The sequence below is a fragment of the Lagenorhynchus albirostris genome, chromosome 6, assembly GCF_949774975.1.
Source record: "Lagenorhynchus albirostris chromosome 6, mLagAlb1.1, whole genome shotgun sequence".
Taxonomy (NCBI): Eukaryota; Metazoa; Chordata; class Mammalia; order Artiodactyla; family Delphinidae; genus Lagenorhynchus; species Lagenorhynchus albirostris.
Genome location: NC_083100.1, coordinates 78,130,775 through 78,195,598, shown reverse-complemented (window position 1 = coordinate 78,195,598; position 64,824 = coordinate 78,130,775). Strand labels below are relative to the sequence as shown.

At 36.6% G+C, this 64,824-nt stretch overlaps 1 protein-coding gene across 4 annotated transcripts; it reads right to left on the bottom strand.

Annotated features, from left to right (window-relative positions):
- Positions 1-15,451: 15,451 nt before the first annotated feature.
- Positions 15,452-63,367, bottom strand: STAM2 (signal transducing adaptor molecule 2). Of its 4 annotated transcripts, none has more exons than XM_060152880.1 (14): positions 63,067-63,367; positions 35,432-35,516; positions 34,442-34,517; positions 34,233-34,331; positions 32,961-33,107; positions 31,346-31,415; positions 30,623-30,809; positions 27,290-27,384; positions 25,170-25,252; positions 24,948-25,035; positions 23,915-23,969; positions 19,961-20,114; positions 17,204-17,373; positions 15,452-15,725 (listed from the first exon to the last, which is right to left on the bottom strand). In XM_060152880.1, exons 1-14 carry the CDS (start codon positions 63,338-63,340, stop codon positions 15,494-15,496), a joined length of 1,815 nt encoding a protein of 604 aa, XP_060008863.1. In that variant the 5' UTR covers positions 63,341-63,367; the 3' UTR covers positions 15,452-15,493. The 4 variants fall into 4 exon arrangements, with proteins under 4 accessions (XP_060008863.1, XP_060008864.1, XP_060008865.1 ...); XM_060152881.1 differs by having other exon boundaries at positions 25,170-25,249; XM_060152882.1 differs by having other exon boundaries at positions 30,623-30,740; positions 31,391-31,415.
- Between the last annotated feature and the right edge of the window lie 1,457 nt (positions 63,368-64,824).

Genomic DNA, 64,824 nt, shown 5'->3' with positions numbered 1-64,824 from the left:
ATTAGAAGAAAGCATAAGGGTAAATCTTCATGATCTTGGGTTTTGTAATGGATTCTGAGATATGACACCAAGAGCACAAGCAACAAAAGAAAAAAAAAGTAAACTGGGCTTCAAAATTTAAAATGTTTGAACTTCAAAGGGCACTATCAAGAAAGTGAAAAGACAACAGTATGGGAGAAAATATTTGCAAATCATATTCAATATATGTAATAAGGGACTTGTATATAATATATATACACACACACACACATATATATTACAACTCGGTAATAAAAAGACAAATAACCCAATTTTGAAATAGGTGAAGAATCTAAATAGACATTTCTCCAAAGAAGATATACAAATGGCCAATAAGCACATGAAAAGATGCTTGACATTTTTAGTCTTCAGGGAAATGCAAATCAAAACCATGAGGACATCTCCCTGGCAGTCCAGTGGTTAAGACTCCGATGTTCTGGGACTTTGTGGTGGTGCAGTGGTTAAGAATCCGCCCACCAAGGCAGGGGAAACGGGTTCGAGCCCTGGTCCAGGAAGATCCCACATGCCATGTAGCAACTAAGCCTGTGTGCCACACTACTGAGCCTGAGCTCTAGAGCCCGTGAACCACAACTACTGAAGCCCGTGTGCCACAACTACTGAAGCCTGTGCACCCAGAGCCCGTGCTCTGCAACAAGAGAAGCCACTGCAGTGAGAAGCCCGCGCAGCACAACGAAGAGCAGCCCCTGCTTGCCGCAACTAGAGAAAGCCCGCATGCAGCAAAGAAGACCCAACACAGCCAAAAATTAATTAATTTTTTTTAAAAGACTCCAATGTTCCACTGAAGGGGACACGGGTTCGATTCCTGGTCAGGGAACTAAGATCCTGCATGCTCCATGGTGTGGCCAAAGAAAAAAACAACATACCATGAGATACCACTTTACATGCACTAGATAACTATAATGAAAACATAAGATAATAAGTGTTGGCAAGGACACAGAGAAATTTGAAATATAATACACTAATGGTGGGAATGTAAAATGGTGCACCTCCTTTGAAAAACAGTTTGGCAACTACTCAAGTGGTTAAACATAAGGTTACCAAATGACCCAGCAATTCTACTCCTGAGTATATACCCAAGATAAACAAAAGTATATGTCCACGCAAAAACTTGTACAAGAATGCTCATAGCAGCATTATTCATAATAGCCAAAAAGTGGAAACAACCCAAATGTCCACCAACTGATGAATGGATAAACAAAATGTGGTATCTCTATACAATGGAATATTATTTGGCAATAAAAAGGAATTAAGTATTGATACAAGCTACAATATGGATGAACCTTGAAAATATTAAGCTAAAAAAAATGAAAATATTAAGCTAAGTGAAAGAAATCAATCACAAAAGGTCATATAGTGTATGATTCCATTTACATGAAATGTCCAGAATAAGGAAATCTATAGAGACTAAAAATAGACTAGTGATTGCTTAGGGCTGGGGGGATATTGAGGTGATAGCTAAGTGTACAGGGCTTCTTTTTGAGGCAAAGAAAATGTTAATAAAACTGATTAGAGTGATGGTTGCACATACCTTTGAATACACTAAAAAGCACTGAATTGTACACTTTAAATGGATGAATGGCATGGTATATGGATTATCTCAAAGCCTCTGTTTTGAAAAATCTTCAGACTTTAAAAAGTTAACTCAAAATAGATCATAGATCTAAGTGTAAAATGCAAAACTTTAAAATGTCTAGGAGAAAAAATAGGAGAAAATCTACATGACTTTGGGTTTGGTGATGAGGTTTTAGAAACACCACTACCAAAAATGTGATCCAACAAAGTAAAAGTTGGTATGTTTGGCTTTATTAAAATTAAAAATTTCTGCTCTGTGAAAGACTCTGTTAAGAGAATGAAATAAGTCACAGACTGGGAGAATACATTTGCAAGACACAAATCTGATAAGAACTTGTAAACAAAATATACAAACAACTCTCAAAAGTCAACAATTAGAAAACCCAATTAATAAATGGACAAAAAATTTGGACACCTTACCAAAGATGGTAGAAAATAAGCATATGGATAGCAAATAAGCATATGAAAAGATACCCAACATCATTTGTCAATAGGAAAATGCAAATTAAAATGACAATACCACTACACACTTATCAGAACGGTTAAAAAAAAATTTTAATTGACAATACCAATTGTTAGTGAGGATTAGAAGCAACAGGAATTATTTTTTTTTAATTTATATTTATTTTAATTTTTGGCTGCATTGGGTCTTTGTTGTGGTGCTCAGGCTTCTCATTGTGGTGGCTTCTCTTGTGGAGCACGGGCTCTAGGTGTGTGGGCTTCAGTAGTTGCGGCACACGGGCTCAGTAGTTGCAGCACGCAGGCTCAGTAGTTGTGGCTCACGGACTCTAGAGCGCAGGCTCAGTAGTTGTGACGCATGGGCTTAGTTGCTCTGCGGCATGTGGGATCTTCCCAGACCAGGGCTCGAACCTGTGTCCCCTGCATTGGTAGGCGGATTCTTAATCACTGTGCCACCAGGGAAGCCCGCAACAGGAATTCTTATTCATTGATGATGGGAATGCTAAAAGGTACAGCCACTTTGGAAGACAGTTTGTCAGTTTCTTAATAAGCTAAACACACCAACAGTCCAGCTTACGTCCACACAAAAACCAACATGCAAATGTTTATGGCAGTTTTATTTATAATCTCCCCAAACTGGAAGCAACCAGGATGTCCTTCAATAGGTGAATGGATTTTTTTAAATGTGGTAAATCATACAATGGAATACCATTCAGTGATAAAAAAGAATGAACAAGCCATAAAAGGACATGGAAAAACCCTAAATGCATATTGCTAAGTGAAAGAAGCCTGTCTGAGGCTACTTTTGTAGCTACATAAATGATTACATTTATATGCGATTCTAGAAAAAGTCAAGCTATAAAGACAGTAAACAGGTCAGTGGTTAGAGACAGGGAGGGTTGAATAGGTGAAGCATGGGATTTTTTTGGGTGGTGAAACTATTCTGTATGATACTGTAATGGTGGGTATTTGACACTATGCATCTGTCAAAATCTATAGAACTTTACAGCACCAAGAGTGAACTTTAATGTGTGCAAATTTTAAAAAATAAAATTTAGGACGTTTGGCGATTCCAAGATGGGATGCAGAATGTGACAAAAGAATATTATTTTTTTTAATTTTAATTTTTATTATTATAAATATATGAAACAACTTCACTGAAGGGCGTGGGGGAAAGAGTACTGGCCTAAGTAACTCTGGAAATGAGTAGAGTCTGTAAGACTAAAGGCAAAAGGAACTGTGCACTGTACTGCAGTTGACAAAGTTGTTTCCTGATGGGGAAAGGTTAACAATTCAGAAGTCACTATACATACATACTGGAATTGGACAATTAGGTAAACAGATGGCCAGTACTGGGAGCCAGCTTTTCTACTGTTGGAGTGGAAGGTTACAGATGAGCAACAGGAGAAGGCTGGGGTGATCCATGTGGTAATGGATTACAGTCAGAGACACTGGTATGAGCTCAAGTGTACCTTGATATAGATTCAGATGGTTCCATATAGAAACGTTTATAGATATGTGTATATACACAGGTTAGTATACACACATATTTTCTTGCCTTCAGTTGAGGGCCTAGAAATAACTATCTCAGCAGCAACAAATGCATCTAGGATCCAGGTCTTGGTTTCTAATACTATTCTCTAATAAAGGGGCACCTTGAAGAAATGGCTGATTTTAGGAGTGGGGCAGGAAATATATAACATAAGCCTGGAGCATCTTAAAGTGCCAGAAAGTAAAGAAGTGCTAAAAACAAAAAAAAATGATTGGGAGTATATCAAAGGGGCACAGGAGCAAAATGAAAGAGCTCCCAAAGGCCAAAGCTGGAACACTTTGAGCAATAAAATAAAGTAGTATTGGAATATATCCTAACGTATAAAATAAATATCCATGAGCTCATAGTGATAAAAATAAATGATTAAATAAATAAACAGAAGAGAAGAGACAAACCTTCCATGCAGAAGAATTCCAAATACTCTTATTAGATACTCCACCCTTCAAGGAGGAAAGCACAGCTGCCCCTCCTTCAGTATGGGCTGCGCATAGTGACTTCCTTCCAAAGAGTGCAACGTGGGAAGGAGAAGTGGAGAAACTTGACAAACACTACCTCAGCCAGGTGTTCGAGATCGATCAACATCAACGGTGATCAGGATGACAGTACATACCCGTGGTATCAAGTGAGGAGAAAGGCACTTTACCTTTGGGGTCTTCTTCCCACAAACATATAACCCCAGTCTATTCATGAGGAAAATGTCATGCAAATCTCGATTGAGGGACAGTCTACAAAATATATGACTGGTTCTCCTCAAAACTGTCAAGGTCATCAAACACAAGGAAAGTCCAAGGAACTGTCACAGCCAAAGGGAGCCTGGGGGGACATGATGACTAAATGACATATGGTATCCTGGATGGGATCCTGGGACAGAAAAAGGACATGAGGCAAAAGCTAAGGAAATCTGAATCAAGTATGGACTTTGGTTAATAATAATGTATATTGATTTTAATGGTAACAGATGTACCATAGTAACATAAGATGTTTATAGGGGAAACTAGGTGTAGAACTCTCTGTACTATCTTCACAATTTTTCTGTAAATCTAAAACGATCCCAAGATAACATTTTATTTTTAAAGAGTCTAAAATTTCATAGCTGGAAGGGAACTTAGTAACCATCTAGAACAAGCCCTGCTTTTAGCAAATTAGGAATCTGAGCTCAGGAGAATGACTTGCTCAAGAGCAAATGACCTTACACTCTTCTTTCCTTCCTCAAACACTGAATGCTGCCAAATCACTTTTTCAGCTGCAAATACTCTTAATAAACTTTATTCTGTCACTTAATACATTTTGAAAAGTGCTTCCTACAGTTAATATCCTGTCTGAGGCACTGTTATAAAAAAAAAACATGATTTGCAGAACTCAGCTCAGAATCGTAAGATGGAAGTGGTTTCATGTTTAAAAATCAAATTACAACACACTTTGTCTAGGGTCCACGCAGCTGGAGAATATTGTTTGTATTTTTAAGCTAGGAGCATACAAAATCACAACAGTAGCACATGTGCTCAACTGCATAACAATCCCAATGTAAATTTTCTGAGTTTTTGTATTGGGAGGATCTACTTTGTCTTGTTCTAAAGAATTTCTCCAATTACCTCTTCTCCCCCCACCCCTCCCCTAATGCTCTGGTTCAAACTTTGCAAATCTGTTCAAAAGTCACGTAAAGCCATGGACCTTCAGGATATTAAAGATTATTATAGTTTCAGAAATTGGAAAAAAAATTCCACTTTCTTAACCCTAAAAAAGCTTATATGCTATAAAACCCAGTGAAAATGCTATTCTCTGGGTACAATTTTAAAGGGTACAAATGATACAGATGGTAATGGAAGTAAATTTTTAAAATTTAAGTTTGAAATATAATTACTGTGAAGATGACTCATAAGTGGGGAATTATACTGAGATGCTAACTATTAGCTAATTTAAATTGTTTACTATTCTTTTACCAGTCATATTTGTCATCTTTGCTTTGGTAACAAACAACCCTAAAATCTTAGTGGATTACAATGCCGTGGAGCCCGTGGTTCTGGTCCAGGCAGTGGCTCTGTTCCTCTTGTCTTCCTATTCCCAGGCCCAGGCTAAAGGAGCAGCCCCGATCTGAGACATAGTAGCTCTGAAGAGGGTAGAAAACAGAGTTACAGGAATTTCATGATGCCTCTTTAAGCTTCTGCTTAGATGTGGGCATTTGTTGCATCAGCTCATATCCCATTGGCTAATGAATGACATGCAACCAATACCAAAATCATTGAATGGAGACATACTACTCCAGAAGTCAAGAGCATGGGCAGATATGTATAAGCCTCTTCCAGGAAAGGGGAGAGTAAAAAACTACAAAGAACAATATAACCCTTCACTTGAAGGATAACTTACTGAACTAGGTAGGTATAAAATCTGATCACCTCTATCCTTCATCGTCTTCATTCTGCCATTTTTGGGTGGTTGTCATAAATAATGCTAATTCTTTCTATAATGTTGAAAGGAAACATTCTTCTAAAAGTTCAAATTAGGGAATTCCCTGGCAGTCCAGTGGTTAGGACTCTGCGCTTCCAATGCCGGGGGCATGGGTTCAACCCCTGGTTGGGGAACTAAGATCCCGCAGGCTGTGTGGCGTGGCCAAAAATAAATAAATAAAAGTTCATTGGTGCTGAATGTTAATTAAATTCCAACTAATATTCAAATACTGTACTAGTTTTCCTACTTTTCTGTCCCCAGTGAAGGACAAAGGCTTACAGAGATTCAAAGTTGGCAGAGAACATGAATGAATCTATACCAGTGGTTCACAGCAAGTATAAACATGTAAACATGGAAATGGAGATATCCAGTATTGTCAGGACGATTACGTAGAATTTGCTTTTTCCTTAATCCCCATATCCTCTCATTGTGTCTCTTATTAATGTCACCTGCCTAAATTACCTATGACCTTTCAATCTTCTAGGTGACTCCTTTATTTACTGAGTGTTCTTCATAACCACTCGCTCCTCCTCCAGCCCATAAAGCCGTAAGCCAGAAAGAAATGTTCACTGTGCTTCTGTGCTGCTTCAGTCTCTGAGCTCAGAGTGGAGAAATGAGCATGCTGTTCTGGAAAGCATCCATGAGTATTATTCAATGAGCAGTGGAGACACTGAGGTTTTTTTAAGAGCTATTGGCCTTCTTGACAATTAGGACCCTAACCCCCTTTGTCTCTTGACAGTTAGGACCCTAACCCCCTTTGTCTCTTGACAGTTAAAATAATGCCCTATTCCCTGGATTCTAAGACAACTTGGAGTTTAAGATGCATCATTGGTTGAATAGCTTTGAGGGAATAAAATGAAGTCCTACAATGCATGCCTATCCACTGTAAAATACATCCTGATTTCACACGTTAAAATGGAATGATTATGATAAACAACAAGCACAAGGATAAGAAAAGTTAGAAGAAAACACACATTTATTGAATGCCAGGCACTGTGAGGTGCTATGCAGCTCTCTGCTAAATCAATTTTTATTCTTCATTCCACAAATGTTTTATATGCCTATGCTAGGCCCTGGGAATACACCAATGAGTAAAACACAACTCCAAGTTCTGAAGGATTTTGTAGACCTAGTGGGGGTAGGAATGCTTTCAGATACAAATAGCAAAACCCTACCAACAGTAACCTATACAAATAGGGTTGACAAGAGATAAAGACTTTTTTTTTCTCACATATGAGGAAGTCCAGAGGAAGAGAGTCTAGAACTGGTAGTGCTCTCAAAGGTGCCATCAGAGCCAGGTATCTGTAATCTTCCTGAGCCATCATAACTTTCTTCCTCATAGTCACAATATGGTTGCTTTATCTCCTGACATTGCATCTGCCTTGTAAGCCATAAGGGGAAAGAGCCAAAAGCCTTTTCTTTCAAAGGTGTTTCTCTCATCCTAGAAAGCCCTCCCCAGGACCTCTGACCTATATCTCATTGACTGAAACCGTGTCATTGGGTCACCCATGGCTGCAAAGGAGTCCGGGAACGCAAGCCCTATTATCTTATTTACTGATTTCCATATGGAGGAATATTAATAAGATGGCTGGAAATGCATGGTGAGTAAAACTATAGTATCGCACACAGAGACATCCATGTGACACACAGACAGATCATTCCAATGCAACATGGCAACTAGGCTAAGAGAGTTACAAGATGCTACCCACAGAAGGGCAGCAAGGTCTGGAAGCCAGAATCAGTGAAATTTGGGCTGACACTTAAAAACACAATTTATTAGGTGATCAAAAGCATTTTAGGCAGAGAAAACGATAGGGCCAAACGCAGGCACAAAAAAGCAAAATTAGCACCTGAGGAATTTGGGGCTTGGGGGTTGGAATCTAGCATATATGTGAGAAAGTGGAGGCACTTAGAAGGACTGACATGGGTGAGATCATGAAGACCCTACCTAATATGTGATCCTGAAGAGTTTAGCCCTTACCGAGAATGTAACGGAACCCCAAGCTCAGGCTGAATGATTTTTCTCAGCAACTTTGGTTCTTGGAGAAACCAGCCTATGTATGTTGACGGCGGGTCCCCAGGCTTCAACTCGGAACTACTCTCCTAGTTCAGATCACTCAACTAGTTGTCACTTGCTGTCTTCCTCAGAGCAATCCCTTGAATTTCACTCTTTCAGCAAACACAGAACCCTGTCAGAGTCTCAGAAAGAGCCAGTCTGTTTGCATCAAACTCTGGTCTCATCAGCCCACCTGTGTGACAGAGCTAAGTGTACTACAAGTTACACAGTAAATAGATCCAGCCACTTGTATGCTCTTCTTTAGATGAGCGTTCTCACATCTGAAGGCATTTTATATCCATGTGAGCCCTTTGGGACCCCATCAATCTCAATGATTTGTGAGAAAGGAAGCTGTTACCTGATAACCTTAATATACAAATAATTTCTAGGCAATAGTCACACTAGTGTAAAGGAAAAGGGAAAAGGCACATGCGTGAGCATCGGATAGACCGGTTCATAATCCTAACTTTGCCACTTAACTAGCTGTGTGACCTTGTGAAGATTATTTAACCTCTTTGCCTACCTCTCTAAAAAGTGTTGAGAATTCAATGACACTGTATATGAAAATGGTTTACAATCAAGTCAAAGTGCAACATCTGATGTTATATGACCAGTTAGTGCATGGTGAAGTGAGAAACAACTCAGCCTTGGAAATTCAGTTCTTAGCATCCCCAGCATATAGTAGCTATGTTATTATATGAATTAATTAATGAATGCTAATAAACCTGTAATTTTTTAAATCTATTTTAAAATAGAAGTGACAGGAGCAGCTTAAATCTTTAATCCCCATCTCCACTTCCAGGGACTTTTCTGTCTCTCCTGAGGTTAAAAAAAAAATGTCCTAGTTTTAATAATCAAGTCAGATGTAAATATATTAATTCTAGCCTTTATTGACTAAAAAACTATGGTGTGCTTGTATTAGAGAATCTGAACAAGAGCTTATTTGACCATGGGACAGTAACAGAGCAATTTGAGTCTGAATTTATTTACCAGGCACACAAATAGTAACACCAGCTTGTAAACACACCTGGACAGGTCTGTCTCTGTGGCAGATACTATAGAATGGCTCACTCTACATTTATTCCTAATCATCTTCTTTCCTGCCTTCTCTATATTATTTAGAGGCTGGAAAACAAAATACTCACTTTCCCAGACTCACTTGCCGTTAAGGGTAGCCTTTTGACACAGTCCTGACCAAAGACATGTAGGCAAAAATCCCTGCGGGAGGGTTTCCCAGGAAAGAAATATGATAAAGATTATATTTGTCTGGGGTTCTATGTCCCATTTATAAAGTTTAGACAATGTACTTTTCACAACACTTGTTTGAAGTTACTTGGAGAAAAAAAAAATTTATGTGACAGCTAAAAACCACCTCTACATTGACACCCAACATATCTGTTCATGGGCTACCTGTTCACCGTGGGGAGCTATATGCTGACAAGATAGCACTGAGTGGGGAGCTATATGCTGACAAGATAGCACTGATTCCCCTTTTGGTATGTGACAGAAGTAATCAGATGAGTACAAGGCTGTCACCTCTTAGAACTGCAAACTATACAGCTATGTGGTTGATGCATTGCAGTTGGAGGACTTAGGTTCTAGAACTGACTACCATTAGAGTACGTTATAGCAGTGTCAAAAAGCAGCTGGTGAAAGAACAGTCTCTTCAACAAATGGGGACAACTGGATACCCATATGCAAAAGAATGAAGTTGGGAGTCCTACCTCACATCATGTACAAAAACTAAATCAAAATGGATCAATGACCTAATTATAAGAGCTAAAACCATAAAACGCTTAGAAGAAAACAGGAGAAAATCTTCATGAGCTTGGATTTAGTAATGAACTTAGATATGACACCGAAAGCACAAGCAACAAAAAAATAATAGATAAAATGGACTCCATCAATATTAAAAACTTTTGTGCATCAAAGAACATCATCAAGAAAGTGAAAAGGGCTTCCCTGGTGGCGCAGTGGTTGAGTCCGCCTGCCGATGCAGGGGACACGGGTTCGTGCCCTGGTCCGGGAAGATCCCACATGCCGTGGAGCGGCTGGGCCCGTGAGCTATGGCCACTGAGCCTGCGCATCCGGAGCCTGTGCTCTGCAACGGGAGAAGCCACAACAGTGAGAGGCCCGCGTACCGCAAAAAAAAAGAAAGTGAAAAGACAACCCATAGAAGGGCAGAAACTAGATCTAAGTCATGTATATAGTAAGAGTCTAGTATCCATAATATATAAAGAACTCTTACAACTCAATAACAAAAGACAAACAATCCAATTAAAAAGTGGGCATAGGGCTCACACAGATATTTTTCCAAAGAAGATATACAAATGGCCAAGCACAAGAAAAGATGCTCAACATCATTAATCATTAGGGAAACACAAAAACCACAATGAGGTACCACTTCTCATTTACCAGGAGAGCTATAACTTTTAAAACTAGGAAATAAACGTCGGTGAGGATGTAGAGAAATTGGAACCCTCGTGCACTGTTGGTGGAAGTTTGGCAGATCCTCAAAAAATTAAATATAGAATTACCACATAACCCAATAGTTCCACTCTTATGTATAGATCCAGAAGAATTGAAAATCAGTACTCAAATAACAGGTGCATGCATGTCCATGGCAGTACTATTCACAACAGCAAAAAGGTGGAAACATCCCAAGTATCCATCAATAGATGAATGAATAAACTGTGGTATATGAACCTCATATTATGGTATATATAGAGATGCACCTCAAAAACTTTATATTAAGTGAAAACAGCGAGACACAAAAAGTCTAATTTTGGGAGGTGGTGGCTGCACACTATAAATGTACTAAATGCCATTGTTCATTTCAGAACGGCTAATTTTATGTTATATGATTTCACCTCAATTTTTTTTTAAAGGTAGCAGGCTCCCTAGACCACATGTAATTAGTAGAGGTCACTGACTTGCTGTATTGGATATCTTTATTATCTTTATTGGATAAAGATATTGGAAAGTCTTTCTTTTCCTCATGAGTATATTAAATGGTATAAAATAAGAACACAACTCCATTCTTCAGTAGCCTTTCTGGGGAATATCCAATCCAGTTTTCTGGTTTCTTCTTCTGTTCCTCTGCTTGCCTTTGAACATTTCTCCTTTCGTTCAATACCCACTACTCAAGATAGAGGAGAAGAGTGAATAGTAAATGCATAAGCTACAATCTTGTTAACACCTCTGGCATAAAGAAAGCAATAATTGAAATGTAGATGTTTTTTAAAAAAATCACTAAAAATGGGATTATGGGATTATCAGGGGTCTTAGTTTCATTTATCCATGCAATTTCATTATAGTTTGGAAAAGATAATAAAAGATTGCTATTGGGCTACAAACATTTGTCTCAGAACTCTTGTGACAATTTTAACCAATCTTGTAAAAGTTTGGAATGCTTGGTATCCAGATTTTGCTGTACACTTTTATCCAAGTTCATTAGTTTCCTAGTGCGGCCATAACAAAGTACCTCAAACATAGTGCCTTAAAACATTGATTTCTTCTGAGTTTTAGAGGCTAGACATTTGAAATCAAGGTGTCAGCAAGGCCATGTTCCCTCTGAAGTCTCTAGGGAAGAATCCTTCCTTGCCTCCTTCAGCTCTGGTGGCCCCAGGCAGTTCTTGACTTGTGGCAGAATAATTCCGATCTATGCCTCCATCTTCACATGACTTGCTCGGTGTCTCTGTCTTCTCTTCTTATAAGGACACCTGTCATTGGATTTAGAGCTCACCCTAAATCCAGGATGATCTCATCTCAAGATCCTTACCTACTTCCATCTGCAGACTTTTTCCAAATAAGGTCACATTCTGACATTCTGGGTGAACGTGAATTTTGGGAGGACACTATTCATCCCACTACTCTACGTAAGCAACCTAATTTTTTTTGACACAGTAATGTTTTTTAAAGATGCAAACTCAAATTTGGCTTGGTAAAATTAGAATAGTTCTTCTGCAGAAAGCTTTATTAAAAAATAAATCTTGGGGCTTCCCTGGTGGTGCAGTGGTTAAGAATCCGCCTGCCAATGCAGGGGACACGGGTTCCAGCCCTGGTCTGGGAAGATCCCACATGCCGCGGAGCAACTAAGCCCGTTCGCCACATCTACTGAAGCCCGCGCACCTAGAACCTGTGCTCCGCAACAAGAGAAGCCACCGCAATGAGAAGCCCACGCACTGCAACAAAGAGCAGCCCCCACTCGCCACAACTAGAGAAAGTCCAAGCACAGCGATGAAGACCCAATGCAACCAAAAATAAATAAATAAACGTAAAAAAAAAATCTTTAACCTTCAAACAAAAATAAATCAAATTAACAAAAAAATCAAGTCCCTAGAATTGAGTCCTCCCTTTACTTACTAAAACTGATGTAATAAGAAAAATGCCTTTTGACAGAAACAAAGCATGACAGACTGGTGCTATATTATTTACAATTTATTATTTACAAAAATAACTTCAGCTTTCTCATCATAATGACAATTCAATAAATCCTCTCTTAGAAGTCAGGGGCCTTGCCACTTACAATTTTTACTAAGAAAAACTTGCTTTTTAAATCTTTAAGCCATAATTTTTTTTAACATCTAATAATCAATTTTTTAAAAAATTTGGACAATGAAACTATAACTATCTTCAAAAATTTAGTGAAATTTGTTACGTAGTCAAGTATCAACTCCTAGTTGATATATTATAATTATTTAATGTTCAGGTAATTTTATAAACAAATTACCAAATTATAAGACAATACTGATAGACCATACATTTTCCAAACTATAAGAACATATCCTACTTTATACAGTTTAACATCCAGTGGAAATTTTTCCTACATTAGCGAAAATTAATTTTATTATAAATTTTCAGGAATTCTTTCTAATGTACCAAGATACAATATGAAAAAGCAGAAGTTATTTTTATTTTTTATATAAACCTATGAACCTGATGTAGAAATCTGATGTTAGACAATTCCTTTGGCAGAAAACATTTAATTATAAACAGGTCTTAAATACAATCCATAAGATCATGAAAAAGAAAGAAAAATAACAACCCTATGTTTCTTATTAACACCAAAAATATCATCTCAGTACACAGATTCAGTAACGTTTTTATACTATCAACAACCTGCAACACAAAATTCATTACAGTATGGCAAAAATAATTTTTAATTTAAAAGGGAGAAGAAACTTCTGGATGTATAAAATTTCACTGCTAAATGCCAATATACACTATATACATGTTGCATGTTATATCATTACAAAACTACATTAGGTGAACTTAAATGGCAGATCCCGATTTAGTGGGTGTGCAGTATTTATTCTACTTCAAAGACTTATACAGAATTAAGCTTTTACAACTCAGATCACAATTATACATGAATTATTTACACAAACATTAAAATAACTTTATTAAATATTGTTTGGGGGAAAAATAAGATTTTCCATATATATGCAAACATTAATTATTATTAAGAGCAGCTTTGTAAATGTTTTTTATGTTTTGTTTTCTTTAAAGAATAGAAGATTCATTTCCAAAAAAGTAAGGTGCCATTTTAGAATTTTTTATAAGTATATAATTGAATTCACATAGAAGGAAAATACTGGATAAAAAACAGAACAGAGACATGAAAGGTTAAGTTTCTTTCCAGTTACTTGTACCTGAAATAAGACAATGACAGAAATTGGGCTTTCAAATACTGCTTGTTTTTCCCTTTACATGTAGACCAAGTAGTATACATAAGACTATTTTGTTCTAATATACAGTTTCTTTGAAAAAGGAACATACTTATAATCAAATTTCTGTAACTACATAAATGACAAAAATTTCCAGAGTACTGTCTTCAAACGGATTCTTGGTAGAAAGATTAAGGGCTTTCTTTAAAAAACAATATAGAAATCTTGCTTCCATGCAAGTTAACTTTTTTTTTTTTTGGCGGCTTGCGGGATCTTAGTTCCCCGAACCAGGGATCGAACCCGGGCCCCAGCAGTGAAAGCGCCGAGTCCTAACCACTGACCACCAGAGAATTCCCACAAGTTAACTTTTTAAAAACAAAACTTATGTCCATTGTTTTTCCCCAGTCTAAATACCATATATCTGTAAGCATATGTATTTGCATGTTGTGTTATCTAAAAAGTTGGCAGATGATGCAGTAGTGTGCAAATTTTTAGGAAAGAAAACAATCCTTATTGGTTTACTACCGAACTCCTAAAGTACATGGAATCTGTTAGCACTATAAACTCACTTTAAAACATAGGCTTCAGGAAAACTGTCTTGATGGCTTCCCTATAAAGCCATTGCCTGTTATTATTCCACAGGCTCAGGATTACTTTTGAAAGGAATGGCCAAAATTTTCAACAGTCTGGCATACCAGTGGTACTCAAATCATCTCTTTAAAAGAACAACATCAATAAAAACACACATCATCCACACTTGGTATATATATCACATCAAATTATTAGGAATGTCTCATAGCTTAAATTCACATATACTCTGTAAAAAGGGAATGCAGCACACCACACTACAGGAAAACAAAACAAACAAAAAAACTGACCATACCTTCATTAGAGAATGGCCAAAATCACTTGAAAAGGTCATTAGTGGCAATTCTAAATGCCAAGGAAGCCTGTAGGAAAAGAAATCGTTTTTTTCCAGGGAATGGAAATGTTTTGTGGGGCATTCCTCAGCCCACTTGTTGGCATGACTGGGGGACTGGCTAAATGCTTTATCACACAACTGCATTTACATGGTCTTCACTGATAATAACAGAAAACATTTTTGTTCCTCCCAAAGTGCTCTTGCTTCTGTAGACAATTATATGCTAATTACTACTCAACACACCACTGAGAGCAAAACTGACAGTACTGCAAACACAACTACAATTTAAGAAGCCAAAGGAAATATGTAGGGAAGCTAGCGTACACAAAAACATGTTTGCCTTTTAAAATAATGATGGGTGGGAAACTCTGAAAAAAAAATATGCAGACAAAAAATACTTAAACGTTTCAGTGCTCTCCCAATTACCATATTTTAGGGGTAAATGGTGGTTTCTTTATACGCTCCTATGTCATGTTGTTTAGTGTCATAAGGCTACTTACTGGTTGTCCAGATTTGTGTAGAGAGATTTGAAAGTAAGAAAAAACTAACTGGAAGGAACCTGAAGCTGCCTCTCATCAAAAATTTGACCTCAAACAAGTTGGGACTGAAAAAACCTTTTATGGCCTGTTAGAGTAAAATACGTTTCTGAGCTTTATTCATGGGCCTTTTGAGCTGAGAAAAATTTTTTTTCTTCTTTTAATATTTTCAGATTACAATCACAAGGGTCAAGAAAATGCTTGGTTTGTTTTTTTTTTTTTTTTTTTTTTCTTGGTTTGTTTTTAAAGGAGAGGCTGCTGCTGAGGGTAATCTGTTTGCTGCTGTGAAACTGAATGAGCTGGAGCTGCCACTGCAAAGCCTGCCGACCGCGGCAAACTGGAAGTAGTGCTCTGGTGAGATGACAGATCCACAGACATCCCCATTTGCTGCGTGTAAGCAGCTGCACCAGTAGCTGATTGAAGGTGAGAGTTCTGATTCATGTAAGTAGGATTGGAAACAGTGTCTTGTCCAGCACTACAAACAAAATTTTAAAAAGAAAACCATAATTATTTATCTAAGTTACGGTCAGAGATCAATCATCATGAGAAAATAAAAATGTCTTTTCCGTCTCTTTAAGTTTATATACCTCTACTATTCCGATTATGATTTAACTACTCCAGCTATCCAATACTGTTAATGTAATTTTTATATTTGGGAAGAAGAAAGTACTCAAAAAGAATAAAATATAGGCTTATACGGCCTATCTAATTCTGTTTTCTCCAAAATTTCTCACGGAAAACATTTAGAAATCTTTTGAGGAGACGCAGATTGTTTCTGATGCTGGCGTCCTTGGCCAGCTGCAATGAGAACAAAACCCCGGCTCAAGTACACCCTCAGCCCATTTTCTCCCTTCCCTCTTCTCTCGATCAGCACAGAGGAGACCACTATTCCTCACCCACTCTTTATACTTTCCTTTGGTAGGGCACTTTCAAAGCTGCCCGGGATAGCTTAACCTGAATCCCTACATAAAAATAATAAAGGCAGGGAGAACATGTAATCCACATAGGGTCCTGAATCTACCCTCAAAATAGTCCTGACCTATAGTTTACTTATTGACACTATACAAAAACAAAACAAAACCCCCAAAACCCCACTAAGTTGAAAAGTCACACCAAATCGCAGGACTTTCATTTGTTCCTGTAATTACTATAGCATATCTTATAAAAGATATATAATTTTTAAATGCACCAAATACACTGCTTCAATATAGGAGGATTAATGTCTATACTCGTCCAAAAACGAGTAATGTCTATACTCGTTTTTCTCTCTGTAATTCCTAGTGTCACCCAGGATAACAAAATTTTTACATTTTAACTTAATCAAACACCAATACCAACAGATTTATTTAATTTCCAGATAATGTCTAAAATTTATACACATGGAATTTAAGATTGGGAAGAGACCTTACAAATCATTACACGTGACTGTACTGAATAAACATTTTGTGTGGTTAAGCAAAGTTAACAGAAGGCAAGATTTAAACATGTTTTTCAGAATAGAAGTTAGTATGAAAACTTAAGACTACAAATTCCACAGCTCAAACACACTTCTTTTTAAGAGTCAAAGTAACAAAAGTTTTCTGATTTTTAGGAGTACATGCTCCTAAAATATGTCTGGGACTACTTTACTAGGCTGATTAGAGCACCATGCTAAGTATACCCTTACAGGACCCAAGTACAGGCTTGGGTCCTGTAAGGGACAGTTAACTTTATTTTGTCCCGGGGACCCAGACCATAAGCCAGGTCTAGGCACCATCTCAGTATGGTTAACAAAGCTAAGACAGCACCATTCCAATTTCATGGGATCTTGAATGGGAAGTTCTACAACTTCATCTCAATAGCAAAAGAGGGCACTATTATTATAAAGAGAAGGATCTAATTATTCTCATTCTGAAAATCTGTGAAAATTTAATGCATATAATTACAAAATTAACACAGCTCCCAAACACTCACCTTAAATACGGAGTTGGAGCAGGCTGTGTTGTCACTGAGGAATTCACATTTGGAGGCAGCGATCTCAGTGGACCGATTTGATCTGGTCCTAGGCTGTAGCTTTGGGCAACAGTGACTTGGTGAATACTTTGACCCATATAGTTTGCACCATGTGGTTGAACTGGATATGTCTATTAACCAAAGAGAAAAAGTTGACTTACTGATCTCCCAAACAACTACCTAGCAATTCATTTAAAACTTTAAAAGACTTAAATGAAATAAAATGTTATACTTCTTTGGGGAGCAATCTGATTCTACCAATCTATCCACCCTAGTATAAAAAGCAAAGCGCTTCCAAATCACAGTGCCAAATCTATGGAAATTTATGATTTACTTGTTCTTTTATTTTGCAGGGGGTTGAAAGGAAGGGAGGTGGTGTACTTTTAAGGAGCACGTTGGAATCCACCCAGGTTGCCTATTACTAAGTAACATGTCTTGCTGAAGAGCCACAGAAAACTATATACTCCCTTGAAGGGCAGCACAGTATCACTTCAAGTTACCATCAGAGAGATGACCTTCTTCACCCCCATCTCAGGTGACTTATTCAACTTCTTAAGAATGAAACTTAAAAGAGCAAGTTGAAGAATAAATGGTATCAAGGCAGAGTGCAGGCCCTCTCTGCCAATGCCTCCTTCATCCTGCCTGCAGGACAGATAGGACAAAAGGAAAGAAGAACTATGGGTAAAGGAGATGTACTCTTAAGAAATAGCAAAGGTCTAAGTCTCTGTGAATATTTATATGTGCCCTACTTAATTTCCAGGGTAATATACAGGATCTACCATCTGCTTACCAAATACAGCATCAAAACGATGCACGTTTAATAAATATCAATCGCTCCAGTTTTAAACTGAGCTCATTTTAAAAATTAATTTTTATTGGAGTATAGTTGCTTTACAATGTTGTGTTAGTTTCTGCTGTACAGCAAAGTGAATCAGTTATACATATACATATATCCACCTGTTTTTAGATTCTATTCCCATATACGTCATTACAGAGTTTTAGGTAGAGTTCCCTGTGCTATACAGTAGGTTCTTATTAGTTATCTATTTTATATATAGTAGTGTGTATATGTCAATCCCTATGTTCCAGTTTATCCCTCCCCCCCCACCCCTTCCCCCTTGGTAACCATAAGTTTTAAACTAAGCTATTTTTAAAGCAAAGACCAATGACATGAAAATTTAGAATGCTAGAAATGCCAAATCAACTATGACATTAATAAGTACAATCATATTACCTCCTTAGCAGACACATAACAGCCCACTGACCACAGGCTGAGATGGTGGAAGCGGACCTCTTCTGCAGGTTAGGATTCCTGAGTGGCCTTCACAGATGCAATTAATGGTGTGTTACGCTAACTTTTTTTAGTACGAACTTTTTTTTTCAAATTAGAATAGGAACTTTGAATATTTCAAATGCTGTTATGCACGAATAGTACAGATAGCATCATGTGAAGACTCAAACTAGACAGAAAGCTAGCTTTTTTTTTTTTTGAAAGCTAGCTTTTTAAAGAAATGAGTTATGCTTAGCAAAACACAGACTGTAAATAGTATGCAACTAAACAGAAAAACCTGACATAGGAATAATAAATAACCCTTTACAGACACACAAAGAAGTAAATACAATACACAGTCCCATAACACAATGGCGCAAACATTTCTTTTTGTTCCATGTTCATAGCAGCAGCAGATAACTCTTTGAAAACAGAAGCAACATTGAATAAACTCCAGCTGTCTTTTGCACCCAGAAATTCTTTCTATCCTCATATGTAATGACTCTTTCATCATTTTCAAAAGTTCAGGGCATGGCATATTTGATAAATGCATCTTGTCCGATGTGAGTTACCATGGTAACTATTCTTTTTTTTACTTAACAATTATGTTGTGTCAAGTCATCTAGATTATGCATCCATATTCTATCTTTTCTCCTTGGTGTCTCCTTCACACACTCCTTTACATACCAGTTTTTGTAAATTAATATGAAATTTGTTCATCCAAACTCATTCTGAATTCAACCACTAACTGGCCGAAATTTCAAAAAGGTTTCAGAATAATGGATATTGATAAAAATAAATATTCAGTTCAGCTGGGAAACACAGAAAAGGTGTAAAGTTCTGGAAAAGATGGTGTTCATGAATGGCTCATGAAACCTGCATCTATATGCCTGCATCATATATGTTATGCATGCACAATTTAAGTTGTGCATCTAAGAAAATATAAAGCATGATCTGAGAACAAAATGAGTTCTTTAATGAAGCCTTTTAATAATCATGTAAGTCAAAGAAATCTTAACAGAAATTTAAAAGAAATGTTAAATTTTGCTTGCTGAGCAACAGGAACAGCATCAGTACCTCATCTGTAGAAATTGTGACATGCCAGGCACTGTCCTAAATCAAAGGATTTATACTTACAAAAAGGATTTACACTTACATAAAGGATTTATGCTTTATATTTACAAAAGCTTATGAAGAACAGAACTCCCCTCATATATTTAATGGTCTCTTCATTATGTTATAAATGAACTAAAATGTATTTGTGAAATATCAGTGTCTTTGTAATTGTCCTGGTGAACACTAATTGTTTAGCCAACATTTTTTGACAAAGGTGAATTTTATAATGTTATTCATAGACCATAGAAATTTTAATACTATGCTTTAAAGCTTTCTTTTTTTAAATTTAAAACTTTTCTTAAATTTTGAAAAATGTTCTCAAAAATGCTCACCTGCATTGGAACTCCAGCTGATGAAGGTGGGTAATGTGCTGGATGATGGATCTTTGAATAGACTGAATATACTGGTGCTTCATTCATCAACTTGTTATATAGTTCCAGAGCTTCCAAGACTTTTACATTCAATTCAGACAATTCTGAATGCTTCCTAACATAGAAGGGAAGCACTTTAATACTCTTCAAAGTTTTTAAGCATTTTAAGCATATTTTTAATTTTTAGCAACATAAATTATTTTTAAAAATTTACCACATTTTCTACTCATATTTTAAAAGGTTCTTTATATATATGAAAGTATATTCAAAAAGGGAAAATGGGAGGAGGAATTATTTAATTCATGTAATGTCTAGGCTGATATGACTTCATAATATTAGGGGAACTCCTTTCCACACCTCATAAAATGCAATCAATTCATAATTCTGGTGCTAGGAGAATGTTGTTTCTTATGTTACAGGTCTCTGTTGGAAATTCAATTACAAAGAAGAATAATTACTAAATTTAGGAAGAGTCCAAGCCTTAATTAAAAAAATCTTAGTAGAAGAAAGTCCTCAGGCAAGGCCCAGAGCCTGCTATGAAATACAATATGACTGAGATAAAAGTACATTCACAAACAAAATCACACACATTTTCATCTGCTCATACTCATGAAAGGATTAAAAAAAAAAAAAAAGAATAATTATCCTTGAAAATGAAAATGAAAACAATATAATGAACTAGTCTCTACTGCTTGTTTGCTGGTTTCTTCCGAAAAAGTGAGTGAAACCAGGTCCAAATAAGAACATTTTCAAATTTGCATCTTCAAATCTGCCCAAGGAACTCCAATGCAAATCCTTTTGACTTGGTACAGTTTTGCCTGTTACCCTGGGAAGTACCCTGAACGGCCACTTTATCTGGCCTAAAGCACCCACAAGTCTGTTTATTAAATGTAGCTTTTTAAATATGTACACAGAGAGACTCGAGAGACAAGAGGCAAACACAGGCAGCCAGACACAGGGCTCCCAAATACATGACCTGGACTGAGTCCTGTCAGGACTTGTCACCTTTCCTCTATCAGAGACTGATGTCTCAAACAAACAAAAAGTGCTGTTTCCTCTCTTGCATGTGTGACAGTATAAAGGAGGTCAAACTCTATTTTCAGAAATACCAGTTATAAATCATACAGGAAGCTTCAGAAATTAGTGTCCATGCTGACAAATTTGTGACTAAGAAGTAACCATAGGCAATTGGTCCACATAACCCAGTATACTGATGAATACCAGAAGAACATAGAAGGGCAGGATGACTGAGCACATTTGAGATCACCTTCCAGGATTTGAGACATAATACCAAAGAAACAAATTTTTTACTAAACTGTGCCCAACACTATCCTGGGACAGAGAAATTAGGCAGAAGGTGTGGTCCTCTCCTTCAGAAAGACTGCAACTTACTAAGAAGACAAGGCTAAGTACCTGAAAAATAGCAAATGATGTAAGACAGCATATATTTGAATGCAAAATTAAATGAAATAGGTAGGGAACAGAAGAGTTTAGAGGAGGGGATTAATTTGACTGAAAAGGCTTTAGGGAGAAGCTGGGACTTAAGCTGGCACCTGAGGAAGGATGGAGAGGCCAAGCAAAAAAAGGAAGGCTAAGTCAGGTCAGTGGGACAGTGTGAATTAAGGCAAGTGAAAGGAACGAGAAGGGTACACGAGGGAAGAATGAAGAGGGTAATTTGATTAAGGTGGTAGAAAACGGTTTTCGGAAGGTAGAAGGAAAGAACGTTAGAACAGCCTGGAACATAGTTAAGTTCAAGCTATGGATCTCTCTTCAATAACTCTATGTACACTTTTTTGGGGTTAATTTATATTGTTTACACAATATAATTTCCTAGTGTGATAAATGCTACAAAATTTTATTCTGTACAATGACAGACAGAAATGAAATGTAAAATTTTAAATTCTGACAGTAAAGTTGTTTTTCTTTTAAGGAAAAACAAACTGACAATGATCCATTCAAGTGAAGAAGCAATATTTTATTCATCTCTGAATGTTTGACAAAGGTAAATAGTCAATAAAAATTTGTTGCAGAACAGCAAGCATTTTCCAGAACAGGAGATGCATCTGCAGTTAGTAGGCATGGAATGGAAAATGCCAGCTGGCCCATTCAGGAACTGAAATTGAAGAGAGAACTGGTTAACAGGTGAGCTTTCACTCAAAAAATTAACTCATATCAGAAAATATCACTCTAATTTTTAATTGTTCTAGACCTTTTTCTCTGAAGATATTCTTTTTTATCAACAAAAATAAAATTATACTGTCATATCTTCGGTTTTTTTTTCATTATATAGCATGACATCTTTCCATGTCAATAGATATTTATCAGTGGTAATGCTTTTTATTGTAGAATGTATGGATGTAGAATACTTTTTAAACCAATTTCACATTGAAAGACATTTTAGAGCTTCCCCGGTGGCGCAGTGGTTAAGAATCCACCTCCAATGCAGGGGATACAGGTTCGAGCCCTGGTCCTGGAAGATCCCACATGCCGTGGAGCAACTAAGCCCCTGTGCCACAACTACTGAGCCTGCGCTCTAGAGTCCATGAGCCACAACTACTGAAGCCCGCGCGCCTAGAGCCCGTGCTCTGCAACAAGAGAAGCCACCGCAATGAGAAGCCTGAGCACTGCAACAAAGAGTAGCCCCCGCTCACCGCTACTAGAGAAAGTCCGCGCACAGCAACAAAGACCCAATGCAGCCAAAAATAAATAAATAAAAATTAAGGGGAAAAAAAAGAGTTATTTTAGTTACTTTCAAGTTTGTTATAAATAACACTGTGAAGAACACTCTAAGAGGTAAATCTTTGCATATATCCCTATGTATTTAGTATTGCTGGGTTAAAAGATATAGACTATGTTTAGGCTCCAGAAAGGTTTATAATAATTGCACCCCTAACCACACCTAAGATAATACTATCTTTCTTTTTAATCTTTCCCATTTGATTATTCACTGACCATTAACATGCCTTCAATGAAACCAAAGTAACAGATGTATAGGTAGATATTCAATGCTTTCTCCAAAATAAGACCAATAAAATGTGATGAAACTGCTACCATCATTTCATTTACTGCGACAGGGATTTATTTTTCATTTCTGTAGAAAATACAACAAATTTACAAAAAAAAAGTCTCAGGGAACAAAGATAATCTTCAGTGACTAGAAAAAAATCTTGCTGCTACTACTCTTCTCTGGTAAAGGTAGATAAGAAGTAAAGTAGTTCCTGTTCTTGTGCTGTTTTGTACACAAGTTCAGTAAACAGAAAGGGAGGATGGTGGAGCACTAAAGCCTTCTTCCTTGTCTGCCATTCACTACGGCTGCCCCCTCTGACTTCAGAGAGAAAGCTCTGAGGAATAAGAGAAGGAGCAAAATTAAGTTAAAAGCTCAAAACCCTGACAGTCTGTCTTTCAGTGCTACTATTTTTAAGGAAGTGTAAGACTAGATAGGATAATGAAATTAAAAGGACAACAGAGATACAGAAATACAGGGAACAAAAATGAGAACAAAAGGTATATACACTGGATTTAGAGTCACAAACACATAGGAGATTTCATTTGAAAGTTTTACAAATACTACTTCTCATTATATAACAAAACAATGCTTGCCTAAGATCCCTATTCCCATTTTTGTGCTTTATTCTTCACAACTCATTATCTCTCAACTCCAGCCCAAGTAGGAAAAGGAAGACTGGCACTGTAAGAGCTGGAGTCTATCATTCTGCATGTAATATATTGCCATGAAAAAAACTGCACCAAAATCAAAAGTACCATTCTGCTATTAGTTTGTAAGAGTTTTGGAAACTGAGAAACAATTTCAAAAGATTGGAACAGTTCCACAAAAACTCCCTAGCTTAAAGTTCTGCCAAAAACAAGTAAACTTAGGAAAACTATATTTGTTATTTCCTGCATGAAGAATCTCACCTATCAATCTCTTCAAGTTTTTCATCTATCATTGGACCCATCCGTTGGCAGATATCTGTAAATACAAAAATATTTTAAAATCTTGAAACTAAAAACCAGTTTAAGTCAATTTCAACAATTTTGAACAACAGAGCACCATATGCAACACCATGCAAAATACAAAGAGAATTAAGTTTATGCTAGAGAAGGTACTATAAAAGACCAAATTTAATACTATTCAGCATCAACATTAATATCATGTGACCAAGGCAAAGTCAAAATCAGAACAGAAATCCCACCATGTTCTCTGGAAGTACTAAGTTTGCAGACTGAAATTTGGAGTTACCTCAAAAATCTTAAAAATACCTAGAAAACTATTATTAGCTAAAGTAAAAGGAATTTGAGTCACAGTGTATAAAATATGTAATTAAGTACAGATTAGATATGAACATTTTTCATTTATTTAAGCCATTTCAAAATAAAACATTTTATATATCTCCAAATGTAAACATTGATACAATAGCATAATATTATATATTCATAACCAGGCTTTCTTCCATAAAAAAATTTAATAACATTTATCCATTTATCACAGAGATTTTTCTCCCAATGGATTAAAAAAGACATAAAGACATTTGTTTTGTTTCAGATTTCTTAGAGACTAAAAAGACACATCAGCATGCATCAAATAACTGCATTACAAAGTTAACACAGATCATGTATAATTTTGACATTTAAAGTTACGACACAAGAGAATTAAAAGAGGAATAAGAATTTCGAACATTTTGACTCAATTAATATGCTGTTATTTCTAATTCTGTCCTTTTTTGGACTGCAAATTTTACTAGTGATATTACAGAAAAGCAAAGACTTCTTCACTGGACAGGATAGGCAGTTTTACAGCAACATCTTCTAAGTAATATGTTTACTCATTTACTACACCAGTCTATTTCCCACCAGAGATTTCTAAACTCTGGAAGCAACTCAAGGCAGAAGAAATTTAAGACATTATAAATAGCTAAAACATTAAATGACATTAATCCCTAATATTTACCTTCTAAGTCCAAGAGGTCTTGGGAGTCTGGTTTTGAATCTGTTGGATCTATACTCTGCAGTACTTGCAGGGCTCTATCCATCTTATCCTAAAAAAGTAATAGGACACTTTACAAAGAGTTTTAATTTCAATGATAATAAAAATTACTCTTTCCAAGCATTCTCAAGGATAATACATTTTAAGTCTCAACAGTTTAACCATTAAACAAAAGAAGGATCCTACCTCATCTATATAAACAGGCTCAGGCTCTGATTTCTTAATTTCCTCCTCTTCATCATCAATTACATTCAATTTGTCCACAGCTGCTATGGAAACAAAGTAAACTTTAAGTTCCTTAGTATTTACTTTGGTATTTTAGTCATTAATTTATAAGTAGCCTGTGATTATCCATAAGAAAATGGAAACCCTTTAAATAATCATCACACTTCATAATCAATATAAATTATTACGTATGTTCACTCATTCATGCCACAACCATTTATTTAGCCCTTACTACGTGCCAGGCATTGTTCTAGGCATTGGAAATACACCAATGAATAAAGCAGATAAGAATCCCTGCCCTGATGGAACTTACATTCTAGAGGAACAAGTAAGCAATTCATGGGAACTGTCATTACAGACACTTTCCTGAGAACTGAGTGTTATCACTAGGGTGAATATATATATATGAGAGAGTAGACAGAGTATTATCTAATTAGCTAATTTCAGAGTTAAATCTATGAACAACTTCTACACTCTTTCCTTGCTATAAAAAATTATTTTCTATATGTACAAAAAAATAGACTTGATTTCAACCTAACTTTGATAACGGTTAAAGCAACACAAAACAGAAACTTTTCCTAGGAAAAAGAAGGCTGAAAAATAACTTACAAACATACATATACAAAAAACTATTTAAATGCTCACTGGAGTACTGCTATAATGTACTATATTTTAATAAAGTAAATTTTAGTAAAAAAAATTAAAATCAAAATTTATATAACCAAAGAACTTATAAGTCCCAACAGTTATTTCAAATATTTGGCTAACTTTCAAATATGCCCTAAGGAGCAGACCTCAGCATAACATGAGGACTTACTGAAAACCCCAAATATTTTTTCCTTTTAAAACTGCAGCTCAATCTCTCTAGCCTATGCCAAGGGGAAATCACCATAGTATAGGATTCCCTGAGCGTGGTCTATCAAGTTATTAAAACTAGTGCCTCCAATTTTCATACCTACTTAGAGAGTCAGACTAGAGGAATAAAAAGTATAAATAGTGGCAGAGTACTCAGCATTCATCTCTCTACACTTCATTTTAATTGAATGCATCACCCTACCCATACAAAGATGATGTTACACACAGTGCAGAGAGTTTTCAATTTAAGTTCTTTCTCTAGAACTATAAGGATTAGAAGCAGTATGTCCAGCAGTGAGTCAGTTAGTACAAGTACATTCTAACGGCAGACTAGCTGACTTTAGTATCCTGGCTGTCACCTACTAGCCACATAACCTCAGCATCAGTTTCCTTATCTGTAAAATGAGGTAACAAAAGTACCTATCTCACAGACTTATGAACATTAAACGAAATAGTGCAAGCAAAAGATTTGGCTTAACACCTGACAAATGAGTGCTTAAACACCACTGAGCAATTCTGTTTTTGATCCTCACCATCATTAGTGTTATCATCAGCTATTCTTTACACTCAGCTCCCCCCAACTCCCTGCCTGCCTAACAAATGGAAGCTTTCTCTGTATGGTTGGCAGCAGCTGAGGGGAACGGTCTATGGCTGCAAAACTGAGTGAAGTTCAGAAGATCTGAACTAGGGACCTACTGCCTTGATTACATGACTTTGTTATTGTTCTGAGTTCGCTAGGATCAAATCAAGGTGAGGAAAAGTCTAAAACTTAGGCGTACTCCTAACCCCTGTAATCACACTCAGCACTTGTCAACCAGTTCTCCCAACCACCACCCCACCCCCAGCCCGCTTTGATACTGTGCTTCAGTGATGAATAAAACAAATATTTGTTTGTACTGAACAAACACATACTGCCTCTTAAACTATAATTACATTGATTTAAATATTTACATGGTCAAGCACAGCTTATTTTATGCCTTAATTGTACCTCTGTACATTAGCTCTCAAAGGATTTAAAATATAATGATAAGGAAATAACTCTTGGAATTGACCTGGGATAAGTTAATGCCTTAATTTGGTAAGCAGTATGTTACACTGTATTCCTTATAAATAAATGATTTAAAACAAGAGTTAAATGCCAATCTACTTTATATTTCAAACTGAACTACAAAATTCAAGTTAAAAAAAACTTCAATAGATTCAACCTTCCCTCAGACTTAACTTACCTGCCTCAGGTTCTATGTTTAAATTAGTTGTTACAAAATTAGTTGGGAAGAGTCCTATTCCTCTGTGATTTTCTCCTTTCCACCAATTGGCATCACTGAAAATACAGTACAAAAATGTCACTTGTTACTCTACATTTCAGTACACTAATGTCAAGAGTAATTAAGATAAAAATTAAATTTAGCCTACTTTGAAAATACCAGCTCAAATCCCACTATATTTAAATGTAGTTCTTCTTAAACTTAATAGGAACTATAAAAAAGCACAAATAAAACAAAACATCCATACTCCCATACTTAAATTTAGAACCAATCAGCAACTGGTCATATTTGATTCTGGGCCTTAAAAAAAATCAAAACATTATAAATAACACTGAAGTTTCCTTTATCAACATCCCCAAGTCCCAAACTCACATCCATCTTTCATACCACCACTATCAAGTTGGTATGTCACCTTCCTTCAAGTGTATTTTTTATTCTTTTACTATATCTATATAGTAAACTCTATAGATATAAATATCTATATAGTAAACTCTATAGATATAAATATCTATATACCTATAGATATCTATATACCTATAGATATCTATAGTCAGCTCTATAGATATAAATACTAGTCATTATAGATCTTTTAAATTTTATGTCAATACTTTCAGCTCTTGCTTATTCCTTTTAAAGATGCATCACACAAACATGGCATATTTGATTTATCCATCCCCATACAGGCAGACATTTAGGTTATTTCCAGTCTTTCACCTTTATGAAGATTGGGGCAATAATCATTCTAGATTTTAGGGCGTACATGCAACAATTCTCTAGCTTATTCACAGACATGGACTTGCAGGGCCACAGAACACGTTACTAGTATTGCCAAATGTTCCCTAAAGTGGTTGTGGCAATTCACCATCCTCCTTTCCCTCAGCAGTGTGTGAGAATATCATTTCTGCTCACACGTGTTAACTGTCCAATCAACACATGATGTCACACAGGAGAAATCATCTCACTGCTGTGCTCATCTGCACTTCTGAGCATCCAAAATGCCTCTTCTGTAAACTGCTCGTTCATACCTTCTGTCCACTTTTCGTTTTCCACTGGGTCATTTGTCTCTTTTCATGGATATGTAGGAGTTCTGTACATATTCTGATTAGCACTTGTTTGTCTGCATTATGCAAATACCTTCTCTCAAACTGTCACTGTCTTTTAACATATGCTTACAGTTTTATTGCATGTTGTTTTCTGTTTCTATAATCAAATTTAGCAACCTTTTATGGTTTACACTTTTTAATTTTTTTTTATTTTTTAAAATATTTATTTATCTGGTTGTGCTGGGTCTTAGTTGCAGCAGGTGGGCTCCTTAGTTGCAGCACGTGGGCTCATTTAGTTGCGACACATGGGCTCCTCAGTTGCGGTAGGTGGGCTCCTTAGTTGTGGCATGTGAACTCTTATTTGCGGCATGCATGTGGTATCTAGTTCCCTGACCAGGGATCGAATCCCTGCATTGGGACCATGAAGTCTTATCCACTGCAACACCAGGGAAGTCCCTACACTTTTTTAAAAAAGAAATCTTTCTCTATCCTTGAACTCCTATTCTCCTATCTATTTGTTTAATAGTTTCAGGTTTTCCTTTATATCCCTCTCCCACGTTTAGTTCTTTAATTTATTTGGAATGAAATTTTATGTACTGTGTGAAGCTGAATCAAATTTTATTTATACTGCACAAAAAACCATCCCAGCAAAATTTACTTAATAGTACACCAATTTTTCTACTGATTTATGATAGCCTATCTTTCAAACAGCAAGCTGCTATCTTTCATGAGCCTATTTTTGGATTCCATCCTGTTGCAACAGTCTATGTATTTATTTACTACAGCTTGTTAATATGCCTTGATACTTGGCAGGGTAAGTACCTTCCCTATGTTACTGTATACCTTCACATTTCCATATTAATGTTAAAATTAAAATGTTTTCAAGTTCTCTAAAAAAAAGTCCTATTGGGCTTTTAATTGGAAATGCACTGTTTATACATTAACATTGGAAAAATTAAATCTTTACAATATTAAGGTTTCTTCACCATAAACATGGTATCTCTCTCCATTTATATTTACATAAATATATTACATATATTTATATTCCTTTGTATCTTTCAAAGAATTTTATAATTTTTTCCATAAAGTCCTTATGTACCTTTGTTAGGTTTATTTATTCCTCAATCATTTATAATTTTTGTGACTATAGAGAATGACATTTTTTTCTACTACATTTTCTAAATAGTTGTGATTAAAGCATACCACTGATTTTTGTATACTGAGCTTATATCCAACAACCTGATGAACTCTTATCAGTTTTAACAGTTTGATCATTGATTCTCTTGGACCTTGTAAATGGACAGCCACAGAATCTGGAAATGATAATTTTGTCTATTCCTTTCCAAACACCTGAAATAGACCCCCTGGATAAGCCTTCTTTCCTAGATGCTTGTACCAGGTGTGATTCTGCTTTCTTCTGGACCCCAACGTTACCTCTTATGGCATTCACAATCTGCATCCCACCTAATTACCTCTAACTTTAACTTCCTTACTTTATTCTAGGTTTCATGAAGAAAGAACTGTGCCCTCGGTCACTTTTTTATTATAAACACAGCTTATTTACATAACATTTTCTCAATAAATATTTACTGTAGCAAAGTAAAATGATTTTATGTATCTACACATTTAAAAATATACTAATGTATCCTTACTAAGTTATTTATAATGGATACCAAATATATTTGCAATCTCTCTTCACAGCAACAAGCTATGAGGTCTCACTCTTGCTAAATTTCATCAATTTCTTTTAAAAGCAAAGTAAAATAGACTTAGGCCCAATACAGACAGATCTATTCTTTATTACAACTTTAAGTGATAGAGAAATTGCGAGGGAGAGGCAGTAGCAGATTAAGAATTGCGGAGGAGCTGAGTAGTTTTTGGTTGCACTGATCAAAGGTAATATAACTATATCTCTTCCTAAAGTTTTTCTTTGCCAGTAATTTTAGAATATACAACTCCTAATATAAATGCCATTCAGATGACTGAATATTTCTGTTTCCCAATTGTGATAATAAACAATATTATTTAATACATTTTTAATCCAAGATCTAAAGAATACTTTATTACCAAATTTAACAAAAGAATAAGAAACTCACACTACCCAGTCTAATTTGAGAAAAAAATAACTAAGGTAGAAAAGGTTCTAGTACGATTTAAATACACCAAAGTCAAAAGCTGAATATCCAGCATTCTAAATTAAGGGTATTATACTTAATAACTTCAAAATATTCCAGAAATATTTAAAACATACCTGTCATCCAAAACAATAATAATTTCACCATGTTTAAAGGTGAGTTCATTGTCCTCCACAGCTTCAAAATCATATAAAGCTCTCACTTTCCTTGCAACTTTATTATTTGATGGAATTTCTGCAGATGGATATAAAGATTTTGTCTCTGTGTGCTGCTGCTTCTGCTCTTGCAATGATAATTCAATAGCTAGTTTGAAAAATTAAAATACAAAAAACAAGACAGCCAGAATTAATTCTTATTTTTTAAAACTTTAGTAAGAAATATTACATAATGTACTATTTAATAAGAATAAATCAAGTGAATATCTTATTTGTCCAGTTGAACGCTAAACAATTAGCTTTTGTGGGGGCAGGAAGGGGAGAGGGGACAGGGCAGAGAACCATGACATTTTTTAAAATAAGTTTTTGCTCATTCCTTATTATCACAGTCTGTCATATATAGCAGCTATTATTTTTACAGCAAACAGATTGTGACATTATAATATGGGTAGCTTTCCATATAGGACAAGTCATGAACATATTTCTGTGCTTGACTCATAACTTTGGCATTAAAGAAAAGGTGAAATGTAATCTCGTCAAAGGTAGGACATTAAATACATGTTACTGACAACGCTTATGAGTTCAATCAATCTTATATCTCGTCAATTGTTTCTCTTACTTTTCAGACTCCACTAGTTTTTAGATTAGCAACACTAAATTACACGTGCATGATCCTTTATTTACCTTTAGCTATATCCTCATCTTCTTTGTTTTTGTTCAATGACGTACCATTCTTGGCAGCAACTGAGACAGTCTGTAATGTATGAGTAAAATGAACACAACCTCCTTTTCAAGGAAAACACAAGCTCTATGATTATTCGCTCATGCTAATTAAAAAGTTAATTAAGTTCCACTTAAAAGTGAAGGTCTTTGTGATAATATTAAGTAGTTGTTTTCAAGCACTAAAACAGAACATCAGAATTTTCAAGAAAACATTAAAAAAATCACAAAGGGCACGAACCGGCTTACATTTTGCATAAATCTTAGTATCTGACACAGAACCTGGCATACAGAAAGTACTTAAATATGAATCTTTCCTGATTGCACTTCCTGATCTCAGTGGTCCAAGGTCTCTCATTCAGTGAGAGGTGCTATACTGCTAGAGGAACAGGGCTATGCGAGCAGTAGAAGCAAGAAGCCATGATAATGACTGAAGAAAAGAGGAGGGAGGACGCAGACAAAAGGTGCAGCTCTAGGCATACACGTTAAGCCCCCTTTTACTACTCATTGTGTTTGAATGGTGGTGGCTCTTCAGGCATAGCAGAGGACTAAGGAAGGTCATGGTTAAACTTAAAGGCATGGAAGACAGAGATGTCCAGGATTCTGAACCATCAACCAGTTCTTTAACACAGATTTTTGAGAATGACCTGCAGAAAGGACAGAGCAGGAAAATGCTAGACTTTTGTTACTTATAAGGTTTTTATCTCAAAATTCTATCTTGAACCCTTAGGCCTGGTCAGCTATAAAGGTTCTTTTTGTGTCTTCAGTCTACAGTCCAAAATTTAAAAAAAATATACAGTACTTCTCTTAGTCTCTTTGCCTAGCCCACATCCTGGAAAAGAAGAGGCACTGAGAGCAAAAGCCAAGACACAGTGTTTTTCTCCCACAGACTAAAAAAAACAACCTACTCTGTGACTCATCATCCCTGCTCCCACCCGTGTCCTACTAAAGCTACCCCCTACATCCCCAAATAAATTTCTCATCTTATAGTTCACCCCATCTTATATGTAAACTACACTATTCACTCCAGGCATATTCATTCTTCAACAAACAGGTCTTGAGCTTTCTCAAGTCCATGAACTGGTTCATGTCATTCCTTCCTTGATGACCTCTTTACTCCTCTCTACATACTGAAATACATTCCAGCCTAAAAATTCTACTCTTCACCTTCTTCACCATCCCAATCTGTAGTTAACCTGGCATCTAGCTTGTGTATCCCTCATCCATATTTGTCAATTATAACTAGTTATTTTTCACATGTATATAGTTACCCTCCAAATTGACTATAAATTTCTTGAACATAAGGGCTCTCTCACACATCTATGCCTTTTGCATGACTCTACATTCAGAGTAGCATTAAACAGATTATTTATGGATGATTCACTTCTCAAAGTTCTCATTTGTAGAAGTAATTCACTTGACAATTACAATGTCTACTCAATATAAGGCACTACGCTAGACAGACTCCTGTAGAGTGCAGGTAAGCAATGATGACTAAGATAAACCTTGCCAGCTTTTACCCAAGGTATATATCTTCAAAATAGTATAGGGTCAACCATGAGTCTGAATGATCTCTTACCTGAGAACCTGCTGAAGGAAAAGTAATTCCTTCTTCTTTCATAGATTTAATAGTTGCAGATATCAGACTAAACTGAGGGTCCTTCTGAAATTCTTCTGACCACTCCACCATTAAAGATTTCAGTTTTTCACATACTTTAGGATGAGCCTTTTAAAGAAAAGGCAAAGAAAAAAGTTGTTAAAATAAGTACTTGAATTATTTAACAAAGAGAATTACCACCAAAATTCTCTAATTTTATGAACATCAACAAAAGTCTAGCAATCCTTAGCCTAAATGAGCACTTGATAAATGCTTATTTACATTTTAATATATAGTTGTTTCTTGGAAAATTACCTTTTTTTTTTGTTTTTGGCGGTATGCGGGCTTCTCACTGTTGTGGCCTCTCCCGTTGCGGAGCACAGGCTCCGGACGCGCAGGCTCAGTGGCCATGGCTCACGGGCCTAGCCACTCCCTGGCATCTTCCCAGACCGGGGCACGAAACCATGTCCCCTGCATCGGCAGGCGGACTCTCAACCACTGCGCCACCAGGGAAGCCCAGAAAATTACCCTTTTTGAACATCAACATTTATGCCTTATACAATGACAATGAATCTATTATATTCAGAGGTTATTTCTTTTATGTTTTCTTAATATTCTCAATATTAGATTAAGCTTTCATATCAACTAAACTAAAATTCTGATATTTTTGCCACTAATAGCATGAGAATAGTGCTTCAGAGCTTCTAACAGAAATAAATTAATAACAACCCCATCAAGAAGACCCTCTCCACCCTGCTCTAAAATAAAGGCCCCCTTTGCTCACCATCTCTAATGGGAATCAGGACAGAATGGTGGTTAGTTTGGACTCTGAAGTCACAGAAACCAGAATATGAACATGAACTATGCCACTTAGTAGCTGCATAACCTTAGACAAGTTACTTAACTTCTCTTAAGTCTGTTTCTGCATCTATAAAATAGGAATGATAAGGGAATCTAACTTCTAAGGGTTGTTAAGAGCTTTAAAAAAGGTAGCATACATAAAATGCTTAAAGCAGTGACTGCTAACCCTCAATAAAGATCAGCTATTATCACTAATATATATGATTTGGGGAGGAAAACAGTTTTTGGTGTTACAAATGCAAACAACAAATTTTAGAACAGAAAGTTTTTTTCATTTCAAATCTATTTAAAATGATTTCCCTTACTATACAACTCTATTAATGCTTTATATAGTTAAAATAACACAGCATATATATTTTTTAATGACAAATTTCTTCTCTTTTTAAAATTTACCTTATTTTTTATCACAGCACGTACTTCTGTTGCAAAATCACGGGAACATACTTCTAAATGAAATATCTTTCCACAGTTTGCCACACAAGCCCCAAGAAGCTATTAATTAAAATAAAAATCAATATATAAATGTTGAGATATTATCTTACTTAACTGAAATAAATACACATTTAAAATTTGGGTCAAATAATAACAAGACTTTCACTTACAGTTAACGCCTGCAGAGCAACATGAGGAACCTTATGATTTACCCTTTTCATTATGGCTTTTAGGCAATCTTTTGCTCTAAAAAAATGAAGAAGGTTAAGTATTCAGAATTTCAATTCAAACATTTACTTTTAAATTTAAACTTATTTGGTAGCAGAATACCTTATATATACACCTGCAAATGTCACTTCATTAAAGGACTCAATCTATCAAATGATCTTACACAATGTTTTGCTCATAGACTTGTAGAACTTAAAAGAAAAAAAAGAAAAAGAAAACTTGTTGCAAAGGTTGTACATTCCAAAATCAAAAATGAAGAGCCAAATCATTTCAAAAAAGGTCAGTCAACACAAGAGAATAATATCATATAAATTACCTTTTCATTTCTTCAAGACAGACTGAGCTTTCACAGAGCAAATTCTTATCTTGTGGGGAAAAAAAACTAGCAAGATATACAGTCTCAAAAGATTTAAGTATAAACATGCATGAATGCACTTTGAAAAGCTGTAATGTTAAAACAAATGCTTTCATCAGTCTTCTAAACTTCTAACGTATAATCAGTTCAGCTTGACTGCTCCATTCCATCCCCAAAGCACCATTTCATTATGATTTATTGCATTTACCTATTCATTATTGAAAGGTCTTTTTAGTATATATGTTTTATGTTATTGTATTTACCTACTTCATTATTAAACATGTCTAAGTCACAGGGGAATTCCCTAAATAATTAAGTCTATTCATTGTTAACGTGTGTCCCTGCTGTAAAAAGGCTTTAATTATGTGTTTTAATATTTCAAGTTTTTGGTCAATTCTTTTCATTTGTTCTTTCAGGATGAGGTTAACCACATAAATCCAGCCACCCAGCATGTCTTTACTTTTATCCCCTAAAAGGAAATAGTAAAAATCCCATTTTCCTTCCAAAGTTACATCAGGATAAGAGACACAGATTATTAAGTTCCTAGACATTCAGCGGGCATGACTGGGCATCTTACCCATTAGGAGTGCTTCCAACTTTGTCACATATGTCCATAATAAGACTCCAATCTTCTGTAGTGTTGTACTCATTTGTGGCCTTTTCTATAAGAGATAAGCACACACAAAAATAAGGATGTCTTGCATAACAATAAATACCAAGAAAGACATAAAAGCAGCAAGAGAAAAGCAACCAGTTACACACAAGGGAACTCCTGTAAGACCATTAGCTGACTTTTTGACAGAAACTCTACAGGCCAGAAGAACATGGCACAATATGTTTAAAGTGATTAAAGGAAAAAACCTACAAACAAGAATACTCTAGCCAGCAAAGATATCACTCAGATTTGAAGGAGACATGAGTTTCACAAACGAACAAAAGCTAAGAGTTCAGCACCACTAAGCTGGCTTTACAAGAAATGTTAAAGAGACTTCTCTAAGCAGAAAAGACCACAACTAGAAATACAAAAATTATGAAAGGAAAAATCTCACTGGTAAAAGCAAATATACAGTAAAGGTAGTAGATTAACTACTTACAAAGCTGGTAGGAAGGTTAAAAGACAAAAATAGTAAATTCATCTACAACCACAAGAGTAATTAAGGGATACAAAAAATGAAAAATTGTAAAATATGACATAAAAAAATTTAAAAATGTAGGGAAATGTAAGGTGGTTAGAATGTTTTTGAACTTAAGGTCATCAAGTCGGGACTTCCCTGGTGGCACAGTGGTTAAGAATCCACCTGCCAATGAAAGGGACATGGGTTCGAGCCCTGATCCTAGAAGATCCCACATGCTGTGGAGCAACTAAGCCCGTGTGCCACAACTACTGAAGCCCACATGCCTAAATCCCGTGCTCTGCAACAAGAGAAGCCAAAGCGATGAGAAGCCCGTGCACCGCAACAAAGAGTAGACCCCGCTTGCCTCAACTAGAGAAAGCCTGTGCACAGCAATGCAGACCCAACGCAGCCAAAAATAAATAAATAGATTTACTAAAAAAACCCACCCCAAAACCTACAATAGATACGCATACAAAAAAGAGAAAAGAATCCAAATGTAACACTAAAGATGGTCATCAAATCACAAGAGATCAAAGGAAAAAGGAACAAAAAAGAACTACGATAACAACCAGAAACAATTCACAAACTGGCAGTAAGTACAAACCTATCAATAATTACTTTAAATGTAAATGGACTAAATGCTCCAATCAAAAGACACAGGGTGGCAGAATAAATTAAAAAACAAGACTTGTATATACATGCTGCATACAAGCAACTCACTTTAGATCGAAAGATACATACCAACTGAAAGTGAGTGGATGGAAAAAGGTATGTGTTCCATACAAATGGAAACAAAAAGAAAGCTGGGGTAGCAATATGTATATCAGATAAAACAGACTTTAAAACAGACTGTAACAAGAGACAAAGATGGACATTACATAATGATAGAGGGATCAATCCAACAGAAGATACAACAATTGTAAATTATGCACACAACGTTCAAGCAGCTAAATACATAAAGCAAATATTGACAAACAGAAATGGAAATATTGACAGTAATATAATAATAGTAAGGGACTTTATCACCCCATTTACATCAATGGACAGATCATCCACACAGAAAATCAATAAGGCAACACTGGCCTAAATGACACAATAGAGCAGATGGAACAAACATATATAGAACATTTCATCCAAAAACAGCAGGATACACATTCTTTTCAAGTGCACATGGAACATTCTCCAGGAGAGATTATATGCTAGGTCAAAGAACAACTCTCAATAAATTTAAGAATGAAATCATACCAAGCATCTTTCTCTGACTACAGTGGTATGAGACTAGAAATCAACTACAAGAAAAAAACTGCAAACACAAACACATGGAGGCTAAACAATATGTTACTAAATAACCATGTGCCACTGAAAAAAAATCAAAGAAAAAATAAAAAAAGTACCTGGAGACAAATGAAACTGGAAACATAATGATCCAAAATCTTTGGGACACAGCAAAAGCCGTTCTAAGAGGGAAGTTTATAGCAACAGAAGCCAGGCTCAGGAAACAAGAAAACTCTCAAATAAACAACCTACACCTAAAGGAACTAGAAAAAGAAGAACCAACAAAATGCAAAGGTTAACAGAAGAAAGAAAATAAAGACCAGAGCAGAAATAAATGAAAGAGAGACTAAAAAAACAATAGAAAAGATCAATGAAACTCAGAGCTAGTTCTTTAAAAAGATGAATAAAATTGATAAAACTTTAGACAGACTCAACAAGAAAAAAAGAGAGGGCCCAAATAAATAAAATCAGACATAAAAGAGAAGTTATGACTGACAATGCAGAAATACAAAGGATCATAAGAAATTACTATGAACAATTGTATGCCTGTAAAAGGGGCAACCTAGGAAAAATGGATAAATTCCTAGAATGTACAATCTCCCAGGACTGAATCAGGAAGAAAAAAAAACATGAACAGACCAATTACCAGTAAAAAAATTGAATCAGTAATTCAAACAAACAAACAAAAACACCCTCCAAGAAACCAAAGTACCAAAGTCCAGGACCAGAGGGCTTCACAGGTGAATCTATCAAATATTTAATGAAGAGTTAACATCTACTCTTCTCAAACTATTTCAAAAAACTGAAGAGGAACGAATGCTTCCAAACTCAGTCTACCAGGCCAGCATCATCCTGATATCAACACCAGACAAAGAAATCACACAAAAAAAGAAAATTATAGGCCAATATCACTGATAAGTATAGATGCAAAAATCCTCAAAAACATATTAGCAAACCAAATTCCACAATACAGTAAAAGGATCATACACCACAGTCAAGTGGGATTTATCCCAGTGATGCAAGGATGGTTCAACAACCACAAATCAATCAATGCGATACACCACATTAACAAAGTGAAGAATAAAAATCATATGAGCATCTTAATAGAAACAGCTTTTCACAAAATTCAAAATCCATTTGTGATAAAAACACTCAATAAAGTGGGTACAGAGGAAACATACCTCAAAGTAATAAAGACCATATATGAAAAACCCAGAGCCAACCTCATACTCAATGGTGAAAAGCTGGAAGTATTTCACCTAAGATCAGAAAAAAGACAAGGATGCCCACTCTTGCCACTTTTATTCAGCAGAGTATTGGAAGTCCTACCCACAGCAACCAGACAAGATAAAGAAATAAGGGGAATCCAAATTAGAAAGGAAGAAATAAAACTGTCACTGTTTGCAAATGATATATTATATGTTGCTTTTCTATATGTTAACAACAAACTATCAGAAGGGGAAATTAAGAAAATAATCCCACTTACAATTGCATTAAGAAGAATATAATTCCTAGGAATAATCTGACCAATGAGGTAAAAGACCCATAGTTAGAAAACTACAAGAACTGAAGAAAGAAGTTGAAAACAACGATGTCCTGTGTTCTTGGATTGGAAGAATATTGTTAAAATGACCATACTACCCAAGGCAATTTACAGATTCAATGCAATCCTTATCAAAATACCAATGGCATTTTTCACAGAACTAAAGCAAATAATTCTAAAATTTGTACATAATCACAAAGACCCCAAATAGCCAAAATAACCTTGAGAAAGAAGAGCAAAGCTGGAAATATCACACTAGCTGATTTCAAACCGCTAAAAAGCTACAGTAATCGAAACAGTACGGTCCTGACATAAAATAGACACATGGATCAATGGAACATAATAAAGAGCCAAGAAATGAACAACACACTTATATGATCAATGAATCCATGACAAAGGAGGCAAGAATATATAATGGGGAAATAAATTCTTCAATAAATGGTGTTGGGAAAACTGGAGAGCTACATGCAAAAGAATCAAACTGGACTACTTTCTCACACCATATACAAAAATAAAGTCAAAATGGATTAAAGACCTAAATGTTAAGACCTGAAACCATAAAACTCCTAGAAGAAAACATAGGCAGAATGCTCTCTGACATCAGTCTTAGTAGTTTTCTTTGGATATGGGAAGGGAAGGGAAACAAAAGCAAAAATAAACAAATGGGACTACATCAAATTTAAAGATTTGGCACAGTGACGGAAACTATCAACAAAACAAAAAGGCCACCTACTGAATGGGAGAAGATATTTGCAAATGATATATCTGATAAGGGATATCCAAAATACACCAAGAACTCATATAACTCAACATCAAAAAAAGCCATCAACCCAATTTAAAAAATGAGCAGAGGAAATGAATAGACGTTTTTCCAAAGAAGACTTACAGATGGCCAACAGACACATGAAAAGATGCTCAACATCACTAATCACCAGGGAAGTGCATATTGAAACCACAATGAGATACCACCTCGCACTTATCAGAATGACTATCATGAAAAAGACAACAAATAACATGTGTGTTGGCAAGGATGTGGAGAAACGTGAACTCTCGTGAACTGCTGGTGAAACTGTAAATTGGTGAGCCACTATGGAGAATGGTATGGAGGTTCCTCAAAAAATTAAAAATAGTACTGCCATGTGGTCCAGCAATTTCACTCTGGGTATTTACCCAAAGAAAATAAAAACAATAATTCTAAAAGATATATGCACTTCAATGTTCACTGCAGCATTATTTATAAAAGCCAAGATATGGAAGCAATCAAAGCGCCGAGCAAAAGATGAATGGATTAAGAAGATGTGGTGTGTGTATATACATGTATGTAATGGAATATTACTCAGTAATATTCTAAAAAAATGAAAAAAATAAAATTGCCATTGTGACAACATGGATGGATATAAACAATATTATGCTAAGTGAAATAACTCAGAGACAAATACTGCATGAACTCACTCATACGTAGAATCTAAAACACAAAACAAAATGAAACAAATCGAAACAGACTCAACAAATGTGGGTGGTTGTCAGAAGGGAGGGATTTGGCAGGGTTGGGGGGGGCAATAGATGAGGGGAATATTTTAAAACTTCAGTTTTAAAATAAATAAGCCACAGAGATAAAAATACAGGATTAATAATGCTGTAATAACCTGATATGGGCACAGATGGTTACTAGACTTATTATTATGGTGATCATTTCATAATGCACCCAAATGTCAAATCACTATGTAGTACTCCTGAAACTAACAATATTTTACATTAACTATACTTCTGTTAAACTACAGTAAAATAAAATAAAATAAAAATACCAAGAAAGGCACAGTAGTTAAGATTGAGAAGTCTTACCTTTTCTTTTGCCAAATATAAAAGTTGCACAGAAAGATTTCAGACAATGAGTACTTTTATTAATTTCAATTTTAAGTTGTATAATTAAATGTGCTGAGGTACACCAATAAAATGTCTTCTAAATAATTAAATACTAAATAAATTTCAAATGATCAATAATTCTACCAAATTCTTACTTCAAAGAAAGCCTTAAAAATGTGTTACAATATAAGGAAACATGGAGTGAACTGCTCACTGAAGCATTTTTTTAAGAGCAAAAAGGAAACTGGATTAAGAAAATACAGTAAATTCATATAACAGAATGTGAAAATGAGTTATAAAGAACTGAACTGTCCAAAAATCTGTAAATCTCAAAATGATGATTTGTTTGGCTTATGCTGAGTTTAAAAAGTTTATATATAACATTCACATGAACTTTTAAAACAGCTAAATTGAGATATAATGCACATCCCAATACAATTCACCATTTAAAGTGTACAATTCAATGTTTTTAGTATATTCACAGAGTTGTGCAACTATCACCACTATCTCACTTTAGAACACTTTCATCATCCTAAAAATAAATCCCTAACCATGGGAAATCACAGCCCATTCTCCCCCTAGACAACCACTAATCTACTTTGTTTCTATACGTTTTCTGGACTTCACATATAAATGAAATCATAAAATATACAGTCTTTTGTAACTGGCTTCTTTTACTTAGTATAATGTTTTCAAGGCTCATCCATGTTGAAGCAGGTATCAGTACTTCATTCCTTTTTACAATGTTGAATAATATTTCATTCTACAGATATACCTCATTTTATTTATCCGTTCACCAGCTGATGAACATTTGGGTGGGGTTTTCTTTGTGGTTTTTCTGGCTAAGTTTGAATAATGCAATGCTGCTATGAACATCTGTGTACAAGTTTTTGTGTGGATATATGTTTTCATATCTCTTTGGCATATACCTAGGAGAACTGCTGAGTTGTATGGTAACTGTTCAATTTTTTTAGGAAATGGCAAACAGTTTTCCAAAGCAGCTGTATCATTTTACATTCTTACTAGCAATATATGAATGTTTCATATAAAATTAAAACTTTCTGTTTTAAAAAAACATTTAAAAGTATGCTCTATTCTTTAGATATACATATACAGACAGTAAATATATTAACATATGCACAAGAATAATAAACACCAAACTGGAGGTGGATGGGGAATTAAAACAATGTACACAGGGACTTAATTGTATTTGTAAACTTTTGTTTATTAAGTTGCAAAGTGAGTATGCAGAAATTCTTTATTTTATTCTCAGTATCTTTTTTTGTGGTCTGAAATATTTCATGATCAAAATAAAAATTAAAAATGTAAATTTTTTAAAAGTATGGTCAAACTATAATAATTTAATTATGTAGCATGTTTACTCTTTTACAATTTCAATCTCAAGAGGGACAATACAATTTTTTTCTACTAGTATAGAGAAGTGGGGATATAAAAACTAGCACTTTAGAAACATTTTCTTTATGTCTTTTCCCCTTTTAATAAATATATCCTATGATTTCAAATACAGACAAACCTGGGTACTATATACATATAAGGGTACTATTATCACTATGGTGATAGGATGGTAGGAATCTAGAGTAGCTCCTTTTCTAAAGGCAAGGGATAGTAAAAGAAACCAAAAAAATAAACAGGCTTATTAGCAAACAGCTATACTTTGCAAGTTGGAAAGAAAAATACAGAATCCAGTTGACCTCAATTAAATACTGTAACAAACTTTTAAAAATCATGCAAATTGGGGGCTTCCCTGGTGGTGCAGTGGTTGAGAGCCCACCTGCCGATGCAGGTCCCGCGGGTTCATGCCCCGGTCTCCGCAGCGGGAGAGGCCACAGCAGTGAGAGGCCCGTGTACCGCAAAAAAAAAAAAAAAAAAAAAAAAAACATGCAAATTGCCTAACACAATTTAAGGATAAAAGGCAATTATTCTGACATATGTGATGAAATGACAAGTCAGAGACTTCAGAAAAGTAATATATTTTTGCCTACCATAAGTTCTAGACTCAAGCACCAAGCTCTGTAGGTAGAAACATATCTACTCAGGTCCAGCTTCTTCCCTTGTACAAAGATGACTAACTCTTCTACAGGGAAAGTCAGACCAGGCTATATTTTTCAGAGGTTTAAAATGCTTAACTATTTCTTAATTACATATCTAATAATTCCAGTGAATTCAAAAGTACAGACAAGAAAAAAAAGAAAGCAAAAATCTTCTAATTCTACAAACCTCTTGGAAAACTATGATGCATATTTTCCCAGACTTCTTCCTATATATGTATATGGAAAAATAATAAAAATATGTGTAAAACTAAACAAAATAGGCTTATAAGTATAAGGTGTCCAAAGAGAGCACCCAAAAACTGATAACCACTTCCCTGCCAAATGAACAAGTTGAGAAACAAAACAAAGAATAAAATATTACTGTCATTACTAATAGAAGCTTTAGGTGTGCTGGACAAATGGGCTTGCTAATAGCCCCAGAGGTGGACATGTTAGCACTAGAAAGAAAAAGAGCTCTCCCTCAGGGGTGAGCCCCTGCACAACTTATTCCATGAAGAAATCACTAAATGGCTGTGGAAAGACTAGCTAGCTGCTATGCTGACAAAGGGCATCAGTAGGGCCAGTTACTCCCTAATTTACCAATCAGATAAGATACCGTGATCATACTAAATGTATCATTTCCTAACCTGCATTTCCACTTATAATAAACATCTCTCCATGTTCATAAATATATGTCTATACTAACATTTTTAATAGCTGCATGATGCACCACTGTATACAGTGTGGCCACAAAGTGCCTATACAAGCTAGTGAGAAGTCATCAGCAAACTATAATTTTAAATACATCAAGTACTCAGCCTCTCTTCTTTGATACACTTACTGTTACCATTCATATTGATGTCCCACATAGAATAAATACAAAATAATTAAAAGAGGTCAGGACTTCATGCATAGGCCTTTCTGTAGATGTGTCATAGCATACACACTTAATCTTATCTACTGTCTGTCTCTGCCACTGTTACTCTTCCTCCACCCAATCCTCAGAAGGAATGTAGACTGCATTATGGCAGGAATTTTTTGTTTTGTTTTGTTCACTATTATTATTTCCAATTCATAAAACAGTATTTGGTGCACATAGCAGGTGCTGAGTAAATATTTGTCGAATGAATGAATGATGCTCATTGCTCCTTCATATCCTATAACCCTGGTACAACGGCTGTAAAGTGGGAAACAATAGCAGAACTTCTGATTATATGAACTCTAAAAGCCTTTAAGAGGCCCCATGTGTCCCCAGTGAAGTCTGTGCAAACTTCTGGACCAGTTAAGAGCTTCACCACTGAGCAGACATCAAGGGGCTGCACAGGATCAAGCTTCAATAGCAACACCCTGTGGCAACAACAGGCAACAGCACTCGGGCGCTTAAGAGGGAGGTTCCAGTTCTCTGCTTGTTTACTAAAGAGGAATGACAATACCTCTGGGAATTTCAACAGGCAGACAAGGTAAGTGCGGAAGGGAATGCCTGAGAGGGAGGCAAAGGACTTCTTGTACAGTGATATATAGGTGACTAACTTTTTACCTTGAGTCTGAAGAACAAATCACATATATTACATATGACTTGCCAGCTTCATGCTCAACTCTTCTCTCTGCTTATAATCGATGGGGTTTTGTTTTTGCTGTACAGATTGATCTTTTTTTTTTTAAAATGTCATTTGGCAATGTTATAACTACCTGAGATTAAATATTCACCCGTATATTTTTCTGTATATATATTATTTACAGGCAAATCCTTAGTCTTTCTGAAATTTCATTTGGCACATGGAGTGAGGCATGGACAGAAAAGTATTTTTATAAATTATTTTCAGTAGTTCCAACATCTAAGAATCTATCCTTTCCCCTCTGATCTGAGAAGCCAGCATAATCAATTACCGAATTTTGCCAGTACATATGTGTATGAGTACAAATACACACACTCACACCCACTCATGCCCACCCCCCACATGCAAATGAGTCCGATTTTGGACCATCCAATAACCTACCTATTTCTGCTAGAACTCAACTTTTAATGATTGCTTTTTCAATTTTGGCGATGTGATACATAATTAAATGTGAAGCCTTTTCAATACCCCTCAAAATCCTTCTAACAATTTCAAAAATATCTAAACAGAATTGTTTTTACTTGATGTAATCCTTATAGAAAATGGAAAAATCCTGACTTACTCTATCCAGCATAGTTTACTTTCAACAAATACAGGACTCACAATTACTCTTTTCAAAAAGTATAAAATCTAAAGACTTTATAATGGCCTGCCAAAAAGGATTTCATTTTTCAAGTGAACGAAGTAACAGTTAAATTATGTACTTAGGAGTATTTTAAACTCCTGGAAAAATTTTAACTATTATAATTAAGGAACCATTCTTTTACAGCATGTCACTTTGCCCAGCATTGGGGCCATATCTCACATTATCCTATGTCAAATTCATATAGGGGGAGAGAGTTAAAAGAGCCCTCCTGGGGCCTAAATGCTAAATTTCTAGGGTTTGGTGGGTGTAAGTTATAACATTTCATCACCAGGTTTTGATTACTGTATATAGAGAGCTTCAAATACACAGTGAAATACTTCAGAAAGGTTCTAACAATATCATAAAGAATCAGTCCATCAATACCTATAACGAACAAAAGAGTCACCCTCTACAAAGTCCATTATGTTCAACACACAGCATTAAAAAGAATTCAAGTCTACCCATAAAACATTTTTTTAAAATAAATTTATTTATTTATATATATATTTTTGGCTGCATTGGGTATTCCTTGCTGCACGGGCTTTCTCTAGTTGCGGCGAGCAGGAGCTACTCTTCATTGCAGTGGCTTCTCTTGCTGTGGAGCACGGGCTCTACGCGTGTGGGCTTCAGTAGTTGTGGCTCGTGGGCTCTTGAGTGCAGGCTCAGTAGTTGTGGCGCACGGGCTTAGTTGCTCTGTGGCATATGGGATCTTCCTCGACCAGGGTTTGAACCCGTGTCCCCTGCACCGGCAGGCAGATTCTTAACCACTGCATAACCAGGGAAGTCCAAGTCTACCCATAAAACTTTTAATAAAATAGGCTTCTTTAGTAATATAAAAAAAAAATTAACTATGAAAAACAAGAATGCCCAAAAGAGATCTTTAAAGCTTCTCCTACTATGTTTGAAAATAAAAACTCATGACTTGTCTGCTTTCAACCATGGCAGAATATCTGATACCAGATTTGCTATTCTACCGAAAACAAGGATAAAACTGGCCAAAATATACAAAGCAACTGTGTTCAGGAAATGAATAACAAGCAGTGCACATCTGAGGTCTCTGAGGGAAGGGAAATATGAAGTGAGCCTCTCGATGGCCCCAGTGTTCTGCCTGGGAACACTTTCCTGTCCCAACACAAGGAGGACTAGCTCAAATAAAGCAGCTAGGAGAGCAGATTTCTGAGCACAGGGATTTAATCATGGGTCCTCGTTGCTCAAGGGCTGTGCTATACACACCCACACCCACATCCACACAGGGTGAGGCTCTATGAGGTCTAGCACAGATAACCTACTATGAGGCTGAAAGGTTGTGCAATGCAAGGAGTCTTTTAAAGTTCCTGTTACGGACTGAATGTCTGTGTCCCCACAAAATTCACACCTTGAAGCTCTAACCCCCAGCATTGCTGTAGTTGGAGACTAGACACAAAATAAGTAATTAAGGTTAAATGAGGTCATAAAGTCGAAGTCCTGATCCAACAGAATGTGTCCTCATAAGAAGAGACACCAGAGAGTTCACTTGTCTTTCCTCACACGTACAAAGACGAGGTCATGTGAGGACACAGTGAGAATGCAGCCATCTGCAACCCAAGGGGAGAGCCCTCACCAGAAACCAACCCTGCTGGGACCTTGATCTTGGACTTCCAGTTGCCAGAATTGTGAGAAAGCAAATTTCTGTTGCTTGACTACCTAGTCTATGGTATTTTGCTATGGCAGCCCAAGAAGATTAATACTCCACCCAACTAGAGTAGAGAGAACATTTCAGGCTATCAGTTGAAACCCCCGAAAGGCTAAAACACCTTAGGAGTACAGGTACCGGAAAATTTAGTACAATATTGAAATAGGCCTACCTCACAAAGAAAACCAGGCCAGACAAAAACCTAAAAGATTCTCCAATAATATAACTACCTGACAGAACAAAATTCAACACTCTTTTAAAGGAAGACAACATAATCTAGCCTCCTTACAAAGAATAAGGAGTGACCAGCGTAATATAAAAAAATCACTAGATGTGCAAAAAAGTGTCCCACAATCAAGATAAAAATAATCAATAAAAAAGATAGCATAGGGCTTCCCTGGTGGCACAGTGGTTGGGAGCCCGCCTGCCGATGCAGGGGACACGGGTTCGTGCCGCGGTCCAGGAGGATCCCACATGCCGCGGAGCAGCAGGGCCCGTGAGCCATGGCCGCTGAGCCTGCGCGTCTGGAGCCTGTGCTCCTCAACAGGAGAGGCCACAGCAGTGAGAGGCCCGCGTACAGCAAAAAAAAAAAAAAAAGCATAATCCAAATGTTAGAATTAGCAAAAAAGTACTTTAAAGCAGATATTATATATTTTTTTCAAGAACTTAAAGCAAACGATGGTCATAAGTGAGTAGATGGTGAGTGCCCAGCAGAAAAACAGAAACTATAAAAATAGAATGATATACCCTGAGAAAACCATAATTCAAAAGGAGACATGTACCACAGTGTTCACTGCAGCACTATTTACAACAGACAAGACATGGAACCAACCTAAATGTCCATCGACAGATGAATGGATAAATAAGATGTGGCACACATATACAGTGGAAAATTACTCAGCCATAAAAAGAAATGAAACTGATTTATTTGTAGTGACGTGGATAGATCTGGAGTCTATCATACAGAGTGAAGTCAGAAAGAGGAAAACAAATACCATACACTAACGCATATATATGGAATCTAAAAAAAAAAAAAAGGTACTGATGAACCTGCAGGGCAGTAATAAAGACGCAGACATAGAGAATGGACTTGAGGACACGGCGGGGGGATGGGGGGAGAGGAAGCTGGGGCAAAGTGAGAGTAGCATCGACATACATACGCTACCGAATGTAAAATAGTTAGCTAGTGGGAAGCAGCAGCATAGCACAGGGAGATGAGCTCGGTGCTTTGTGATGACCTAGAGGGGTGGGATAGGGAGGATGGGAGGGAGGCTCAAGAAGGAGGGGATGTGGGGACATATGCATGCATATGGCTGATTCACTTTGGTGTACAACAGAAACTAACACAGTATTGTGAAGCAATTATAGTCCAATAAAGATCTATTTTAAAAAGTGGTATACCTAGAACTGAAGATACAACATCTCAACTAAAATATTTCACTAAATGGGCTTAAAACAGATTGAAGACTGCAGAAAGAATCAGTGGAGAAAACCTGACAAGCCTCTTAGATAGCCTCATCCACCAGAGGGCAGACAGCAGAAGGAAGAAGAACTACAATCCTGCAGCCTGTGGAACAAAAACCACATTCACAGAAAGATAGACAAGATGAAAGGCAGAGGGCTATGTACCAGATGAAGGAACACGATAAAACCCCAGAAAAACAACTAAATGGAGTGGAGATAGGAAACCTTCCAGAAAAAGAATTCAGAATAATGATAGTGAAGGTGATCCAGGACTTTGGAAAAAGAATGGAGACAAAGATCAAGAAGATGCAAGAAATGTTTAACAAAGATCTAGAAGAATTAAAGAACAAACAAACAGAAATGAACAACACAATAACTGAAATGAAAAATACACTAGAATGACTCAATAGCAGAATAACTGAGGTAGAAGAATGGATAAGTGACCTGGAAGACAGAATGGTGGAATTCACTACTGCGGAACAGAATAAAGAAAAAAGAATGAAAAGAAATAAAGACAGCCTGGGACTGTCTTTATTTATAAAATAAAGAGACCTCTGGGACAACAATAAACGCAATAACATTCGCATTATAGGGGTCCCAGAAGGAAAAGAGAGAGAGAAAGGACCTGAGAAAATATTTGAACAGATTATACTCGAAAGCTTCCCTAACACGGGAAAGGAAATAGCCAACCAAGTCCGGGAAGCACAGTGAGTCACATACAGGATAAATCCAGGGAGATACACGCTGAGACACATAATAATCAAATTGGCAAATATTAAAGACAAAGAAAAATTATTGAAAGCAGCAAGGGAAAAATGACAAATAACAAACAAGGGAACTCCCATAAGGTTAAGAGCTGATTTCTCAGGAGAAACTCTACAAGCCAGAAGCGAGTGCCATGATATACTTAAAGTGATGAAAGGGAAAAATCTACACCAAAGATTACTCTACCCGGCAAGGATCTCATTCAGATTTGATGGAGAAATCAAAAGCTTTACAGACAAGCAAGAGCTAAGAGAATTCAGCACTATCAAACCAGCTCTACAACAAATGCTAAAGAAACTTCTCTAAGTGGGAAACACAAGAGAAAAAAAGGACCTAGAAGAACAAACCCAAAACAATTAAGAAAATGGTAATAGGAACATACATATCAATAATTACCTTAAACGTGAATGGATTAAATGCTCCAACCAAGACACAGGCTTGCTGAATGGATACAAAAGCAAGACCCATATATATGTTGTCTACAAGAGACTCACTCCAGACCTAGGGACACATTCATACTGAAAGTGAGGGGATGGAAAAAGATATTCCATGCAAGTGGAAATCAAAAGAAAGCTGCAGTAGCAATACTCATATCAGATAAAATAGACTTTAAAATAATGTTACGAAACAAAGAAGGACATTACATAATAATCAAGGAATCAATTCAAGAAGAAGATATAACAATTATAAATATATATGCATCCAACATAGGAGCACCTCAATACATAAGGCAACTGCTAACAGCTATAAAACAGGAAATCGACAGTAACACAATAATAGTGGGGGATTTTAACACCTCACTTACACCAATGTACAAATCATCCAAACAGAAAATTAATAAGGAAAAACAAGCTTTAAATGACACAACAGACCAGATAGATTTAATTGATATTTATAGGACATTCCATCCCAAAACAGCAGATTACACTTTCTTCTCAAGTGCACATGGAACATTCTCCAGGACAGATGACATCTTGGTCACAAATCAAGCCTCAGTAAATTTAAGAAAACTGAAATCATATCAAGCATCTTTTCTGACCACAATGCTATGAGATTAGAAATGAATTACAGGGATAAAAACGTAAAAAACACAAACACATGGAAGCTAAACAATACTTTACTAAATAACCAAGAGATCACTGAAGAAATCAAACAGGAAACCAAGAAATAATGAGAGACACATGATAATGAAAACATAACGATCCAAAACCTATGGGATGCAGCAAAAGTAGTTCTAAGAGGGAAGTTTATAGCTATACAAGCCTACATCAAGAAACAAGAAAAATCTCAAATAAACAATCTAACCTTACACCTAAAGGAACTAGAGAAAGAAGAACAAACAAAACCCAGAATTAGTAGAAGGTAAGAAATCATAAAGATCAGAGCTGAAATAAATGAAACAGAAACAAAGAAAACAATAGCAAAGATCAATAAAACTAAAAGGTGGCTCTTTGAGAAGATAAACAAAACTGATAAACCATTAGCCAGACTCATCAAGAAAAAGAGGGAGAGGACTCAAATCAATAAAATTAGAAATGAAAAAAGAAAAGTTACAACAGACACTGCAGAAGTACAAAGCATCCTAAGAGACTGCTACAAGCACCTCTATGGCAATAAAATGGACAACGTGGAAGAAATGGACAAAATCTTAGAAAGGTATAATCTTCCCAGACTGAACCAGGAAGAAATAGAAAATATGAACAGACGAAATCACAAGTAATGAAATTGAAACTGTGATTAAAAATCTTCCAGCAAACAAAAGTCCAGGACCACATGGCTTCACAGGTGAATTCTATCAAACATTTAGAGAAGAGCTAACACCCATTCTTCTCGAACTCTTCCAAAAAATTGCAGAGAAAGGAACACTCCCAAACTCATTCTATGAGGCCACCATCACCCTGATACCAAAACCAGACAAAGATACTACAAAAAAAGAAAATTATAGACCAATATCACTGATGAATATAGATGCAAAAATCCTCAACAAAATACTAGCACACAGAATCCAACAACACATTAAAAGGATCATTCACCATGATCAAGTGGGATTTATCCCAGGGATGCAAGGATTCTTCAATATACGCAAACCAATCAATGTGATACACCATATTAACAAACTGAAAGAGAAAAACCATATGATCATCTCAATAGATGTAGAAAAGCTTTTGACAAAATTCAACACCCATTTATGATAAAAACTCTCCAGAAAGTGGGCACAGAGGGAAACTACCTAAACATAATAAAGACCATATATGACAAACCCACAGCAACATCATTCTCAATGGTGAAAAACTGAAAGCATTTCCTCTAAGATCAGGAACAAGACAAGGATGTCCAATCTCACCACTCTTATTCAACATAGTTTTGGAAGTCCTAGCCACGGCAATCAGAGAAGAAAAAGAAATAAAAGGAATACAAATTGGAAAAGAGGAAGTAAAACTCACTGTTTGCAGATGACATGATATTATACATAGAGAATCCTAAAGACACCACCAGAAAACTACTAGAGCTAATCAATGAATTTGGTAAAGCTGCAGGATACAAAATTAATGCACAGAAATCTCCTGCATTCCTATACACTAATGATGAAAAATCTGAAAGAGAAATTAAGGAAACACTCCCATTTACCATTGCACCAAAAAGAATAAAATACCTAGGAATAAACCTACCTAAGGAGACAACCTGTAAGCAGAAAACTATAAGACACTGTTGAAATAAATTAAAGATGATATCAACAATTGGAGAGATATACCATGTTCTTGGATTGGAAGAATCAATATTGTCAAAATGACTATACTACCCAAAGCAATCTACAGATTCAGTGCAATCCCTATCAAACTACCAATGCCATTTTTTACAGAACAAGAACAAAAAATCTTAAAATTCGTATGGAGACACAAAAGACCCTGAATAGCCAAAGCAGTCTTGCGGGAAAAAAACAGAGCTAGAGGAATCAGAGTCCTTGACTTCAGACTATACTACAAAGCTACAATAATCAAGACAATGTGGTACTGGCACAAAACCAGAACTATAGATCAATGGAACAGGATAGAAAGCCCAGAGACAAACCCACGCACCTATTATGGTCAACTAATCTATGACAATGGAGGCAATGATATACAATGGAGAAAGACAGCCTCTTCAATAAGTGGTGCTGGGAAAACTGGACAGCTACATGTAAAAGAATGAAATTAGAACACTCCCTAACACCACACACAAAAATAAACTCAAAATGGATTAGAGATCAAAATGGATTAGAGACCTAAATGCAAGACAGGACACTATAAAACTCTTAAAGGAAAACATAAGAAGAACACTCTTTGACATAAATCACAGCAAGATCTTTTTTGATCCACCTCCTAGAGTAATGGACATAAAAAGAAAAATAAACAAGTGGGACCTAATGAAACTTCAAAGCTTTTGCAAAGCAAACTACAAACAAGATGAAAAGACAACCCTCAGAATGGGAAAATATATTTGCAAACGAATCAATGGACAAAGGATTAATCTCCAAAATATATAAACAGCTCATTCAGCTCAATATTAAAAAAGCAAACAACCCAATCAAAAAATGGGCAGAAGACCTAAATAGTTATTTTTCCAAAGAGGGCATACAGATGGCCAAGAAGTACATGAAAAGTTGCTCAACATCACTAATTATTACAGAAATGCAAATCAAAACTACAATTAGGTATCACCTCACACCAGTTAGAATGGGCATCATCAGAAAATCTACAAACAACAAATGCTGGAGAGGGTGTGGAGAAAAGGGAACCCTCTTGCACTGTTGGTGGGAATGTAAATTGATACAGCCACTATGGAGAATAGTATGGAGGTTCCTTAAAAAACTAAAAATAGATTTACCATATGATCCAGCAATCCCACTACTGGGCATATACCCACAGAAAACCATAATTCAAAAAGACACATGTACCCCAATGTTCACTGCAGCACTATTTACAACAGCCAGGTTATGGAAGCAACCTAAATGCCCATCGACAGACGAACAGATAAAGAAGATGTGGTACATATATACAATGGAATATTACTCAGCCATAAAAAGGAACGAAATTGAGTCATTTGTTGAGACATGGATGTATCTGTAGACTGTCATACAGAGTGAAGTAAGTCAAAATGAGAAAAACAAATATCGTATATTAACACATGTATGTGGAACCTAGAAAAATGGTACAGATGAACCGGTTTGCAGGGCAGAAGTTGAGACATAGATGTAGAGAACAAACGTATGGACATCTAGGGGGGGAAAGCCACGGGGGAGTGGGGATGGTGGTGTGCTGAATTGGGTGATTGAGATTGACATATATACACTGATGTGTATAAAATTGATAACTAATAAGAAGCTGCTGTATTAAACAAAAACAAACAAACAAAAAAAACCACATGCACCCCAATGTTCATTGCAGCACTGTTTACCATAGCCAGGTCATGGAAGCAACCTAAATGCCCATCGACAGACGAATGGATAAAGAAGATGTGGTACGTATATACAATGGAATATTACTCAGCCATAAAAGGGAACAAAATTGGGTCATTTGTAGAGACGTGGATGGATCTAGAGACTGTCTTACAGAGTGAAGTAAGCCACAAAGAGAATAACAAATATCGCATATTAACGCATATATGTGGAACCTAGAAAAATGGTACAGATGAACCAGTTTGCGGGGCAGAAATTGAGACATAGATGAAGAGAACAAACGTATGGACACCAAGGGGGGATGCAGTGGGGGGGTGGTGGTGGAGTGATGAATTCGGTGATTGGGATTGACATGTATACACTGATGTGTATAAAGTGGATGACAAGAACTTGCTGTACCAAAAAATAAATGAAAATTTTAAAAAGTGATCCTTACTCAAAAGTTAATTTATCATGGGAAAGGAAACACATAAGCACAATCTATGGTAAATTAAAATGACTACTCAATGTTTGAAGAATGAATGAATGAGCAAGTGAATGAATGCAATTAAGTCAAAAGTCCTAACTGTCAACTACTATGGGATGTGTTCATATACAGTTTTGAGTAATGGAGGAAATGGTTGTCATTTGGTAAAAAAAGAAAGTTTCAGTATTATACAGTTAATATAACCTCAGATACAAACCTGAACATGTAAAAAAAAAAAAAAGTTAGTGAACATGAAGAAAAGTCAACAAAAGTTATCAAATTTGAAGAACAGTGAAAAAAGATTTAAGAAAACTGAAGAGTCTCAGTATATTAAGTTTTTAAACTTTCTATGTAACAAATGCAAATTAGTGGTTTAAAACACCACCCATTATTAGCTCATAGTTCTGTAGTTCAAAATCTAAGCAGGCTCAGTTGGGCTCTATGCTCAGGTTATTAAGACTTGTTGTTAGGGAATTGTTGTTAATTAATTACACATGGTAACTAAATTCATGCATGTTGGAATTACGTAAAGTGAAGACTGCCTGTACATTAAAGCAGAGTTTAAATATTTCTTCAAATGTGCACAAAACTACCAACACCTAGAAATAATCTAGGACACCAGACTCAGTGTGTTCTCTGAATACACTGTATTTGTATTAGATCAAACATAATAGCCAATCACATGGACATTAACAATCACAACATATAATTAAGACTATAACAGAAGGTAACATAAAATTTTATTATAATTAGGATACTATATATCAATATCTTGGGCTATGACTAAAGCAATGCTTAGATCTTAGAGGAAAAATTACTTCTTATGTATTAATTTTAAACAATTATTTTTATACCTTAAAACTATAGTAGAAGAACAGGGGAAAACTGGCAAAAAAAAAAAAAAATTTTTTTCCCAGAAGAAGAAATAAACTAGAAAATGGAAAGCAAGTAAATAAGTAAAATTCATTTTGGTATCTAACAGGAAACCATAGCTGACAGCTTTTACTAAAGATATAAAAATGCTTTTTCTTTGTACCAATTCATTATAAACTAAACAATTACTTGAAAATATAGAACAGCCAATTTTTTCTAGTTTAGAAATCTTACATGTTTACTATGAAATACATATTTGTTATTAAATTTCTAGACCACACAATTCTTCTGTAGTTAAATTAAAATATTTAAACGCCCAATACTTCAAACTGACAGATTATAAATATTTCACTGCTTCTCTGACTCCAATGACAACAACCACACTTAGCATTTTAGAGTACTTGGGTTCAACATACATTTTCTCATTTAATCCTCCTCCCCATTTAATGCTTTGATTTGTTTGGGTAAAATTTTTATTGATACAAATCTTCAGTTTACTCTGGAGAAAACAGTAATATAAATTCTACTTTTCCTAAAATGAAAGCCTACTTACAGCTCTGAGTAATGAATGATAGGTAATAATTAATTAAAAAACAATAACAATGATTTCCCTGGTGGCACAGTGGTTAAGAACCTGCCTGCCAATGCAGAGGACACGGGTTCGAGCCCTGGTTCGGGAAGATCCCACATGCCACGGAGCAACTAAGCCTCGTGCGCCACAACTACTGAGCCTGCATTCGAGAACCTGCGAGCCACAACTACTGAGCCAGTGTGCCACAACTACTGAAGCCTGCATGCCTAGAGCCCGTGCTCTGCAACAAAGAGGAGACACCGCAGTGAGAACCCTGCACACTGCAATGAAGAGTAGCCCCCACTCGCCGCAACTAGAGAAAGCCCGTGCGCAGCAACGAAGACCCAACACAGCCAAAAATAAATTAATTAATTAACTAAAAAAGAAAAAAATAACAATAGTTTCGAAGTATTTTACATACGCTGAACTACTTACATTGAATCCAATGAAGATGCCCCATTTTATACATGAGCAAACTGAGACAGAAAAGTAACTAGCACAAGATCATACAGATACTAAATAGTAAAAGCGGGATTTCAGTCTAGGCAGTCTGGCTCAGGGCATATTTTCTATTAATCTGCCTCTTGGGTGCAATTTTTGTTCAAAACTGCTAAATTAACTCTTTCAACAAGTTAGTTTTCAGTTTCTCTATGCATGAACATTTTAAACATACTGAATAGGACAAATGCAAGACCAACTCTTGTTTATAAGAAAAGAATCAGACACAATGCCACACTTAACTCCATTTACCGCATCATTTAATAACACAATGTACATATTTAAGAACTTCTTGCTCTGGTGGAATACAGAAGAGTGATTGCTACTCTTTTTTCATTTCACATGTTACCACCAACATTTGTGGGGGGACTAGGAAGAGTTTAGAGAGTTGGGCAGATAGGAAAAAGGAAGAAACAAAATTAAAATCATCTTTTACTTCCTTCTAATATTGTAAATCATCTATTTAAAAGGTAAAAGGTCTAGAGCCAGCCTTTACATTCCTACAAGTTCACTTTCTTCTTGTCTAATACTCCCAAGATGCCCTCTGTAATCCTGTTCATTGAGAGCCATACCCCCTCACAACTCCACAGAACAGGCATGCTCTTTTCTACAAACATCCTTACATTACGGAACAGGGCAGAAGAATAAATGTAGTAAGTATAATTTCTATTTTAACAGACCTATCTGGAAGCTTCACGTGCAAGACACAATAAGAGCTGGGGAAAAGGAAAAATGAGTCTCAAAGTAGCCACTAACACGCCAAAACATCACAGATGGAGAATCAAAAGCAGTTAGGTTGGGCAGATGACCACATAACCTCTGCAGACTGAGGAAATCATTATGCACATGTGGAGTACACACATCACCCACTAACACTGAAGACCCACCTTCTCTATTCCCAGCTCTGAAACTTACATATTAGCTTAAGGTTGCTAGGTAGTTCACCTCAGCTCTGACTCAAATCTGAATCCATGTTCTCATCTGTAAAATGGAAATTAAAATGGCTGCCATGCTTAAAAGAGGAGTTGTGAAAATTAAGTGAAAAGAAAAATGGGTGAAAAACTTAAACAGATATTTCAAAAAAGAGGATATTAATTTAGTGAACAACTATATTAAAGATTAGATAAATAAATACTTATTAAAGCCACAAAGAGATGCCACTAGAATGGCTAAAATTCTTAAAATTACACCACCATGTACCAACAAATTTTTTATATGAAGTTGAAGTAATATGAGCTAAAAATAAGTAGGTGGCAGCTTCAAAATGTCAATAATTTTCAGGGGGCAATGTCTGATATCTGTCATATAGACCTTCTTAGGTTCAATCCCTATACTCAATACAAACATTTATTCACTATCAAGTAAAGTTACAGAGCCTAATAAGGCAATAATATTTAAAAAAAAAAAAGTTCTTTCCCTTTCCCTTCCACCTCAAGGAACAGTAGTAGTATGTGTATACTTACTTGTAGAAAAATCATCCTCTTGCTCTCTTACCTAACTTTACAATTACACTTGACCCTTGAATAACATGGGTTTTAACTGCAGAGATCCACTTAATATACAGATTTTTAAAAATAACTATATTGGAAAAATTTTTGGAGATTTGTAACAATTAGAAAAAACTTGCAGACAAACCGGGTAGCCTAGAAATATCAAAAAAAATAAGAAAAAAGTATGTCATGAATTGTATAAAATATATGTAGATATACACATAACCTTCAAAACATGTTAACTGACTGTTATCGGTAAGGCTTCCAGTCAACAGTAGGCTATTAGTAGTTAAGTTTTGGGGGAGTCAAAAGTTAACACATGGATTTTCAGCTGTACAGGGGGTCAGCATCCCTAACCCCCCGAGTTGTTCAAGGGTCAACTATATAATCTAAGTAAGATTAGAACTAAACATTATTATCAGGAAATAAAAAGTGTATTATTAACTATCAACATCATCAGTGCATATGAATCAAAAATATAAACTACAATGTCTTCTCAAATTCTAAAAGAACATAAAAGAAATTCCCTTTTATGATTTTACTAATCTGATAATAAACCCATATGAAAGAAAAAAGGCAAAAAACAGCTAAGAGTATAAAAATGAAGAAAAACAAGACAGGGGGCTTGCCCTACCACCTATAAAGGCCAATGGCATTAGAATGTGGTATTGGTACAGGATAGATAAAGAGAACAGTGTAGAACAGAAAGCACAGACACAGACCTCATACAAGGAAAGGGATTTACTATATGAAGGAGAAAGTGCTCCAAACTAGTGGGGGAAGGATAGATAATTCAATAAATGGTGATTAGGCAACTGATAATTGTCTACTGTGAATCGACTATCCAATCAAATCTCTCCTTAGACCTTACATAAAGATCAAGTCCAGGTGGACTAAAGACCTAACTGTGAAAATCAAAACTTTCAGAAGAAAACATAACAAGATCCTTATAGACTCAAGGAGGAGAGAAAGCTTTTCTTGAACAAGAAAAATAAAATCAAGGGAGAAAGACAATATTACTAAACCGAAACTTCAATCTTCTTAATAGTAAAAGGCAGCACAAAAAGAAAAACAAAAAGAAGCAACAGACAAGGATATATATTTGCAATTCACATAAACAACAAAAGATTAGTAGAGAACGCATGTGAAACTTTAAAAATCAATAAGAAAAAATAATCCAACAGAATAATAAGTACATGAAAGTAAGGAGCAGGCAATTTATACAAAAAGAAAACAGACTGACCAAGAGACATGAAAAGATGCTCAACTGCAATGAAGCTGAAATAAATGGAAAACAATGCCCTATTTCACACCCATCAAATTGGCATAAATTTTAAAGTCTGACAATACCCAGCGTTAGTGAGACTGTGGAACAACAGGGACTTCACTTCCACTGCTGGTGGGAGTAAAATCTCCCACAAACACTTAGAAGAACAATTCTGTATTATTTAACATTTTGCAACTTTGCACTATATGCATTTTTAAAAAAGAATTCCTCTTCAAGATACAATCCCTTGAGAATCTCTCACTCTTGTGAAGAAGAAAACGTGGATAATAACTTTCACTGCAGTGTTGTCTGTGATAGCAAAAAACTGCAAAAAACTTCATGTTCATTAATAGGAGAATGGGTTAAAAAATGTGGAATATCACATAGCTCTTAAAATTAATGAACTAAAGCTACAAACATCAACATGAATAACTCTCACAAAAAATGCTAAACGACAAGCTACAAATGACTACAGAGAATATTATTTTTTATGAAGTTTAAAAACATGCAAAACAATATATATAGTATATTTGTATGTATAGTATATATTACAAAATAGACTTTTAAATCTTTTTAGAGTGTTTAACTCTGAGAAGAGAGGAAAAAGAATATTATCAGGTAGCTAATAAATAAAAGTAATAATTTCTACTGTATTTTGAATGTTTTCTTTAAAAAAAAAGAATGAAGTGTGGCAAAATGTTAGGACTTGACAGAGGTGACTGACAGGAATAGGAGTTTATGTTATATTCTGTACTTTATGCTAAAAATTTTTCATCGTTTAAAAAATTACAAAATATATTAATTAAAATTTGTAACTATTTTAATTAGGACTAGGTATTAGAAATTTTTGGTACCATGTAAGCAAAAGAAAGTATAGGAAAAAAACTGGCTGTTAACAGCTGTCATTCTCACCTAAAACCAAAATTTTTTTAATTTTAATATTTTGCAACAACCTCATGTGTTCAAGAATTGCCTTAATGACTATGTAAATGTAATATATTTAAATGTATAAAGTAAATTTGTATTACCAGAGTGCCATCAATATCTTTTTTTTTTTTTTTTTTTTTTGCAGTACGTGGGCCTCTCACTGTTGTGGCCTCCCCCGTTGCGGAGCACAGGCTCCGGACGCGCAGGCTCAGCGGCCATGGCTCACGGGCCCAGCCGTTCCGTGGCATGTGGGATCTTCCCGGACTGGGGCACAAACCCGTGTCGCCTGCATGGGCAGGCGGACTCTCAACCACTGCGCCACCAGGGAAGCCCAATATCTATTTTTATATTAGGGTTTCTTGTAAAATTTCATTGGAGAAAACGATTCCATTATCAAAAACTCCAAGCTACTCACTGTCAAGTTATTTGACCAAACACAAGCCAAAGACATAGCAATACACGCATTCAAATTTTACTTGGAAAAGTCTCCTTTTAAGATAAAGTTCATACTTCAATCCACTGTGTGAAAAGAGTTTTTGTAGAAGTAGAATTTGAGCTCAGCTCTGTGGGACACAAGTAAGTTTATCTTTAAGAAAGGAGATACCAAGTATTGCTGAAAAAAGCAAAAATCTATCAGTGAATAGTAGTAAACGGCACAGAGACAGAAACTGACAAGAAAGATTGCCTGGCTTGAGTAAGGAGAAAAAAGACACGGAAATAAGAACTGGGGTTACGGAGCAGAACAGACATCCATGACTCAGGAATCAATGTAGTGAGACTGGAAAAATCGGTACAGGATGTAAGGAAATGACATCTGTCTGCCCTTTTAACACTGCCACTAAATCTTCCTATTGTGGCTCTGTCCCTCACGTTTTACTTTCTCCTTGGGATCTCCTAAAAAGGCTGCCCCAAACCAGCTCTCTACCTTAGGAAACCTACACTCCCCTTCAAGATAAGAATCAGGGCCGGGGTGAGGGGGGATGTGTGTGGATATTTTCTCCTTTTTTCTCAGCACAGCTTCAAAGGAATTTTATTCAACAAAACAAACAATAAACCCATATTAGAAGAAATCCAATAAATATTTACACTTGATCTTAGCCGATCAAAAGGCTGAGAAGCGATCCAATAAATATTTAAAGAGCTCTAATGCTACCTTACCTAGCATACCTTTCAGGATTTGTAGGTTCTGACTCCAAGAAAGAAAAGAAAAAAAACAGGAACTTGCCAGAGTTCCTTACCTCTTAGCCTTTGGCCGGCTACCATTTGACAAGTCATATACCATCATCAACTTATGAGTGCCTTCCTAGACATCTTGAGTCACTACAGCCTTTTCTCAGAGTCTCAGGGTCTGAGAAAAGGATTTCTTCCCCACATGAATGATGTCAGAAACACTGTTCACCCTCTGATGAGACTGCATCGACCAAAGGAATGTAGTTTCAACTTTACAGTTAATTATAAAAATGACCAAACCATACATATAGTAAGAGATGGTCACTTCCTGCAGATGTAAGTGCTATCAGGAAAGCAGGGGAAGAGAGAGGATAGTGTCAACACTTTTACAAATAAAGTGTCTGCCTGAAGGTCCTTGTCTTCTCTTCAGGGAAGATGATTGTTTTAAATACAGGGAGAATGTAAAGCATCTCCTGTATTTCTAGTATCGTAATATGGTGTGAAAAATAAAATTATCTTTTTATGTGTGTACGAGTCCTCCATTAGATTGAGAGTTCCTTGAGGGAACCCAGTTTATTTATTAAATTTGTGCTCCCAAAGTCTGATACACACTGTCTGACACACAGTAATCACTCAAAGCCTGTTTGTTGAATGAAAGGTAAACAAAGCTATGACAAAAAAGAAACAATGGTAATAAAAATCTGACTGAATCAAAGAAAGATGAAAAGGACAATGACACTGCAAAGGAACATTCCTGTGGGCATCTCAAGTTAAACAATGACTTGATCGTCATATTACTTAACTACTGTATTTCAAATTAACAGGGGCTTTAAGTTTTGAAAAGTGCAATATATAATTTTTCTTCTATGATAGATGTATAAAGCCAATTTGAAATCCTTAGTATTTCATGCCACTTTTTCTATTAATTCCAACCACTTGCCTAAAAGAGGTTACAATCAAACTTTCTATTTTATCTTAAACTGCCTTTTGGAAACTGACTTCAGTCAGTCATACTTGAGTTAACAAGTAAGTACTTGAAGTTTTGGCTGATGGCACTGCCCATGAAATAATCTATACACAGTATTTTTTTTTTTTTGTCTGAACAGCAGTGCTTCTTTTACTACAGTGGAACTAAACTGTGATCCACTAAACCATGTAGGAACCTCAGGAGACACTGAAGGGGAGGTTTAGAAAAGCAACTTGGCTTACTTTCACCAGAGAAGTTGTCAATCAGAAAACAATGGGCTGCCAGGAAAGATCTCCCTTGAAGAGTTTCACAGTTGTTAAGTTTGAAAATCATTTGTCTTATTCTATTTTGCCTTTTTTTTCCACTATGACAAAATGAAAGTCTTCACAACAATAAAAAGTGAAGGTCTCACTGCAGCAAAGGAAGACATCATTAGGTGTTCCAAAAGCAGACGCTGTAAACCTCAACATTATGCTTTCTAGATTTATAGCAGTCGGCAATGTTAAACTACCAAGAAAAAAGTTGAATGAAATTATGGAAATACATATTTTAAGACTATCTAAGGGTCAAAATCTATAAAGTTTTTTAGCTCTCTGCGAAAGGAAGGTACTTATACATCATATTTGACTTCTGAACACATTTTTGGAATCACATAATATACCAAAATAGGGCACTTTCTAGACTTTCCCCATAATTAGAAAATTGTAACTATGAAACAGGTGCAATATTCTGTATAACTGGCAATTTGCAGCTATGCGTGTTTTTCATTCCACTAAATCCTAAAACTCTACCTAGAATTAACTACTGCTACAAAAATATTTATTTTAGCCAGCTTGGTTTACTGTTTTTCTAAAGCCACAAGTTAAGTTCTCATGCCCAATCCATCTTTTTCTCACTCCATAGTCACTGACGACCCCCCAAGAAGTAAAACAGGTGTTCTGGACTGTTTTGAAATCCTGGGGTTTTCCTTTTCACACCCTAGGGCAGAACACCTTATAGCACTTGCACTATCCATGGATAGTGTAACACTTCCAACTATCATAAATAAATCCTGAAGCCGTGCGATCAAGGGTTGGACGCATCTATATATAAGCGAGATAAAATAGGTTCTTCTTATTGAACCGGGGCAAGTGGAAGTCTCTAAGTGCTGAGCTGCCCTAGACAACAGGGTCTGCTGCATCACTTTTAACCGCGGGGCGGGGGAGTGGGGAGCGGGGAACACAAGACTCAACCAGTTCTAGAGGGAGCTGGAAGTTCTGTGTCATCAACTCCGCAATTGCTCAATTAGTCCGGTCTCCAGAGAACCCCAGGCTCCTCCCTATTCCTGTGCCTGGCGAGGGGAACGGTCCTCTTTCGGGGTCCCCAACCTCAGGTGGGCTGGGGACACTCCCCTGGCAGCTAGGGACGCGCCGAGGTTGCCCCCAGAAAAATCCCGGCTGCCAGGCAGCGGCGACGCCGCACCCTCCTCCCCCTTTGCTAGGCTTTCCAGTCCCCGGAGTCGCCACCGCCCACTTTCTAGCACAACAAACAACGGCTTGGGGCCCCGGCCCAGCACTTACCCACATCTTGCTCGAAGTGGTTGGCGGTGAACAGAGGCATCTCGCCGGCGCCCGAGCCCAAGTTGCTGCGGTCAGGCGGAGGCTCTGCAGCTGCTCCGGGCTGGGGTACCCACGGCCCCGGCTTCCTAGACGGCTCGGCTCCAGTCGCGTCCGGCACTTCCGCCACCGCACCTGCCCCACTCCTGCCTGACGGACCAGCTCCAGGTCCGCGTTCCGCCCTTGCGCTCCGCCCCGATCTCTCCTCCCGGTATGAGGTCCCACCAGCTGCGGGCATCTTCTCAGCGGCCCTGTAGCCGCCGCCCTCCGGGAGGAGGCGGCAGCCCTGATCCGAAGCCCCCGTAGGGGTCAGGCGGCCGCCGAGGCCACCTTTCCATCGCTAGGACCCCGGCAAGCCATGGAGGGGGGACCTTCAGGGCCGGAAGTTGTCGAGCCTATAACTTGGCGACGCCAGAGGACCGGGAGCTGCAATGCCGGCGGCAGTTCTGCAGGGGGCGAGGTGTTCTGGGATTCCCTGCGTAGGGCTGCTGGTTCCGACGGCCAAGTTCTCTCCAGTTTAGTTCCTTCCTAAAATATGGGCTAGTCCCACGCGGCTGAGGGCCCGCGGCTACGTTCGCGTCACAGTCCCGTTGCCCTGGAAACGGATGGAGCCTCACTGGTTTCGAGAGTCGGCGAAGGGTTTGGCTCCGCTCCTGGCGGTTCTGGGGTTACACTCTCCTCGGCGCCTAAACCCCGCCAGAATAACCACTGTGGAAATCGGGACTCCTCACTTTTCGCTTTCCATCGCGCTCTTACACTGAAAACACTGCTCGACTCTGGGAATCCAGAGACGAATGAGGCACCGTCCCTGCCTTCAAGTTGCTGACAGTTTTATGGGGACAGTGTATAGCATATACGTGACAGTACATGACGGTTCTGATATGCAATCGCGGTCACAAACTCAAATTCCCATCGGAGACAGCCAGGTATTGAAATGAGTGTGTAAGTGCAAGCACCCTTCCCACCCACACGCTCCCAAACCCTCTTAACCCTGTTTTATTTTTCTATAGCATTTATCACTTCCTAATATAGAATTATGTTTTCTGTCTCTCCTCTTTAGACTATAAACTCCATGATTATATTTGTTCACTGCTGTACCCCCAGCATCTAAAACAGTGTCCAGCAAGTAATAGGTGCTCAGTAAATACTTTTCAAATCCAACCAAACAGTGCATGGCAGCTACCAGTAAACTTAAGCTATTTGTTTAAGTGTGGGCTCTACTAGAGCTTCCAGTTTTTCAATGATTTTTTTTTTTTTTTTTGCGGTACGCGGGCCTCTCACCGCTGTGGCCTCTCCCGTCGCGGAGCACAGGCTCCGGACGCGCAGGCCCAGCGGCCGTGGTTCACGGGCCCAGGCGCTCCACGGCATGTGGGATCTTCCCGGACCGGGGCACGAACCTGTGTCCCCTGCATGGGCAGGCGGACTCTCAACCACTGCGCCACCAGGGAATCCCTCAATGATTTTTTTTAATGTTAAGAATTACTTCAACATTTTTAATAATGGGCTAAACAAGACCATTTTACAACCTCTGTGTAAAGACTTGATACAAAAGAGAGAGAACCATTATACATGGAATAGTTCAGAAAGGTTGTTGCATTTTATATCATAAAGATAGGTTCACAAATAAGGAGGAAACATCAGCAGGTGAAAGGAGCTGATTTTCAAAAACCATTGAACCTAGGATGTTCAAGATATGTTTGGAGACTTTCTAGGTGAATTTGT

Bases quoted from the DNA above. Each gene is read 5' to 3' on its own strand.
- STAM2 (XM_060152880.1), bottom strand. From the start codon at position 63,340: ATGCCCGCAGCTGGTGGGACCTCATACCGGGAGGAGAGATCGGGGCGG. The intron at 33,108-34,232 runs GTAAATTTTAAA...TTTCTTTAAAAG, and splicing joins GTGCTGTGATAAAAAATAAG to GCTCATCCTAAAGTATGTGA. The intron at 17,374-19,960 runs GTGAGCATTTTT...TTTGGTTAATAG, and splicing joins CAGCTGGAGTTCCAATGCAG to ACATATCCAGTTCAACCACA.